Source organism: Triticum aestivum, chromosome 5B (genome assembly GCF_018294505.1).
Source record: "Triticum aestivum cultivar Chinese Spring chromosome 5B, IWGSC CS RefSeq v2.1, whole genome shotgun sequence".
Lineage (NCBI taxonomy): Eukaryota > Viridiplantae > Streptophyta > Magnoliopsida > Poales > Poaceae > Triticum > Triticum aestivum.
This window is the reverse complement of record NC_057807.1, coordinates 217272505-217344593: the sequence shown is the minus strand read 5'-3', so window position 1 is coordinate 217344593 and position 72089 is coordinate 217272505. Positions and strand designations below refer to the sequence as shown.

General features: G+C 46.2%; 2 protein-coding genes across 3 annotated transcripts; both read right to left on the bottom strand.

Annotated features, from left to right (window-relative positions):
* Positions 1-28420: 28420 nt before the first annotated feature.
* LOC123111070 (WD repeat-containing protein 44) lies at positions 28421-32200 on the bottom strand. Its single transcript, XM_044531746.1, has 8 exons — positions 30690-32200; positions 30227-30580; positions 30042-30129; positions 29794-29951; positions 29634-29685; positions 29469-29551; positions 29282-29375; positions 28421-29150 (listed from the first exon to the last, which is right to left on the bottom strand). Exons 1-8 carry the CDS (start codon positions 31878-31880, stop codon positions 28576-28578), a joined length of 2595 nt encoding a protein of 864 aa, XP_044387681.1. The 5' UTR covers positions 31881-32200; the 3' UTR covers positions 28421-28575.
* A 191-nt stretch (positions 32201-32391) lies between these two features.
* Positions 32392-51685, bottom strand: LOC123111071 (dynamin-like protein ARC5). Of its 2 annotated transcripts, none has more exons than XM_044531747.1 (17): positions 51257-51685; positions 44176-44340; positions 43910-44032; positions 43082-43303; positions 41039-41172; positions 40850-40942; positions 40262-40325; positions 39936-39984; positions 39761-39843; positions 34786-34943; positions 34646-34706; positions 34222-34284; positions 34040-34140; positions 33360-33417; positions 32949-33281; positions 32689-32853; positions 32392-32585 (listed from the first exon to the last, which is right to left on the bottom strand). In XM_044531747.1, exons 1-17 carry the CDS (start codon positions 51629-51631, stop codon positions 32511-32513), a joined length of 2322 nt encoding a protein of 773 aa, XP_044387682.1. In that variant the 5' UTR covers positions 51632-51685; the 3' UTR covers positions 32392-32510. The 2 variants fall into 2 exon arrangements, with proteins under 2 accessions (XP_044387682.1, XP_044387683.1); XM_044531748.1 differs by having other exon boundaries at positions 34076-34140.
* Between the last annotated feature and the right edge of the window lie 20404 nt (positions 51686-72089).

Below are 72089 nucleotides of genomic sequence, written 5' to 3'. Positions count from 1 at the left end.
ATGTGGCTAACAAAAGAGACAAGGTGTACATGTTGTATATGTATATGTCATCCATTTTGACTTCCCTTGATTTTTGCACATATGACACATGTATACATGGGTAACTTTCATAGATCATAAAATATAAAGCCAAAATATTATCATAAGTAGAAGGCATGAAAATATTGCAACTCAGTTTGCACATATAAGTGAAGCTCTTATTCATATCAAAAGGTTGACAATATCCATCATTAAACCATTCCAACATTGGTGAATAAACCTTACGTGCATCAAATTTACATGCTACAACATGCTTAAATAAGAAAACATGCAATAAGTCATTTGACACAGAATGATCACCAAGATTAGAGGTCATATCAAAATGATTAAACATTGGCATAATTGTTTTAAAATGTATTTGATCCAAATCTAATTTATTTCCTGATTCACATGGTTCTTTGACATCAACAGTTAATTCAATGGGTGCACTCAAAATTGTTGGTATTTCAGTTGTTTGATCACATGATGCATTCATGACAGTAACATGATTCTCTAAAATAGGTGGTGTGTTCAAATCAATAGGTAACTCAACACATGATGTATTTAAGTTAATTAGGCATGCATCATTCTCATGTGACAATATACCATACACTTGAGATGATGTCGCACTCACAATCTGAGGTGTGGCTGCTCTAGTAGGTGCAACGGTGGAGGAATCAACCGATGGTAGTGAGCATGAATTGTAATAGTAGTTGTTGTAGTCACCCAATACATCCTCATGTAACTGTCTCTCAAAGGTACAAGCATGAACATACATACCAGTAATGCAACGAGGAATATACTGAAACTTGCCTGAATATCATGGTTCAAACCACCAAAAAATCTATTCATTGTATCATCCTCAGATTCTTCTATGTCACAATGATGCATACAAGATTTGAACTCTTGGTAATAAGCATGAACAGTGTTGTTGCCTTGTTTAAATTGTTCAAATTTGCGAAGCAATTCACGACGATAGTAACGAGGAAAAATTGTTGTCTCGTTACATCTTTCAAATCTTTCCAAGTTGTGGGTTGGTTATCAATGTTTTCCTTACAACGCACACTCCATCAAACAGAAGCAAAACTAGTAAATGCTCTAGTGGCAGCTCATACTCGCTCAAGTTCAGAAAAGTCATGGTGACTAAAAACTTGTTCTACTTCAAGCTCCCAAGCGAGATAAATAGCAGGATTAAATCTACCCTCAAATGACGGTAAAGAGATAACCTGACCATGTGCTTGTGTGTGTTGTCCCAACTCTCATGATGGTGAAGATGTGTCCGTCGTCCAAGAACTTCTATCTCCGAAACCTATCATGATTAGTAGAAACAAGAAACAAAATTCGAGAATAATGTTCCTATGAACTACTAGGATGTGGTTGTAAAGTGCTCACAGTAAAGCAAATATCAATATCTTACAAGTTCTTACCATGCGGCAGGTGGTGACAGGCAACCAGCGGTGTCAAGTAACTCTGAAGATTGTGTAAAGCGATTGCCAGGGGAACGTACGTATACACGGTGTAGTAATATGTGGAGCTGAGTTGGCTATGTATGGTAGAAAAAATTAGCAACAATCAATTCAAAGATGCAATGTTGAATAAACGTTCAACGACGGTACTGTGCTGGTCCTAGGCTAGACCGGACTAGAGACGCGATCCTAGAACACTAATGAGGTCATGACGTAGCACAACTAGCATCAATGAAGGATACTAAGTAGCTCTGGACAGCAAGATATAACTGAAGATCACAACGGCAGTAAAGATAATGATGAAACACAACTGCCAAGCAGGATATACAACAACTCTATCTCCAACTTTCCTCTTGAAAAGTTTGAGCCAATTTTCTGATAATTTTTTCAAAGAATGCTACTAACTCAAGCTTTCGAATGCAAAAAGAATCACTCAATTCCGAGTTGATATGAGGAGTCAAAAAATTCTAAAACTGGCTTGAAAAACTGGAATAAGCTGTGTTCGCAAATTTCAGAGGGCAAAAAGACCTATTTAGAAGCCTATTTTGAGGTGCCAAATATGGAACAAGATTCTGCAACTATTTAGATGCGTCTTGTCGCTAGCTTTCATTTGAGTACTCACGGAGCCAAAACGGACTTCGTATGAGAAAGCTATGCCTTTTTTACTGAATAGTGCATAAAACAGATTCCAATCTGAATTCAACTGCGAGATTGAGTCTAGATAGATCTGAATTTTGTTTTTTTTTCTTCTCTCTTTTCTTTCCTCACACTTTTTTACTCTTCTTTTTTTTCTCTGACTTTTTTTTAAATTTTTTCTCTTTTTTTTCTCTGTCTTTTTTTTCTCCCTCTTAACTAAACAAACTAGATAAGATGTAGATTGGATCAAGCAAAGATGTGAACGACCTCAACTATGATTATGACCCTGAACGGTGGGTAGGACGTGATGAAAATTGATGGATGGGTGGTGGACAGTGGAAGGGATAACGACGCAGTGGCTGCGTGACTACTGTGAACAGAACTCGAAACTCTAAACGAACTAAACACTAAGACCAGCAACTCGACACGACGATGCAACCGATAATTCAATAATGCAAACAGTGAAAAGAAAATTGCAAAGGCTTAGACTGGCTTGGACAAAGGATGAATAGATTTAACTTTTTGTGGCTTTTTTCTTGGACAATAGGTAAGAAAATAAATCCAATCGAGGGAAAACTGGAAATTCTCACCGAGCAACCTAAAAACTGATACCACTTGATAGAGACGGGGTGTCCCGATCTTTCGATGAGATGATAACTATCTATTTGGCAGAGTTGACTTTGACGATCCGACTACAAACATGCTCGACGTTGCGCCTTAGCAATCACTAAACCAATCTCCTGAGGTTACTGACGATGCCGGAAGCACGATCAACCTGACCATGAAGGCCTATTCCTACATGCAATCGAAGAACAAGCAAGAATATGATAAAGCAATCTGAATATTGCGAATATAGATGAAGTATTAATAAAGGTGGTGATCCGAGAGCGGTCTTAGTCTGGTCGTTGGACACAAGCGAAGTACACGAAGTTGCAATGGCTAACTTTTAACTAAACAAATCCCAAGGAAAAAGCTACTAGATGGATCTACTTATATAGGACCAAGGGGTGGCGGCCAAGAAGGTGAAAGGACGTCCCAAGGCATCCTAAAACTAACCCTAGGTCGTACAAGGCTCATGGGCCCAAGTGGAGGTGATGCAACACCTTTGGACTTGTTGTTTGACTCGGATTCTGCTGCAGCGTCATATTGTTTCATCGATATCTCAATGCTCCGGCGGAATTTGAAGGTGAATCCAATTGGGTTGGAAAGATCACGAAATCTAGTTTCCAAGAAAAAAAGAATCACCCAATTCGGAGTCCGTATGAAAAAGTTGTTGGCGTTTTTAGTCAGGTATGTCTGTGTAGTCCGAATCTAAATCCAGAACGTGAGAGACTTGGACTCTATATTCTCTTGGCCCAAAAGTGACGTGAGAGGACTTTTTGAATAGAACCTAAACTTCTCCTTTTCCCTTATCTTCATATGTGGATTGTACAAATGTCCCATACACCTGCAATTAGACAAAACATAAAAGTGTGTGAAGTATTTTTGTTCTGGATAACATCAATAGATTATTGAATAGTTTGCACTAGAAATCACCTGACAAATATGCATGTATGCAATATTTTTGGTTGTATCCAAGATAGTCATGTCCTCATCAGATCGATACCCATTTTGCGCACTGTATCCTGATAAAGCAGGTTCAGGCTGCTGCCACCGTACATAAGGACTCGCATAAGATGGAATCCATCAATGATTGGGTCGAGAACCAGTGCGGCTGAACCGCCATGACGGATACTGGTCGGATGGTCCCTGCGATCGAAGGTGATCGGACAGGATGACCATGGGTTGAACGTTGGGGCGACTGGCTCCATCACGTAGACGTCCCTGAGTGCACGCTTGCGCTCCCTCTTGGGGATATGGGTGGCGTATATCATGTTCACTGTTTTGACTTGGGGGGGGGGGGATTTCTTCTGTCCCCCTGTGTTCGGTGGTCGGGGCTCCTCATCATCGTCATCGCTTTGCGACCCTTTCTCCTTATTATCGGCATTTGACTTGCCGACCTGTTTGAAGACCCAGCATTCCCTGTTGGTATGATTGGCTGGTTTATCAGGAGTGTCGTGAATTTGGCATGGTCAATCTAGTATGCGGTCCAGACTGGACGGGCCCAGATTGTTTCTTCTGTATGGCTTCTTCCGCTGACCGGACTTAGAGCCATTGAATCCGGCTTTGACCATCGTGTCTTCGATGGTGTCACCGTTGTTTCGACGCTTATGTCTATTGCGTCGGGGCTTGCCGTTGCTGTTCCTGGCTTCAGAAGTGCCCACTTCGCTTGTATTGTTATTTCTACGGGCTATCCAGCTATCTTCGCCCGCACAGAAGCAGGTCATGAGTGTCGTAAGGGCTGACATGGACTTTGGTTTTTCCTGGCCGAGGTGTCTGGCCAGCCATTCGTCATGGATGATGTGCTTAAAGGCCGCTAGGGCTTCGGCGTCCGGGCAGTCGATGATCTGATTTTTTTTAGTTAAGAACCTAGTCCAGAATTTCCTAACTGACTCTCCGGGCTGTTGGATTATGTGACTTAGGTCATAGGCATCCAGAGGTCGGAAATATGTGCCTTGGAAGTTGTTGAGGAAGGCGTCCTCTAAGTCCTCCCAGCTGCCAACGGAGTTTTCGGGCAGACTGTTCAACCAGTACCTAGCTGGTCCCTTGAGTTTGAGCGGGAGGTATTTGATGGCGTGAAGATCATCACCACAGGTCATGTGAATATGGAGAAGAAAGTCCTCAATCCATACCGTAGGGTCTGTTGTGTCATCATATGATTCGATGTTTACGGGTTTAAACCCTTCTGGGAAAATCATGTCCCATTACTTCGTCAGTGAAGCAAAGGGGGTGTGCGGCGCCTCTATATCTGTCCAAGTCATGATGTAGCTCGGATGGAGTTCTTCTGTGATTTTCGGCCCGAACGTGATTATGTTTATCACGTTCAGCCAGATAGTCATTGTCGTGCATCCGGGCACACCCCCATGATCCATAGATTGATCTTGTTTGACCTGCTCTGTTTTCCAAGTCGCGTCGCAGGTCATGTGTATATCCCCGAGCTGTTGTATGTCTGTTTGTTTGGCAAGGTAATGCGGGCTGGTGTTCGGCTTGAGGTGTCGCTTTGTCATGGCCACGTGGCGATCGGTCAGCCGCATTGTACCTTGGTAGGACGGGCTCCAGCGCCTCGTCATCGAACTGTGCTAACAATTTGCGCTTCGAGTAGCTTTTGGTTGGGCGCTCGAGGACATATTCCTCGGCTGCCAGGACATCAGTTCATCTTTCATTGAGCAGATCTTGATCAGCTTGAAGCTGTTGCTGTTTCTTTTTCAGGCTCTTGCAGTGGCAATTAGCCGACGCTTAAAGCGTTCCTGTTCGGCGGGCTCCTCAAGCACGATAAAATCTTCATCGCCGAGGCTCACCTCGTCCTCGGAGAGCGGAAGGTAGTTGCTATCCTCCGAGTCTTCATTCATGGCCTGTTCGCCAGGGCTAACTCGCCCATCCTCCCGTTCGTCCTGCTCAGAGGTTGGCTCAACGGGGTCTTCATTATTTTTGGCACCGTCCGGAGTGTTGCTATTTTTACTACGGCGTGGCTTAGATCGGCACCGCTGACATCGGCGCTTTGGCTGTATCTCGGGAGGTTTATCCTCGACTGGATTTTCATCGTCAATGTTGTTTTCTTTGGGTGTATCCACCATGTATATGTCGTACGAGGAGGTGGTCGTCCAACGCCCTGTGGGTGGTGGTTCCTGCTCCTCTCCGGCATTGTCGTCCATACCATCGATGTATTCGGAGTCGTAATCAAGCATGTCAGTTAAGTCATCGACAGTGGCTACAAAGTGGGTGGTGAGTGGGAAACAAAGTTCTTCGTAGTTCGCTTCCCATTCGAGCCGGACATAGCTCGGTCGAGAGTCCCCTGACAAGGAGAGGGACTTCAATGAGTTTAACACGTCTCCAAAAGGTGAGTGCTGAAAGATGTCCGCGGAGCTGAACTCCAAGACCGGCGCCCAATCAGGTTTGATGGACGCGGATGCACGTGGTTCGGAATCCATGGTCGGAGACGAGTCCGAGGTTCCGGTGACACAAGCCCAGCCTGATGTCGGGTCTGTGTGCGGCTCGAGCGCCCCTGAGTCTGTGGCCTCCATGGCGGGGTTAAGTTTCCCATCTTTAGACGATGAGGTCCGCTCCGGCTTGAGGGTCAGGGTGGTCACAGGTGCTATCTCCTATGCGCGGCCAGATGACAGATCTAGGTCATGTTCATCATGGTGGCCAGGGGTAGCCGTCATGGGCTCGAATCCGTCGAAGATCAAGTCTCCGCGGATATCGGCCACAAAATTAAGGCTTCCAAATCTGACCCGATGGCCTAGCTAGCGATCTGCTCTAGATGGCCAAACGAGTTGACCCGCAGTGCGAAGCCGCCGAATACGAAGATCTGTCCGGGGAGGAATATTTCCCCCTGGATTGCGTTGTTGTAGATGATTGATGGAGCCATCAAGCCTTCTGGTGACGACGTAGCGGACCTCTCAATGAAAGCACCAATGTCGGTGTCAAAACCGGCGGATCTCGGGTAGGGGGTCTCGAACTGTGCGTCTAAGGCTAATGGTGACAGGAGGCGGGGGACACGATGTTTACCCAGGTTCGGACCCTCTCTATGGAGGTAATACCCTACTTCCTGCTTGATTGATCTTGATGAATATGATTATTACAAGAGTTGATCTACCACGAGATCGTAATGGATAAACCCTAGAAGTCTAGCCTATGAGGTTGTGATTGTTGTGGCTAAACCCTAGAAGTCTAAACCCTCCGGTTTATATAGACACCGGGGGGGCTAGGGTTGCACAAAGTCGGTTACAGAGAAAGGAATCTACATATCCGAATCTCCAAGCTTGCCTTCCACGCCAAGGAGAGTCCCATCCGGACACGGGACAAAGTCTTCTATCTTGTATCTTCACAGTCCAATAGTCCGGCCAGCGTATATAGTACGGCTGTCCGAGGAGCCCTTAATCCAGGACTCCCTCACCCGCAAAACAAGTGTGGAGGCCAAAGCAAAAGGAAACCATAGTAGCTTCTGCATTGGTCATAGCAGCACCTACACCACCAATGGAGGACGATGCGGCTGCTATTATATCGTCCGCTTCACCTATTACTTCCTCTTCAATTGAAGATATTTCAAAGTCGGTGGACATGCTTGAGGATGGAGATGATTTTCTGGATTACGAGTCTACACCGGTTCATGAAGGTATGGATATTAATATGGTGTATTACTTACCCACTGAATTTCATGCTATAGATGAAGAAGGGGAAGTAGCTCAGTTGGATTTTGGTCCTAAAAATGCTATATTCGAGAAGCCGAAAGAACCGGTGATGCACTTGAAGCCAATGTTCCTTAAAGGTCATATTAATGGATCGCCGGTTGCTAGAATACTTGTTGATGGTGGTGTTGTGGTGAATCTTATGCCATATTCGGTCTTCAACAAATCGGGGCTGCGTGATGAAGAGTTGATAAAGACCAACATGGTGCTTAATGCATTTAAAGGCAAAGAGAAAACTGAAGCCAAAGGTGTGATGTATGTGAAGCTTATGGTGGGAAGCAAAACTTTGGCTACCGCATTCTTTGTTGCCGAGGTACAAGGTAACTACAATGTGATATTAGGCCGTGATTGGGTTCATGCAAACCAATGTGTGCCATCTACTATGCACCATTTTTTAAATCAATGGGCTGATGATGAAGTGGAAGTCATTCATGTGGATAATTCGGCTTGTGTTGCTTTCACCGATGCATCGGTGGATTGGCAACATCCCAATGCTACTTGCTTGACAAGGTGTGACTTATCAGAATTTGATTTTCTTAGCTCTACAAAAAGTGGTTTCATGCCCGTTTCTTTAAAGCCGGTTGGTGATAATTAGCTCCTAAGTATGATGTAATTAAATGGATCCTAATTCAGAGTGGTTACAAAAGCGTCTTGTAGAATATCGGTCCAATAAGAACAATATGTATGAGTCCATAGAAGAGTTAGATGATATGGATAAATTAGGACAAGGTTTTACATTGGCCGATCCATTAGAAGAGATAGATATAGGAGATGGTTCAATTCCTAGACCGACATTTGTAAATAAAAATTTAAGAGCCGATCATAAAGTTAAGTTGATCGAGCTATTGAAAGAATATGTTTGTTGCTTTGCATATGAATATCATGAGATGCCAGGTTTAAGCCGAGAGCTAATGGAGCATCGGTTACCTATAAAGGCCGGTTTTAGACCATACAAGCAATCGGCCAGAAAGTTTAATCCAAAAATGTATGACCAGATCAAGGAAGAGATCGGTCGTTTGGTTAAAGCTAATTTTATTAGACTGATGTAGTGTAGAATCCAAGGTGCCCAATCTTTCATGATTGGAGGGAATCCTACGAAGAACACGATGAACATGATGGGAAAACGAGGGGAACACGAGGGGAAACACGAGATAAATCACTTAACCAACAAGATCCGGTCACACATATGATAGATCCTCGAAACACAAAGAGTGATGCACGATTCAAAGTCAACAAAGGACGATACAAAAGGTCTTCTCCATGAGGAGGTCTTGAAGGGTCTTCCCATGATGGGGTCTTGAATCCGCTTGGGGGATCTTCTCCGAAGAAGTCGTGAGCTCCGAGGAGAAGTAACCAAGTGGATGAGCAAAGCTCTATCTCAAATATGAGCTACCACAATGCTAACCCTAATACGGAGCTAGGGACAAGTATATATAGTCCAAGGGGTAAGTGGGAGGTACATGGGGTGAAACCCCTTTAACTGCGTGTAGGTAGGGTGGTTGTACTGGTCATGAGGGTGGTTGAACCACTGGTAGCTCAGGTGTTGGTTCCTGGAGGTGTTCACGGAAGCGGTAGCGGTTGTACCGGTGTTTGGAGCGGTTGTACCGGTCTTTTGGCTGTTACGGGGATAAATCGGTGTTGTACCGGCCTTTCATCGCTCGATTACAGAAGCTGGACCGGTAGTTGGGCGGTAGTCAAGCAGTTGTACCGCTCGGGCGGTTGTTTGGCGGTACATGGGCGGTTGTACCAGTCCTCCTTGGCTGGGCAGATTGTCTTCATGCTCTCGATGTGAATCTTGCACCGTAACTTCTCCTTGGTTGCTTCCTTGGTACCTAAGCACACAAAGACTCTCCGTTTGAGGTAGTAGCCATGTATCACATGTGGAAAGTGACGATTTGGAGAGGAGTGAGTTCACCTTGTGTCCAATGATGTACGTTCGAGGTCCCATCATATGTACTCTTGGGGCTCGGAGAGTAGTCGAAGTGTACATGGGGATGACCGTGGGATGTGTAAATGCATCTAGTGCCACCACTAGTTGGTTTTGGAGTATTGACGACAAACTTGGTTGAGGGACTAATGTGTTTGTGAGAATTGCAGGATAACACAGGTAGTAGTCCCATATTGATTCGGCTTACCTACCAGAGATGACCCCTAAAAATGTGTGAAGACATTGAAGACTATGACAAGAGAAGACATCGCATGAAGACTATGGAGTGCGAAGACATAGTTGTTTCGTAGTTTCCTTTTCTTCTTTGTTGAGTCATAGGAACCACCATACTGTTAAGTGGGGTCCAAGTGAACAAAGTCAGAGTGACTGAGGTGATGCTCAACCAAATCCTATGTCTTCGAGCGAAGACAACGAGAGAAAATCTTACCCAGAGCTGGATGAGTCAGCTTTACTTGTAGCCCAAGTCAAGTTGCCGCGTGTGTTTGAAATCTGACCGTTGGACACGTGTCAGTTCCTTGGTGACCCAGGGTCATTTTGGACAAATCAGGTCGGGTTGCCTCCAGGCTATAAATAGCCCACCCCCTACACCATAAATCGGCGGCTGCTCAGAGTTAGTGCACAGCTTTTGTCGTTTGAGAGCAACCCACCTCTGAAGCCTTTGAGAGAGAAATCCTTGCGAGGTCAAATCCCAAAACACTCACAACCAAAGAGTGTTAGGCATCACTAAAGTCTTTCTGTCCACGTGATCTGAAGACTTATTACACTTGAGGACTGTGAATCCTCCAGCCAGTTAGGCGTCGCGTTCTGAGCGTTCAAGAGTCATTGTGGATTGCCGGTGAACGAAGTCTGTGAAGGTTTGTAAGTCTCCCTTGAAGACTTACCAGAGTGATTGGGAGAGGACTAAGTGTTCTTAGCTCAAGGGAAATAAGGTGAAGACACAGTCTTCTGAGTTGAATCTCAGCCTCCCTAACCAGACATACAGTTGTCACAGCAACTGGAACTGGTCCAACAAACCCCTTGTCCACTCCGAGTAACTGGTTCTATCCTTCCTCTCTCTTTACATACAGTTTGTCTTCGTGAAGTCTTTGCCCATTTGCCTGATCTGATTGACCTCACTGTGTGAAGACTGTTTACTGTTTGGCTTCATACTATCTTCTATCCTGGTCCATACTACCTAGCTGCTGATAGTCTTCATGCTTTCACTACATTTCTTACGTGACTATGGCTTGTCTAGTGTAGTCTACCTTCCGTTGCATATCAATAGGTTCATTTCTATAGTTTGTCTTCAAAGCACCCATGTTTTGAAGACTTCCATAAAAATCCCCTATTCACCCCCCCCCCCCTCTAGTCAAATACTAGCACTTTCAATTGGTACCAGAGCAAGGTGCTCCCTTGTTCTACGTGATTCGGTTTAACCACCTGGAGTTTAGCTATGTCGACTGCAGGGATAATCAAGGTCTCCGTTGCGTGCCCTGACTTCGATGGCACTAATTATCCCTACTGGAAGAATAAGATGCGTATGCATCTTGAAGCCATTTATGTCGATCTCTGGTATGTCATCAAGAACGGCGTTCCCAAGGCCGATGAAGGTGTTACTCCTACTGATGTCAAGAAGTCCAACCAACTGGACTCAACTGCCAAGAACATCATCTGTGGTCATCTGACCAAAGGGAAGTATGGTCGTGTGAGTGCTCTAAAAACTGTGAAGCTAGTCTAGGACTAGCTCTCCAAGGTCAATGAAGGCGTCTCAACACAGAGAGATTCAAGGATCAGTGTTCTTTGCAATCTCTTCAATCGCTTCAAGAGAAATGACAATGAGAATGTCCAGCTCACATTTGATCGCCTCATTGACATTACAAATGAGCTTCATGCACTCGGCACCACTGAGATCACCAAGCACGAAATCGTCAAGACACTTCTAAGATCTCTTGACAGCTCATTTGACACCCTGGCCCTGATGATTCAAGAGCACCCTGACTTCAAGACTCTCGATCCGTCTGACATACTTGAGAGGCTCAACACACATGAGTTCCAGCTATCTAAGAAAAGAGATATCTATGGTCCCAACTATGGCCGTACTCGCGCTTTGAAGGCAAAGGTTGTCTCCTCATCTGAAGAAGAATCTGACTGCAGTTCTGGTGATCCTGAAGATATTGGAAAGGAGCTTGCTATGCTTGTGAAGAAGTTCCAGAAGTTCGCCAAGAAGAAAGACTTTAGAAAGTCTTCAAGATCCAGCTCAAGAAATGATGAAGCTTCCTCTCGTGATCACAAGAAGAGAACCTGTCACAAGTGCAAGAAACCTGGTCACTACATCTCTAAGTGTCCACAGTGTGAAAATGAGACAAAGAAGAAGAAGAAGAAAAAAAGCAAGGAATTTGGTTCTATGTGATCATGGCATGGTATAGTAGATGAATTGCGCACATCATGTAAAGGGAGCATGGAAATATCATCACATGAAAAACAAGAGCCAATGACCATCATCTCATCATCTATGCCATAAGTGCAAATAGGATTTATTTTAATGGGGCATGCATAGTTACTATGTTGAGATTGAAATGATGCAATATGGGAGATCTCATTCATATCATGTGACAAGTTTAAAGGATTGTCGAACATGATGTGACCAAAAGAGTTCTCACATGATATCCTATGGAGCATAGCATCACAACTAGGCAACTCAACATGCTCATCATCATATTCATCATAAATAGGTAAGTCATGACATGAGGAAGTCGCACTAACATGAAGCATGGGAATAGGTGTGTCAACATCATGCAAGCAATCATTGGTAATATAGTCCACTAGTGGGGCAAGAGAAGCACCATCACCTATGTTACCTTTGGAGCGTCGCTCATGTGTTGTAGGTGAGGTGTCGAAGATCCACTTGTTGTCAACTTCATCTTGATGGAACCATGTGGGGGTGCATCATCGTCCACCATGGCCATCATCGTCTCCATTTGAGGTATGGACTCGCCGAGGATAGGTATGTCGTCGTGTAGGAGACCTAGCACCAAAGAAGAAAAGACACTCGGAGTAGAGGTTAAGTCATTAGAAATCATAGTGGCCTCACATGCCGTCTCAACTACCTTACTCACTAAGTGTTGTGGCTCACTCACTCCCGGTAAGATGCTCTCACTCATATGGTTGGTGGAGTCACCCAAATGGCTCTCAACCTCACATAGGATGTGTGGCATGCTCTCATGTGCGGGGCTAGTGGTGGTCACACTCATCCTCTCATAGGAAATGCACTCGATGTCACATATGGTGGAGTCACTCATGTCACTCATGTGGCGGTGGCTCTCCTCACATGGAAATTGGGGCATCTCGACATATGTGGATGTTGGAGAGATGTTGGTGCAAATGTCTCCATGTGCGGTCGCGTAGCTTGACTCGGAGTATGAGTCAAATATGGGCGCCGTGTTCATGTTGTTAAAGAGGTTCGCACTCGTCGCCGTGGTCGAAGGGGATGGCCCTTGCTCGACCGTCTTGTTGTAGGAGGTCCATATGATGTGGCACGTCATAGCTCGTCTCCATGACCGAAGGGAATTTCCCATGCTCGGCCATCTTCCTTGAGGGGCTTCCGAAGATGGAAGTGTCGCCATCGCTTGTAGGTGGTCGCCTTGTTGTTTAAGATGTCGATGTAGGAGAACTCATGGGAAGTAGGCGAAGATGCCGTACATCCAAAGGCGAAGGTGCCTTGATAGCACTTGGCGAAGATGCCGAAGTGGTGGTGGTAGCCATAGCTTGCTCTTGGTGGTGCTTGTCTCACAGTCTTCTCTTGTGCTCTTGAAGGTTGGTCATAGCTTGATGTAGAGCTTGTTGGGACTTGTAGGTTTGCGCGTCTCGAGCATGTTCATGTTGATGGTGTCGTTGTCGTACTTGAGCTCGTAGTAGATGTCGTTCGTCGTCGTCTTGCACATGATGCTTGGAGGTGACTTGTCCTTCATGACAACGTAGATCATGATGATCGCCATGGAGATGTGGACGTGGATGACTTGCGCTTGCAACGTTTTTCCGCTCTGAGGACTTGTGACTTGAACATCGCCGCAGTGAAGATGACGAAGGGGAAGAAGACTTGTAGTCGACAACACTTGTCATAGCTCCTCCATGTGTTTGTTGTGGTAGTCAAACAAGTTGTCGATGTAGTCCCTTTTCCTTGCTTTGGCTTGACGTATGTCGGTGGCGATGTTCTCGAGGCCTTGCATTACTCGTTATAGTCTGAAGTGGGGAGTTTTGTTGTTGTAGTTGTACGCGCATCGTAGATTAAATGCCTTGCCTATCCATCACAGGACTTGAGAAAATGCGAGTGGAAGAAAGGAGAGAACTATACCAAATGTACCTTGACCGATGTTGAGAATGGATCAATGATCACTCAATGATGTAACAAGGAAATAGCACAATTGGTACCGATCTCGTTAATTTCTCACACCTACACAAATAAGGCTTATGGTGGAGCTCGGAGAGGATAGTGGCATTGATGCAAAATGTTAGCAAGAGTCAATAGTGTTGAAAGAGATTCACAAATTCACAAGTGAAACAATTAGACCAATAGCAATATGTGGCACACGGAAACGCACACACGGATAGATAAATGCGGTCGTGCAACCAAGGAATGAGCACAAAATATGGAATCCACGGAAAACGCTCGTGTTGCACAACTCAAGAGAGAGGCTAGGACGATTTCTAAATAGGCGGATACGACACTTGTGCACAACCTATAAGATGCAAAATGGATAAACTTTCTATCCCAAGTATGCTATGTTTGTATGGTTCCCGGTGTTCCTCTCAAGATGATCCAAGATGATCGGATATGACAATCTTATATGCAATGTGGTATGATGCTATGGCTATTGCTTACAAGCTTATTTGCTCTCTCTTTTTCTTTGCTTAAAAGCATATTTCTTTTTTTGTATGGCCACTTTTGCACAATGCACAAACCAAGATAGCAATTGTGTATATGCGGGAACAATCTTGTGACACAAGATATGATACGATAGCAAGATGATACCAATATGATATGGTATGTATGCAATGGAAGGTATATCAATGATCACTAATGTGCACAAGTAATGTTGCCGGCGATACTCAATGGCTAGTCTCGATAGGCAAGTGACGCAAAATGGGCTAGGGGTTATCAATGCAATGGCAAGGGGAATATACAATGGTGTCGTCGAAGTTACCGTCCTTGCTTACGGTAGGGGTATCAAAATGATGAAGTGGTCAATGTCGATGACGACCTCATGGCGATGATGAGTGGTGGTGTTCTCGATGTTGAACCGTTCCTAATTATCTAAAACACCCTAGGAAACGGAAAAAACGCAAAGTCAAAATCTCCAAAGGCAAATGTCAAATGGTGGTAGCGGAAAGCGGTGGTGGTTTGCACTCGGCAATGCGGAAGTGGGATGATGGGATTATGCGAGTCGAAGTTGAAGTTGCCGTCCCTAAGTAGCCGAAAAACCTTAGGAGACACAAGCCACAACTCAAACAAGCTCAAACAAAATTGGGTTAAGTTGGGTTGGTGGAAGTGTATGGTGGGCAAAGTTATGCGGAAGTGGTGATGGTGGTTGAAGAAGCAACCATCCCTAAGTAGCTGAAACACCTTAGGAGACTTGAATCACTACTCAAACAACCACAAATGGAATGGTGAACAAAAAGGGTTAGGTTGCGGAAGTCGATGGTGGTGTAGCGGATGATATGGTGGAAGGCCTAGGCAAAGATGCCAAAGTTACAAAATTTTGATGGAGTCAAATGATGTTGGAAGTATTTTTGTGGGATGGGGGATGTAAAGAGCTTCAAAACGAGCTAAAGAACGTCATGAACGGACACCGGGTGAATTAGTTATGGCCAAAACAAAAATATGTCTGTGCCAGTTTCAGGGTTAACCGGACATCCGGGAGGAGGTCCAGCTCATCCGGGTCCGGATGATCCGGGAGTAGATCCGGATGATCCGGGTTCGTCAACTCGGTTATGAGTATTCGGGTGTCTAGATTATCCGGACGTCTGAGAGAGGCTCCATCTGATCCGGGAGGTGTCCGGATGATCCGGGAGAACTTCCGGATGATCCGGTCAGGTCAAACTGCTCGGAATTTCCTCACGGGGACGATTTTTTGGGCGGAAATTGGGTGATTTCGGGGTAAAAATTGTGGAGATTTCGTGGATGGAAGGTGGGGAAACTTGAGAGGAAGCTAGATCCACTTGAAACCAAGCAAATCCATGGATCAAAAGCAACAAAACATTATCAAAACCAACAAATCACAAAAAAATTGAGGCTATTTTTGGTGGGGATTTTTGAAATTGGGGAAGAACACAAGGAAATTAGGCTAGAAAAAGAGGGGTAGGGGCTCCAAATTCGTGATCAACCTTGCTCTGATCCAAGATGATGTAGGGTAGAACCCTAGATGCCGATCTTTCGCGAAATGGAGGGGGTCCCGCAAAGAACACGAAGAACACGGGGGAAAACGAGAGGAACTCAAGAACAAGTCCAATCACACATCCACTAGACAATCAAACACACAAGATCCACAAGGTACATTAACAACAAAGGAAAAGATACAAGGTAAAGTTCATCCCAAATCCAAAGGAAATGGGGGCTTGATGATCTAGATACATCCTTCCCTGAAGGGGTCTTGATATCCCTCGGGATCTTCTCCAAAGAGGTCTTGGCCTCCAATGGAGTAGTCTCTCTCTCTCTCTCAAGAGAAGGTAGGAGCAAAGCTCACATACAAATGAGCTATCACTTTGCTAACCCTCAAATGGAGGAGGGGGAGGACTATATATAGCCTAAGCCATGAAGGGGTAAGTGAGGAGCGAAGGGGTACACGGGCCTCGGCACAAGTCACGCGCGCAGGCATGGTCTGGATGATCCGGATGGGGTCCCGGATGATCCGGGCGTCGGGGGTTCGGATGATCCGGGCGGCCGTCCGGATGACCCGGCTTCGTCGAGCAGGCTTCGGGTGTCTTCGGGAACATTACCCGGATCGTTCGGGCGGGGGTCCGGAGCATCCGGGCTTGGTCCGGATCGTTCAGCTGGGGATCCGGATGATCCGGGCAAGTCCAATCTTGCTCCGATTCTTCCTCTTCCTTCTCCTCTTTCATTCTTGGCCTTGGTCCTTGGATTATCCATGCTCATCTCGGTTGTACCTGAGTATATGCAAGGTCCATGCATGAGGTAGTACCATGTCTCACATGTGGAAAGTGACGGTTCGAAGAGGAGTGAGTTCACCTCGTGTCCAATGGCATATGGTCGAGGTCTCATCGTATGTCCTATTGGGGCTTGGGGAGTAGTCGAAGTGTACATGGGGATGATCGTGGGATGCTCCGCATTAGGTCGCGTCAGTCAGCGTCCTCCCTTCCTCTGGTACATCGCGGCATCAATGCCGGCCTCCACGTGCTCTGGGCTGGCATGAATGTGGCGAGGCAAGCAACACATGCATCAGAAGGAAAGCGCGGGAGGGGCGGGTGACGGGTTTTTGGTGGGCTAGGGCGGTCAGAAGCGGGCTTGGGAGCGGTCTGGACTCCTACAAACCTTCCCCACATTTGTCTTTGGTTTGCAGGAGGGCCAGGGCAGTCAGAAGCGGGCTTGGGAGCGGTCCGGACTCCCGCAAACCTCCCCCACGTTTGTCTCCGGTTTGCGGGAGAAATCGTGTCCGGACCGCCCCGCGGACCGATACAGATCGGCGTTGGATGATTTTCGCGATTCGAATGGTTGTGGGAGATTTACGGGTCTGACTTGAAAATGCCCTAAGTGGATGGCAAGGTTTTTTTTTAAAGTTAGCAGGAGAACTGCTAAGATTCCATTGTAGAAGGGGTTGCCAAAAGGCAGAGTACAAAGAGAACAGCTACAAGGGCCAAAAACAGAGTAAGCAGCCAAGGAACGAGAAAGAAAGAAAAAACGGGCTACTACAAAGAGCAGCAGCGGACCAGCCGGGGCTCTGCTTTGCAAGGATACCCCAAGTATCGAATGCGGCAGCCTCAGCCTGGGTCAAATTGGATGGGACAACCAGCCAACTTCCAAACAGAGGCCTCGTCCCTGATCAAGACCAGCACATTACGGACGGAGAGCTCTTTCTTATCAAAAATCCATCGATTGGGCACGCGCCAAATCTCCCAACAAACAAGCATGGCCAGCGCCTTTGCTGCAGCCATATCTTTTCTGGAGAGGTCATCCGAGAGGCCAGCTAACCAGTCTGTGGTAGTAGTTCCAGCATGCCAAGTCACCGGATCCAGGGTCTGGAGCTGAGAGAGAGGAGCTAAGGACGTCCATAGACTAAGCGACCAGGGGCATTCTCGGACTAGGTGGTCCAGCGTCTCCAGGTTCCGTAATGGGTGGCAGCTTTTAATGGCTAAACCATATGACAATTTCTGGTGCGCGTGAAGACCGAAGCGACTTTATATTGATCTGGCGATGTGTGGAGCCCCACATCTTTAGAAAAGGTAAACGTTTGTGGCCGGCGGACCGGCCGAAGCTTGGGCCGGTCACGCGTGCCACGTACAATACCTTTTCACCCAGTCGTTCCTCCTGCACGCTAGCTTTCCACGTGGTCCCACGCGTCCTCGTGGCATCCTTTCTATCCTTATCTCACGAGTGAGCCTTATCTTCTCGAAACAAGGCCAAAGCTAGCCGGAGAAAATCCCCATCCCCTTGCCTCGCTCTCTGCTTTCTCTCCTCAACTCCCTTGCTTCCGCCGGCGAGCACCGCGTCCATTAATCCCGTCAAAAACCACCACTCACTGACGCTCTCTCTGCTCCCGCGTCGTGTGACACACTGGGAGACATGGGGGAGCTGCAAAAGTTGCAGAGATAAGCGAGTTTGTGCGGCGGTGGATGCTTTTTGTCGGCGGGGAGCTGGGGCTGCATCTGCTTGACGCGCTCGCCGCGGTCTGCAACCGGCATCTGTGATGCTGCAACCAGCCATGGCCGGAGCTGAAACCGGCCTCACCGGAAGCTGCTATCTGCAGTGCGCCATGGCTGGACATACACCAGTGTGACGACGGCGGCGTCGGGATGCTACAACCGACCTGGAGGGATGCTGGAACCGTGGCCAGGCGGAGCTGCAACCGTGGCCCAGAAAAGCTGGAACCGCGCGGGATGCTGGCGAGTGCTACAACCATGGCGGCCAGATGCTGGAACCCGCACAAATTTCTGCTTCCATCGGCGTTTTTGGTTTTTTCTGAAACTAGCGTCGTTTTGTATTTTTGCTGGAACCAATGTGAATTTTTGCTACCACCGGGTTTTTGATTTGCTGGAATCCCTCAACTTTGCATCTTTTTGCTACCACCGGCATTTTAGTTTGCTGGAGCAAACGGCAGGAGCTGCAACCGCACCTTGTTTTTGCTGGAACGGGCAATCGTGGTGAGCTGCACTGTCACCACAACGAGTTTGTGTGGAGGGGCGGGGGGTGCTGCAACCACAACCAGGTTTGCTGGAACCGATGAATCATTTTGCTGGAACCAGCAAAAAATGCTTCCACCGGAGTTCGTTTTCTCTAGACCATCAATTTTTTGCTACAACCACGTTTTTTGTTGCTGGAACCAGCACCCAAAAATGCTTTCATTGGAGTTAGTTCTTCTTTCTTTGCTGGATGATCGACCTTTTGCTACAACCTTATCTTTAATTTGCTGGAACCAAGCGTTTCAATTGATTCAACTGGGGCGGCAACACAAAGCATATTTTTTGACAACTTTTTTTTTGTCTGCGAGCGTCGACGGCGAGCGTTGCCATCGATCATGGCGGCGACCGTCGATGGTGAGGGCAAACGAGTGAGGGCGACGGCGCGCTGCGCGACGTGGCGACGGGGGGCGGCCGCCATGACCTGCAGCGGTGCTTTCTTTCAGATCTGAAAACGTGCTAGGATGACAATCGCTGGAAAAGGGCGCAATCCGACGGCTATGCGGGGGCGCATCTAACGGCCACGGTTGGACCGGCCCAAAGGTTGGGCCGGCGCACCGGCGCAGAGTGCTGCCCTTTAGAAAATGATGCGTATCAGGGATTTGATTCCTGTGCCCTTCGGAATTCAGGTGCCACGTGCCTTTCTGGTGCGCGTGAAGACCGAAGCGACTTTATATTGATCTGGCGATGTGTGGAGCCCCACATCTTTAGAAAATGATGCGTATCAGGGATTTGATTCCTGTGCCCTTCAGAATTCAGGTGCCACGTGCCTTTTTGCTCAGGAGAGCCGGTCTCTGACGGTTGAACATCAATTTTTCACAAGCAATTAAAACGACATCGACATATGAAGAGGCATTTTTCGCCACATGTTCTGCCTCGCGCGTTCATTGGGTTTAACCCTTGCTGCCAGGAGAGCGCACGCCAGGGGGCTACTATCTGTGTCATGGCTAGAGGGTAATCGCGGAGAATCCTATTTGGCGCTGCAGGCGCCATTAATGTGTATTTTGCAAACGGGTGCCTGTAGCACTCCCAGCTGGGCCGGCCCATTTCTATATTTTCTTCTTTCTGTTTGTAGGAATTTAAAAAAAGGTGCAGCAGCTAGGGTTCGAACCTGCGACTCCTTTGTTGCGAAGGTTACGTCATAACCATCAAGACGTCAGCCCACAGTTGGAATGTTACTCGGCTTTCTTCTTTTATATTTGCTATTCCAGTACGGTTCTTTTTTCTTATCCTTTTCTATTTTTTAGTGTGTGGTTTTTTCAAAAATTCGGGAACCTTTTTCCTAAATTATTAAAAAAAATAGAATTAGATGATTTCTTTTCAAATTCGATGAACATTTTTCAAATCCGATGAACTTTTTTTTAAATTCATGAACTTTTTTATAATTGATGAACTTTTTTCAAATTCAATGAACATTTTTAAATCTGATGAACTTATTTTTAAATTCGAGAACATTTTTTCATAATCGATGAACTTTTTTTCAAATTCGTGAACTTTTTTTCATAATCAACGAACTTTTTTCATGTTTTCAAATTTGAACCAAATTCAATGAACTTTTTTTAAAATCGATGAAATTTTTTTCAAATCCGATGAAAATTTTCTTAATTTGGATGAATTTTTTGTTAAATTCGACGAACTTTTTCAAATTTGTGAACTTATTTCAAATTTTCATGAATTTTTTAATTTGTATGAATCTTTTATTTTTTATTTTTGAATTGTTTTGAAAAATTGTGGTTTCAAAAAGTGTCTTGAATTTCTTTTCAAATTTTATGTTTCTTTTCATATTATTTATATAAGGTATATAATAGTACTCGTAATGTTGTACTAGAAGGAGGTCAAATAGTGCACTTTTTTGATATTGGTTGTCAGGGGGAGCTCTATCTAGTGGTTATTGCGGCTTCCTGCTGTTGCTGGCGAGAGGAGTTCGAGTACGGCTTCTCCCAATTAACGAAAAGAACTTTTTTATAGCGTTGAACGAACGAGTATGGGCCGCTTGCAGATACAGCCCAGCTACGAGCGATGCGGGCGCCAGTTCTCGTGTCCAGCGCAGAAAGCGCGGATTAGGAGCTCCCGGTAACCACTAACCCATCTACGCGTCATCAAGCGTGGCCCCTTACTGGGAGAACAATGAAGTATCATTCTAACAAGGCTTGTCTACATTTCCTCTATGAAGTTATAGTGATGCAAGGCTAGAAGATATCGAGATAGATAATCGAGAAGGACCCTAGAAGAAGAATATAGGACTCGGGCGGAAGATGAATATGAGACCCTAGAAGACGAATATAGGACCGGAGAGGACGAATATAAATATGAAACCCTAGAAGAATCTAAATATGGACTTTAACATTCATTCACGGGAACGCCCAAGGCGTGGGCTCCCGCAAAGGAATCATCCTCCCGGGAACGACTAACATCAACCCGCTCCACTGCGAGCCAGATCCGACCCACCAGGGGGGCAGCATCTCAGCGCTATAGTGGTCTGGTTCAACAGCGGCGCAACCCACATGCCTTTTTCGCCGCACGCTGAGGTCATCTCCCATTAAGAGGTCGTGACATGTGGAGAGCTTAACCTATACCTGGCCATACCTCGGGCCGGGTCGGGCTTCGGGCTGGGCCTAGCCAAGCCCGATGCAAGAAACCCAGGCCCGGCCCGGCCCGGTCATCAGGCCTGTTTTCTGGGCCCAAGCCCGGCCCGAACGCGTAAAAGCACGTCGGGCTTCGGGCCGGCCCGGCCCGCCCTTCAGAAAAACACAAAAACGTAGGGCCCGGGCCCGGCCTTCGGGCTCAAAATCTAGGCCCAGACCCGGCCCGTGAGCAGCGTTGCGTCGGGTTTTTTCGGGCCGGGCCGTTCGGGCCGGACTGCCCATGGCCAGGACTGGCTTAACCCCTTTTTTACCGCGCTCCCGACACCTAATTGACAAAAATATGACACTTAATTGGATAAATCATCATTTATATAAGAATATAAACTATGATTGAACAATATTTGGTCGTGCAACCATGCAAGCAAAACAAATTTACCAAAATAGATTACACAACTGAACAACAAGGACTTGTATGGCAGGCGATATTGCGGATAGCGGACGATATAGCGGTCTAACAAGTGATATTGCGCCCGCATCGTGACAACACGCTATTTTCTAACGCAACCTTAAACTAATAGCAGCAGGGTGACGCTACCGCTATTGCGGCCGTAATAGCGAAGGTAGCGGATGCTACTTAAAAGCTTGGTCACATCTAAGTAGTTCACCATATAATTAGGCGAAATTTGTATAAAATATTTTTTATTGTTTTTTAGCTGATGTTGTGTGATGTCATACTTAGATGTGACATAGTTATGTTACATCTAGATGAGTCCTAGCCACACCCATCTACTATTTTCTTTATGCCTCCCCTCTCGCCCCATAACCCTTCAATTTCAGATTTACTACTTTACTAGCAAACATGCCCGTGCGTTGCAACGGGAGAAAATAAATTACCTTCATACACACACTCGATGACACCAAGAAATCATACGAAATCTTTCACAATGTCGTACGAGAAACAACATGATATGTGATGTTGTGCACAAATATAAAGGTGGGATGATTTTTTTAAGTAACTAAAGTTGTGTCCAATTGATTGGAAAGAAAATATCTATCTACTTGCCGGTATCAATTCACGTCTTTCTGTTGTTCCTCCTTAGTGATACCTAAGAAATAATGCATTACTCGTAAAAAAAAAAGAAATAATGCATTAGGCTGAAAATACCAAATTACACTTTAGGACACAATGATAGCACATGCATAGGAGCAACGTTAGATATCTCCATCAAAAACAATCAATCTATAAGGACATGTATAACGAATAGGCATTTTCAAATTCCTCATATAGAGAAAAGTATTTAATTAAAGTTGGAACATAAAAATAATTTTAGAAATGGTTATCATGCAAAATAATATCATATCTGGAATGTACACATTTTTTGAGTGATTATCGTATATAACTTTCTAAATTTAAAGCTAGGATTTGAAAGATATGAATATATTTTTATATACTTTTTTTCTGAGTAAATATATTTTTAAATACTTGAATCTGCCAAAAAAGTTTAAGAAGAAAATGGTTGGGCCGAAATTGGAAATTTATGTAGCCTATCAGATAAGACGGCACTTGGGCGAGGCTGTTCTATCTTCCGCTCACAGAAATTAAGAGAAAACAAAGAAAAAGTGGGAGAAGTGGGGATCGAACTCAGGCCGGCTGCGTGGGAGTGCAAGCCTCCAACCAGTAAGCTACAAGTTGGTGACTTGAAAACCGAATCGTTTTTCCCACTTATGGGTGACATTGATAGGTAATTCTTGCCAACTTCGAAGGTAGTTTTTATGACGTATGACCAGAAATTCAATTTGCTTTATTATTACTAGCAAAAGAGCCCGTGCGTTGTAACGGGAGAAAAAACATAACACACACTCTTAACCCAACAACCATCACTCAATAGGTCCATCTCCTTTATATTTGCGAGGCATCATATTTGTGTTGCCGCTTATCCTCCTTCTCACCCTCGCCGGCGATGGCCTCGGTGTTCACACAAAACAACAAAAAAGTGTTTGAATATGGTCAATCCTCATGCGTCTCTCTCTCCCTCTCTCCTCCCTCGCCCCCCCCCCCCTCTCTCTCCCTCTCTCCTCCCTCGCCCCCTCCTCTCTCTCTTTCTCTCTCTCTCTCTCTCTCTCTCTCTCTCTCTCTCTCTCTCTCTCTCTCTCTCTCATTCTCGCGATGAGAAATCTGTTGTTTTCCCCTGCGACATTTTTCAGAGGTATGCATGTGTAGTTATTGATGTTTTCTTTTGCCTATATGGTTATAGTGGGGTGTTTATTTGCAATCTGGATCGCCGCCAGTACGAAAGAAAAACAGATCTTGCGCTAGAAATTATAAGTTTGCTTTCAAAACAATATTTGAAAAATATTTAACAGGTAAAATTACATCATATTTAGATTCCACACATTTTTCTAATAAAATTTCATATATAATATGTTAAAATCGAAGTTACGGTCTAAAAGATACGGATAATTTAGAAAATCATTTGTTTGATTTAAATATATTCCAAAATAATATTAAAAATAATTAATAGGTCAAAATAATCTCATATTCATATTCTACATATTTTTCTAATCAAATTTTATATATAACATGTTCAAATTGGAGTTACGGTTTAAAAGATATGGATGATTTAAAAAAGTATTTGTTTGACTTAAATATGATCCGCGGATGAATTACCTAAAACGTCAGGGGGGTTTTCAAAAAACGTAAAATAACGGTTCGGGTGTGACTTAAATCCGGACGGCGGGTTGATTTCAAGAAAACACACGGACTTTTGTGTAAAATACGAAAAACGATTCGTTTTGACTTAAAACAGGACTGCGGGTTGAATTCTCTGAAATAGAGGGACTTTTCTGAAAAATGTCATGACGGACGAAAGAAACTCAATCTGCTTTATTATTACTAGTACAAATGTCCGTGCGTTGCAACGGGCATTAAAACTCGCAAAACATGATTCATGTGCTATTACGCTCCATTTTTTACATTCAGTTCTGATAAACGTCCCTAATAAGATAACCTAGATTATTACTTTTTGGAGTCTGAATTTTGAATGTTAAGAAGGCACCTTAGCTTTCTTCATCAGATAGAAGAGTAGTGGCTCATGGAATAGTCTATGAATACTTCTTATTTTTTACTTTCAGAAAAACATGGGTTTTTATTTATTTTAAGAAAGTGAACACTTTATTAAAATTGGATTACGCTGGACATACGCATCAAAATATATGCGTAGTATGCATGATAGAGTATCATGTTTTTCCTTGAAACAATTTAGGTAGGAGTAACATGAAGTTAAAGTAAGAGCATTGCTATATACACCATGCTATTCGTTTGACTTCGCTCCGTCGATGTCTAGTTACAAAGCATACCACACGGGAAGATTAACCATTGCACATACATCAGACAATAAAAATGTCGCATATCCAATATTTTCAAAGTAATTTTGTCTGGATGCAATTGTTTCATGTTTCTTCATAGCATCAATGTTTGGGTCAAAAGGATGTATAAGGTGGTTGCCACGTTCATCCGAACTACCTTCAACATGACCATCTTCAAGGATATCAAGCATGTCATCTTCTTCCTGATACGAAATAACAACTTTATTAAGAATAATTAACTTGGTGGCCATGACATGTAAATGTCTATGTTTTGACACCGATGATTTATTATGCACTTGTATAAGTCAAAATCAACAAAGCACAGAGATAATTTATGTATTTATTTCATTGGGCGCCCATGCATATATATTTCTGCCGTGTGTGTCCTGACCTCTGTAGTTAATATGAATACGTCAAAAAACACAAATAGATGCAAATCCAACTTCGAAAAGGAAAACCAAAATGTATATTCAGAGAGAGAAAATGCATGCATGGCGAGAGTCAAGCGATTTTATTGATAAATGGAGCGTGTCCCTCCTAGTTAATCTATCTAGTTTTTTATTATTACCAAATCTGGTCAATTTAATGAAGTGCTCTCATGTCCAGAGCCGGTGTCCAGCGACCATCTCGCGCGGGTGACGCGTTTCATCTGACCCCAGCCTCCCATCGCTGTCTATCCCTCCTCCAACCTTATCTTCTCCCCAGCTCTAGCGCCTCGCCGCAGCACCTCCTTCTCCCTCGCTTCCTTCCCCTACATCTCAGATCTTTCCTTTTTCCTTGGCCATGAGAGCAGGAGAGCACGTCCTCGTCCCTTGTGACCGCCCAGGTCGTCCCTCCCCTCGCTCGCGTGAGGTGCCTCCTCCAACCGCACCCGGTGATGGTGCCCCGAGCCGCTTGAAGCAGGCCAGCCAGCAGCCGCCCATGTTCCTCCTCTCACTCGGCTTTTCTCTCTCCTCCTCTCTCAATTTTTGCCATGGACAACCCTCGCAGCACCCCACCCGCCATCTCCGGTCACCTCTCCGTCGACCTCGTGCTCCTCCGCCTCGATCCATCCACCGCGCCACCGGAATCACGCCGGAGCAGCCGGATCCGCAGCCTCCTGCCTCGTCTGTCGTCGGGAGAGCCGCCTCACGCAGGCCAGCCATCTACTCTTCTTCTCTGGGCTTTTCCCTCTCTCTCTCTCTCTCTCTCTCTCTCTCTCTCTCTCTCTCTCATCTCTGTTTTCTCCAGGGAAGGATGTGGCCATGGAACACAATCCGCAGCACACCGTTCTCGCTGCCGGAAACCTCTACGTCGGCCTCGAGCTCCTCCGCCTCGATCCGTCCGTTCGACCCGCCGCCGCCTCCTGCATCGCCTGTCGTCTGGAGGAGGACATCCGAGAGTAGTGCCCGTTCGTCCGCCGCGTGGACTGGCTCAGCCCAGCTCGCCCGCTAAAGCCGTCGAGCATCTTGTTTTCCTGCCGTATCGAGGCAGCACTACTCTGCCTCGCCCCGCACCGCCGCTGTCTCCTCCGCCTCCACCCGCGCCGCCCCTCTTCTCCCCGTCCAGCTTCCGCATCACGGAGCGCAGCCACCGGATCGCCGCGAATGGCAAGGAGCAGCATGGGCGTGGGGTCGAGTCGGGGACGCAAGCATGGTCATTATCCACTTAAAAGGATTGCGGGTTGAATACCCCAAACCACAGGGTCTTTTTTGTAAAATGTGCGACGACGTACGACAGAAACCGAATTTGCTTTATTATATATATATATATATATATATATATATAGGTAAAGATAAAGATAAAGATAAAGATTAGGTAAAGATAAAGATATATATATATATATATATATATATATATATATATATATATATATATATATATATATATATATATATATATATATATATATAGCTTTGCTAAACTGTGCCTGAGCGCAGATCACCTTATTCTACGCGCTGCACCCTCTAAGCGCACCTAAGCGGTTAGCAAGTGTAATCCTGAGCCGACCGAGAGAGAGCAGAATGACCTGCATGCACCATGATCTATTTTGATCGTAAATTACTAAGCAGAAGTAGTACACCACAGTAATTGAATTACTACTCAGATTCTCCACTTCATTAATTAGTGAATTGCCATGCTTTTATGGTAAAATAATAAAGTGCTGGTATATGACGTAATCTTTCACTACAATTTGACCTCCACACGTACTGGTATTAGATTTAAAATAATTAGATTGCATGATCTTCGTGACAAGCAGTCTGTAATATGTTATCTATAAATTGTAAAATGGATGGTAGTAAACACTTCACTCGAAGTAGTAAATATGACAATTATATGCGTACATTCTAGTAAATTGTTTTATAAAATAAATTACTTATCATTAATACAATAACTGAAACGACTACTAAGAACAATCAACATGATATACATCTATACATAATAATGGTTTTCCAGATCTAGCATTGGGCGCCTCTTATTACTAGAACTAAATTCTTTTACTAGTTTGATTTTGTTCTCAAGCATTTACTAGAAGAAACATCCTCGCAATAGTTTTCATTGGAGCATTACTATGTGCCTTACTTAGTTTACCCTGTCCTACGCTCCGGCCGCTTCGAGTGAGCCAACCAGTATGCGCTAATTAGGCCGATGCGCTAACCAGGTCGAAGTGCGTGGGCGACGTGGGAAAAAAATCGATCGTAACACTTACGACCAAAACTGCTCTATGTGTAACATCGTTGTCTTATTGTCGGTAAAAAAACCCTATGTCTATTACTACCTACAATTAATCTATTACTGACAATGATTATGGATGAATCCTTCACATCTCGCTGCCGGTAAAAGAATTAGGTCCATTACCATTCATACTTACTATATTACTAGCAATGAGTAGTCACTGTTTTACATCCGGTAAGAAAACTAGGTCCATTACCATCCGTACTTACTATATTACTAGCAATCAATAGTGACGCAAGATCAGAGCAACACATGGTAATAGAAATAAAGTGCGTTACTTTATTTTTCACATGCCATTACCCTCAAAATCTTCCTTCTCCGCGACCCGCACAGCCGCGCGTGATTAGGAGCAGCAGCCGGCGCGTAGATTAACTAAAAATGCGCGCACGCTCAGAATAGCGCAGCCGTATATATATATATATATATATATATATATATATATATATATATATATATATATATAGAGAGAGAGAGAGAGAGAGAGAGAGAGATCTGTGCCTCCCTTCCTGCGTCCAAAACCCTTGGATCGGACTCTCGGGGTTAAGGTGGCCCAACACATCCTGCTGCTAAAAATCCTATTTGTTTACGTAAGAGTTTTACTACGTAAGCTTACCGTTGTTGGATTGAACTGAGCAAGTATTTTTTTTGTAGAATCTGTGCGAATCATCCTACTTTCTATGCCCAAAATCGTTACAGTTGCACTACCTACATCTACGAAAGCTCTTACAAAAAGTTACGTAAACTGCCTAACAAACTATCTCGTCCCCCTCCCCACCCCCCCCCCACCCATTTTCACGGGTGTGGGCCCCTGCCCACCCCCTTCCATCCAATCCAAATCCTCCGTATAGTCTACTCCGTTCCTAAATATTTGTCTTTTTAGAGATTTCAAATGGACTATCACATACGGATGTATACAGACATAGTTTAGAGTGTAGATTCACTCATTTTGCTCCATATATAACCACTTGTTGAAATTTCTAGAAAAACAAATATTTAAAAACGGAGGGAGTATTACGTAAAATTTGTACGTAGCATTACGTGGGTCTAGCATTACTGATAATCTAGGTGAAACGAGTCGCACACAAGATCGTGAAAACGAGTCGCCAAGTCATGTTACGTCCGCATAGCATTTGCTAATTAAATTTGCAAGAATTAGGCTGGGCGGATCAGTAAAACAGATTGCCCTGGCCTTTGATCCTGAAGGGCGTCCCGAAGTTCTGGTACACCCTTATCTCGCCGCTCAAGGTCGCCGTGACTACCACCAAGCCCCACGCGTTGCCGCTGTCCGAGGCGTTGGCTCCGGTCTTGCTGGCGTGCCGCGACGACGGCGTGTCTAGCGGGCCCGAGTGTGGCGACGGCGCCGCGGGGCTGCTCAGCTCGCCGCTCTTGGTCACCCTGCTCAGCTCGCCGCTCTTGCTCACGTCCGGCTTGGCGGCGTGGCTCGCCATGCTGCACACGTCGTCATTGCACGACACGACGCCCTGGTGCGACTTTGGGCTGCCGGGCAGGGACGGCGAGTGGGTCCACGGGACGGCGGCGGAGACGTCCTTGCAGTAGAAGTTCTCGTAGGAGCGGATGGTGCACCACGTCTTGGGCTTCATGCCGATGCCGATGGCCGCCGCGGCGGGCGCGCTCCGGGTGGTCCTCCAGATGTAGACGTGCGAGTCCTCGCTCGCGCACACCACGTACCGCCCGTCGGAGGTGTAGGCCGCCGCGATCTGGCTGCTCGTGTTCTTGAATCCTGCGTTGTTCACTTGTCATCTTCCTTCTCCTTTTTCTTTTTGCGGGCAGGAAAAAAAAAGAAACAATTCCTTCCTCGAAACACGATTTGTTGGTCGGCTTGGTGGCCATGTTAATAGTAAGTAAAAGTACCTCTGAACTTCTGGACCATGGTGACGCCGTCGAAGACGCGGATCTGCGAGTCGGCCGAGGTGACCAGCACTTCCGACGGGTTCCCCGGGGCATACTGGATGTGGATGACGTCCATGAGCATCAAGATGAGTAACCTACGTTAGATAAGAGTCATGGTAAAATCAATCAGAATTGTGGTGCATACAACCTGGAATCCGGTGATCTTCTTGGCCTGCGACTTGCGCTTCTTGGACTGGACGTCGATCTGAGCCTCCGGGCTGATCTTGCAGTCTGTAACCGCACCACGAGATTCTCTTAAGCAAACATGTGCTCGGTCAATACCTAATGAATTTGAAGATGCAAAATGTACTACCTGCTGTCTTGTAGAACCGGCAGCTCCCTTGGTGCGAGCCGATGATGGCGCTCTTGGGTTGTTCGTGTCGACAACCAACGACGGCGTGTCAGAAACATGAATAGATAGGCGATGTCATGTATGGAGAAATGTCAACGGCGCCGCGCCGGGGCACACGTACCTGGCCGTCGGGGGAATAGGAAGCGGCGGTGACCATCTCGTTGACGTCGGTCCAGTCGACGACCTGCCGGTTGGGGATGCTCCACAGGCGCACCTTGGCGTCCAGCGAGCCGCTGATGAAGTACCGGTCATCCACCGGGTTGAACTGGATGCTCGTCACTGCACACGGTCGCTCCCTCTTATTATGAACAAGAAACGTACTCCTACTACGAACGTAACGTATGAGTGAGAGGCGCCACGCTCACTGACCGTAGTCGCTGTGCGAGAACTTCTTGAGGCAGGCCTTGCTCGCCGTGTCCCACAGCCGCACCGTCTTGTCCATGGACGACGACAGCAACTGCGGCGACGACAAGCCGTACGTGTCAACAAGTGTTTATACTATACCATGCGTGAGTATGTATGTATGTATGTATGTATGATGAGATGGGCAAGACCTGATCGGACTTGGACCAGGTGAGGTCCAGCACGTCGTCCTCGTGCCCCTCCAGGACGCACAGCGCCTGCTCGGCCAGAGCGAACACCTTGTCGGGGACCACGAGGTGCTCCGGGAGCGCGGTCTTGCCGCCCTTGGTCGTCGACTTCTTGGACAGCCCCGGCGCCTGCGACGATCCGTCCGCCCCGCCGGGCAGAGGGGGCAGGGACCCGTCCTGCGGCACGGAGCTCGGCGGCGCACTGGTCTCCACCACCTCCCACACGCGCACCAGGCAGTCCTCACCGGCGCTCGCCAGCCGCCGCCCGTCCGCGCTGAACTTGATGCTCCATATGGACCCCTCGTGCGCCTGGATCTCCTGTTAGTTGCACATACACACCACACCCACACCCACACCCACACCGTGATTATTAAGAGGTTGCTTACTTGCTTGCTTGCATGAGTTTCTCAGTGTACCAGCCGGGTACCTGGGACATGTACAATCCAGTGAGCTCCTTGCTCGACTTGCCATAGTTTTGAACCTTGAGCTTCTCCGTGGACGTCGAGGAGGAGGAAGGTGGAACGGCTGCACTGGCGGGGCCCGTACTGGGGGCTGCGCCTGTGGCCATGCTGGCGGGGACCGGCTTGCCATTGTCTTGGATGAAGCCGATGGTGGTGGCGACCGACTTGATGTTCTTGAGCCATCCGCCCTTCTTCTTGCCCGCCGACTTGTCGCCCTTGGGCGGTGCCGCAGCTGCAGCCGGCGGCATGGGCTGGTGGTGCTGGCTCGGGCCGCGCCGCATTAGGTGCTTCATGATGGGGGTGTTGCCGATGAACTTCTCGATCTCCTCCAGACCATGCTGCACGCCGGTCTGGTTCTGGTCCTTGGGCGCAGCCATGACGGCACCCTCCTTGCTGTTGTCCTGTTTCTTGGTCTGGCCGCCGTCGTCCCCGTCACCTTTGGTGCCTTTATCCGCGGGCGCTGACGCCGGCATGGTCACGGCGGGCATATCACGTGTCGCTTTAAACTTATCGATGAGTGAGCTGCTGCAGGGGTCGTGCGGGCTGAGCAAGGAGCGAGCACGACGCAGAGACGGCCTTCCGGAGCCGTCTCGCACGGCGAGGAAGCCGTCCGACCGGCGTCTCGTGATGGGTTTGGCCGGCGGCTGTTTGAGCATCTCGCGCGCGGCGGCCAGCCCCGACGGCGGCGCGCGAGTTGTCTCCGCGGCGGCAACGCTCGGAGTCGGGGCGTTGGCGGCTGGCGCGACGGGCAACGACGGTGGCATCTGCTGCATCCTCCTGGACACGCTCCGTGGCACGTCGATGAAGCGCTTCTTGGTGCTGTGGCGGCGCAGCGCGAGGTCCCGGCTGCTGACCATCCCCAGGCCCTGGTGCAGGCGGCGGCGGCGCTCCTGGATGGACATGGGCTCGTCGGACATCCACATGTCGTACTTGGACGCGTCCTCCATCTCCGGCTCCGGCTCCTGGTCCTCGTCCTCCAGCAGCATGGCCGACTGGGGCCGGCGGAAGCTCTGGAAGTTGTGGTCGCCCATGGCGGAGGAGAAGGAGGAGCGGGCCTCTTCGTCATCGTCGTCGTCGGAGGGGTGGTCGGTGTCGATGTGGATGCCGGACGGCACGCGGTCCAGGCAGTGGAAGAAAGCCTCCTTGTCGCCCCTCATCTCGACGTCGAGTTCTTGGCCGTGCCCAATGCGCGTGGCATAGCACCGTGGTTCGCGCGCGCGTAGACAAGGGAGAGAGAGATGGAAGGGACGGAGAGGGTGGTGGTGGCGCTGCTTGTGCCAAGTTTAGGTTGGTGATTTGAGAGGTGGACGTGTATCAATGAGTGCTTTTCAGGTGAGTTCCCTTGGTTTGAAAGAGTCGCGACGTGCATGGGCAATGAGCAGCGTTAAGGATCGAAAGTGCTACTTCGATCCCAAACCAAACCTAGATGTAGCAAGCCATCTTTTTTTCTTTCTTTCTTTCTTTTTGCGGGGGAGATGTAGTAAGCCATCAACAGTTAATGTATCATGGCATTGCTTTAGTTGAGATTGTCCTTTCTTTCTTTCTTTCTTTCTTTCACGGCATGCTAAAGTTCAAAAAAGTTACTACTAAGCAACATCTCAAGCTTACACCATTTGCAAGGCACGGTTTTTATGGAATGATTGAACCACGATTGCACACGTTGACAAGTTGAGCATATCAAGGAAATGATGATTCATATTTACGCCTGAATACAGGACCGGTAGCAAGTCACACAAGGTAGATTATTATTGTTTTATTTGCAACATCGAAATACTCTACCTCCCTACCTAGGCCTGTTGTCTAACCTGGAGACAATTGAGCTCCTTATTTATTTCTGTGAATTTCTCTTTTAAACGCTTCATCTGAATTCAAGAGCAAAATGTTAGGTTGGAGACTCATAATTAAGGTAGTTATATGGTACTGTAACTGACTAATTAAAATAAAACGGTTTCAGAGACTATCTACCTGCTTCAATTCGATTTCCAGCTCTCGCTTCTTCTGCCCAAGTGAGTGGCGCAGCTCGGTGACGCTGAAGATGCTGTCAAGATCGTCTTCAAAAGCTGATTCAAGGTCTTCTCGTAGAAGAGCCGCTAATTTGTCAACAATTGGCATCAGGAGGAAGCAATTGAACTGCGAGTGATTGCATAATGAATGAGCCAAAGCATTAACAACATAAGCAGAAATATCTACACGGCTAGAAAGTGCAAGGTTTACTGCATCCAGACCTTTAGTTCTGTAGTGACAAGAAAATGCTCTTTGATCCCATGAAAAATCTGGTGAACCAGTGCATACACAAGACGCTCAGATGAGGGCGCCAGCCTTCGGTTCCACAGCGTACTGTCCAAGAGATCCACCAGTCTCGTTTCTGACACACCGCCGGATGGATTTGAGTCTGAAGTATGACTAGATTTCAGCTCTCCCTTTGGTCTATCCTGCTTACTGTCATTCAAACCAGTGGCCTGCTCATGCAGCCCAGCTGAGTGGGCAGTATGTGTGTTAGCACATAATTGCTCCGGTGCAACAAACGAATCCAGAAAATGTCGCAATCCGGCACGGTTCTGTATCCAATGTAGCATATATCATTAGGCAGACTGATAAAAAATAATTAGTTTTAATTACCAAGTAAATAAATATACCTTGTTGTGAAGGGACCAAGTAACATAACGAGTGGTGCTCTCCAAATCTTCCATACATCTGCATTACATATTTGAACACAAAAAAACTAGGTCAGCAGATAAAAACAACACATGAGAATGCATCTGTGGAACCACAAAGCATGTGAGACAAAAGTCTGACATCACTGGTTGCAATATATGCTATGGAATACACTGAATATAACGCCCAGACATCAAAAGGAGGCAATTGATGTGGTGCGGGTATGGTTTGCTACATAAAAAGGAGGACATCCAACAAGATTAGTGAATAAATTTCTGAAAAGGAAGCATGGAGAAAATAACCAGTTGGCAAAGGATTCAGGCATTCTAGTGGCTGCCAAGTGCCAACATTACTACTACCGCATGCTTGAAAAGGAAGCACCGTTGAAGGAAATGTACATTAATGTCATAAATTGGTGTAACTACTAAAGTTAGACACAACTTTAACGTCTCCTACATAGAGTCACAGATGTTTAGTTTAACATGACGTTAATATGATTATATGATGCCTGTAGACGACGAAATGTTAGAACATATATTTAATTTGAACAAGCCTCAAGGAGTTAGTTGCAACTGAGTTTGCAATATAATGTGACTAGAGCGCACAACCAATAAACTGAAAGATAATAATTTAAAGGTATTGGAATTGAGAACACCGTCACCTTTCACGGCACGATTGCTCGGTAGATTCAGCAAACCTGTTGAAAGCAGCTTGGACACGCTTCACAAGTAGATCATGGCTGCTAAAGTGCTCGGCGTCCTTCTGTTGGAGTTCTACCAGAGCATTAGTAATGGAAAAAAATAAAATACATGAATTAAATAAACCGTGGATAGAGATTAGTACCTCCAGCAGAAAAACAGATATCGGACTCAGTCTTTTCAGTATGTACAACAGCCTAAAACTCAACTGCACGAGACAAAAGAGAAGATTTATTGTAATTGAAGGAACATATTAATCAGTGGAAAGCTAAACCTTATCCAACCACAGGGAATTTCAACTACTTTCTATAATTATGTTCACTTTCATTTGATTTCAAATGATTTATACGGAAATATTTTTCACATGTTAGCCTCAGTCCAGAACAGAATGAAGCACCGAGCATGGAAAACATGGCCGATGATTTCGTTGAAACCATAATCACACAAATAATATGCAAGAGCTGCAGTGTGACTGTACAAGTCTGGAATGGGCAGCCATGAATAAAGGTGAAGAGGGGCATCTATGCATAGTTTATTGATATGCCCACAGTTCAGGCGAGCTCACCAACCTGATGAAGGAAAGGCTCAAATGTGTCGCGTGCTTTTGCCACAGCAATTACACAAGCAGTCCTAGCAAAACAATATCAAAAGTGAATAAGTATACTATATAAGTACAACAGAAGCATTCTAACGTGTGGAAAGAGAATACCTGGAGTAATTCGTCCCATCATGAATATCTTCAACACCACAGGCGTTGACTATTTCCTCTCTAGTAATCGGGGGGCACTTGATACTTCCAACAACCAGACGAAATTCAGCCATTGCCCGATGGTATTGTGCACCACCGTAAAGACGCATTCCAGCATTCTGAGAACCAAACATTTGCGTTACAAAAATACATATCAAAGACTCTAGTAGTTATAAGAGCACGGTCATGGTATACATTACATGAAGGGCTGAGCTTGAGCTTTCAAGACAAAATGTGGTTCCCTTTTCTCCACGAGAATTTTTTGGGGGATTAAAGGGTTGGAAGCCCCCCCCCCCCCCCCCTGCGGTAACTATAGCTAAAAGGGGAATGTAGGCCACTGAGACTGAATGAGTCAGCTTGCTCCCCACTAAATGAATTCCGAAGCCACACATGAGAAGAACAGCATCCCAGCCTCGAGTAGCGGCGAATACCAGGAGGACGGTGGGGAGGGGCTTGGAGGTTCAGAAGCGATGAAACTTGAGAGGAGGGAGGAAGGGTGCAGCATGGTTTTATGGCTGCTGACTCAGTCAAGTTGGGGTTGGGAGATAGAGCGGGAGGAGAGTAAGAATGATGCGGAGCATCCCCTGGACACCACCATGAACCCATCATCCAACCCTCAAGCTCCAAGTGGTCCAATGACAAGGGCTCGTGCACGCGCTAGCGACACCGACGTGGCTGACTTCCTTCATGAGCTTCCTATACTTGCATGTGAGACAAGGTTACTACCTCACTCCGGAACCTTATACATACTTAGGTGTGATGGAAACAAGCCTGGAGAAGTGAGGAACGAAGGGCAAGCCATGGAAGAGGAAAAAAAAGGACTCGAGAAGGAAGCAAGAAGTCCCCAAAGAGCTCATCCTGCTGAAAACTGTAAAGTTGGGCAGTCTGACTTGATGTCCGACTTGCAGGACCTCTCTGGACCACGTCGGATGAACCGGGCAAAATGTTGGACTTTTAGTCCGACATGTCGCATAGTCAGACTTGGGGGGTGTTTGGTTCAGGGACTTTTTAGTCCCAGAGACTAGAAAAAGTCCCTAAAAAGTCTCTAGGAACCAAACGGGAGGGACTTTTTCTACAGGGACTAGAAAAAGACTCTACTGGAGAGTCTTTTTTGATTAGTCCCTGGGACTAGAAAAAGTCCTAGGACTTCTAAACCAAACACCCCCTTGATGTCTGACTTTCCCGGGCTCTCTGGATCAGGTCAAATACTATGTTGGACATGGCGACAGAAAATACGACAAGTCAGACTATCCAACTTTGCCTGCAAGCACGAACTCTCCCTTCTCCATCCCCTTCCGTCCCTAGACTATATATATACCGTACACCCCTTCATTTCTAGGGTTAGCAAAGTTTAGACTAAATTCTTGAGAGAGCTTTGCTCATCTATCTCTTCTTTGGAGATCAAGACCTCCAATTTGGAGAAGAATCCTCTTGGATTATAAAGACCTCCATATCCTTCTGATTGGGGAAGAACTATTTCTCAAGACCTCCATATCCATTGGATTGGGGAAGAACTATCTCTGAGGACCACCATATCCTTTGGATTGGGGAAAAACTCTCTCTCAAGACCTCTAATTCCTCTTGGATTTGGGACGAACACCTACCCTAGTTATCTACCTTTGATTTGCGTCCACTTGGCCAATTTTGCCCTAATTTTTCCTTTCCCTAACTCCAATTTTGAGTTCTCTCTCGAGTTGACCCACACCTGCCTGGGCAAAGTCAGACTACTGTCTATCCGACTTTGTCAACAGCCCACATCTCCGGCATCTTCGTCAGCTTTGACCTAGGACTTCATCGAAGATCGACAAGTACCACTACACCGCTTTCATCGACCAACAAGCTCGCCTTCGACGACGATCCATCCATCCTTTTGACACCGACACCGGAAGCAAGGCTTGTCCCTTCTAATTTTGTAAAGGTAGAGGTGTCGACCAAGTATACCATTCCCTCACACAAACTTTACCTTCATTGTCATTACCCTTGCGAGCCATCCATTCCTTTGCGAAAACCTTGATCCTACCGAGACTAGTTCATCAAGTATTGTCGGGCATCGATCACTTGTCTTCCTTAGTCACTGTCGATCTCACTGATCTTTCGGTACCTTGTGAGGTTTGTTTTGGATCCTCGCATTATCTTGATAGCTATACTCTCGTGATTTTGATCTCGGCTCAAAGAGAAAAGGCAAAAGGAAGAAAAAGAAGCATCAAATAAATTGTATGCAAAAAGGTGCAAAGAGCAAAGAAATACGAGTGCCAAGGATACTTATAGGAAAACGTCAAGCTTTGGTAGTAGTAGAGTGGTAGTCAAGTGATCGAATCCTTGCCCTCTACGTGCAATCGAGCAAGTCTCCCCTCGAGTTTGTCCAACACAAGCTTAGTCTTCGCTAGGCCAATTTTTTATGCTCATTTACTTGGTTGCACAAGCCCCATCATCTTTGTGCATGCACTTTTTTTCTTTTTGCCTCTCTATCCTTACAATTGAGATCACTTGCATAGCATTTTGAGTTCATTGTGGTTCACTTCCAACTTTTACAAAATCTTGAACTTCAACGTCCTTGACTTCGTGCCACCAATCCCTACCAAGCTCCCCTATAAACCTTTGTGTGTAGGTGTGAGATCGGACAAGGCTAGATACCAAGTTATTCACTTTGCATTGACATGTGTGACATCGTGTGATCCTTCACCAACATCAGAAAGAGGTGACTTTGGTATTGTTCATCTCCATTCCTACTCACACTTTGCCGAGTAAGATGGATATGGAAGGTACTACTTGTCCGGTTTTCGACGACCAAGAGGGCCCACACGACTTCCTCACCCAGTCTCACCACTTCAGACTCCAAAGAGTTATGAACGATGCAAATATCATCTTAAATGAGCGCATCGAGAACCTCTCCGCTGACATGCACCAATCCGATGTCCACATGAGGGACTATCTCAATGCCGAGATGGACGTGCAAATGGACCGCATTCAAGAAATGTTCAACAATCGCAAATTGTCTTCATCTTCAAGACGACACTCAAGTGCAAGTACCTCCGGGATGCCGTCCGGGCGCAAGTACCACCGCTCTCGACGCCATCACGACCATGAAGAACACGAGCATCAACGGCCGCCACAACCTCATAGTGGCAATGGCCTTCAAAACCGCATTCTTGACCACGAGCATCGAGAACAACAAACACAAGAGGAACGTGCAACAATGAGCGCCACCATCAAGATGAAGAACATGAGTGCAATGTTCATCGCCAAGAAGAAGCTCGCCGTCAAGAGCGAGCAAATCAAGCAAGGCACCATGTCCATTGAAGAATACATAAAATTCATGATGATCCGAACCAATATGAAGGAGTCCGATGAGCAAACCATGGCTCATTTTCTCAATGGACTCAACCACCCCATCAAGCAGATTGCGGATTTCCGACCATACAACACGCTAGAGTTGGTCCATCAAGCAACAAAAGCAGAGCAACAAGGACAAGAAGATGCCAAGTACTCCAAGTACTCATCCTATACATCAAGAACCTTCAACACCAACTCTCAAGTCTCTTCAAGCATGGCGCCTTACACTCGAGCAACACCCAACAGTGGTGCTATCAATTCAGCCACCTACAAGTGCCTTCAAGCCTCGCGCTATGACAAGCACCACTCCATGGGACATCACCGACAAAACAAGCCAAATCCAATGTTGTCCTACAAGACGGGCAATGATCATCGATGAAGATGGCGAGTATGATTCCAGAATTGAAGGATAATTGGAAGCTTTGGACAATGTTGCTCGACACCGTAAGTCAATGGTGAAGAAGATGATCGTCTTTTGTGACAACAACTCGGGTCCTGCCCTTGTTGTCCCCAAGATTTTGACTATTCAACAAGATGGCGACAACCAAAGATGTTTTTTTTAAAGAAAGACTGTAAGGGAACCCCCTACAGTATAATTGGTGCAACAAACCCAAATTGCATGTACCATGCCTTCCACACCAAATAGGGAATCAATGAAAGATCTATCAAGGTTATCATAGATGACGGAAGTTGCCATAATTTGGCAAGTGAAGAGCTATGCACCAAATTGCACCTCAAGTACAAGCGACACTCAGGGCCATACAAGGTGCAATGGTTGAGTGACACCGGCGCAATCAAGGTCAAGTACACGGTGGAATTATTCTTCAAAATTGAAGCTTATGAGGACACGGTGGAATGTGATGTGGTGCCCATGACCGTGTGCCACCTATTCCTAGGAAGGCCATGGCAATTCGACCGTGGAGCCATGCACAATGGTCGCACCAACCACTACAACTTCAAGTGGAAGGGCAAGGAGTACATGCTTCGTCCCATGTCACTCAATCAAGTCATTGCCGACAAGGCACAAGATCCACCAAGACATTCACATGATCATGGAGAACCTAGTGGGCGAGAGAACCACAATAAAGTGAGTGAGTGCCACAAGCAAAAAATGAGTGTCTCCATGACGAGTGCCAACAAGGACATAGTTCTTTTAGCCACCAAAAGAGATTTGAGGGAAGTGAGCGAGAGCCCATCACATGTCTCCACTTTGTACTTTTGTACAAAGAGGAAGCCACTTCGACTAAGGACTCACCCCCACTTCCTATCTCTATGCCTCATGTTTGCAGGAATTTGAGGGTGTGTTCCCCCATGAGACACCACCGAGACTTCCTCCACTACGCGGGATTGAACATAGGATACATCTCATTCCCGGTGCACCACTACCAAACCAACCCTTACCGTGTCAACCCTAAGGAGACAAAGGAAATCCAACGCCAAGTACAAGAGCTCCTCAACAAAGGGTATGTTCGGGGGAAGTCTTAGTCCTTGTGCGGTACCGGTTATCATTCTTAGTACAACTTTGTACTAAAGCTAGTACAAAGTTGAGACACTTATTTTGGGACGTGGGAGTATATAGCAAACACACTGGAAAAGAACTTACAGGCATCATCTTGTTTGGGAGCTGGAAATTCTCGCTTCCAGTAAATGTTCCTCCATTGATCCTCTCATTAATTAAAGTTTCTCCTAAAGGCCCAAGAGTTCCGAGAAATTGTTAGTACAACACAGTTAAAAAGAAGCTCTCTTTCAAAATGAACCGGAGGAGATAAAACACTCACCAAACTTATCAGGAGGTGCCACCACCATGCCTTTCAGTAGCAAAGATAACTGAAACACGAGATAATAAACATGTCTTCAGATTTATATCAAGCTGTTTTTTCCTGGGTACTAGATTCGGTGAAAAAATCAGCAATATATGTCTCATTCACATACAATGAAGAAAAGGTTTTGCACCATTACATTAATTAAAATATGCTGCAACCTAGAAGTATAGCCATATATTTAAAATAACATTTAAAGATTATTTGTTGTCCTTGTAATACATGAAAAATGCTTCATTTAAATAATGCAAGACACTGTCGGAATCTAGCTAGAGTAGTAGCACCTTTGTCAAAAATGAATCATGGAACAGGCGAGCTTTTTCCTTTAGTTTTGCTTCGTCCAAATCACTGTCCAGATACAGAATGCCATTAGCAGGATAGCAGGCTTCTTCAATGAAAAGCTTGGCTACAAAGCACATGAGGACAGAACGAACAGACCGCCTTAGCTTTCTTTACTTCATAAACAGTACTTCAGATAACCTGTTCTGCTATATGGAAGTGAGAGTACAACATAGTTTTTGTTCCTCTTTTCTTTACTAACAGTATAAACATACTCCAAGACAGACGAATTTATCACTTTCAGGAAATATTGGAGGCATTACACTGAATTGCTGGTGCAGCAGATGTGCATACAAAGCTGGCTTGCGATTATCAGAGAAGAAATAAGTTCTTTTCAAAGGTGCAGAGGAAAATAGTTCATTCACCAACTCATCCAAATAGTTGTATAAGATAAGCTTCGAACTCCAACAGGATAGCATTGTACTCTAGGAAATGGATCACAAGTGGTGTTAGGGGAAATAAATCTAGACTATAGGGCCACTTAAGTGCACTGAACTATATATATACTTGCTGACAATCAAGTAAGTTATCACCTGATTTCTTGTGTGACTTTGCGCAACTTCCTCGATGCAGCGCGATGTTCCTTCTCAAGAAGTGGAATAATCGACGGAACACTCTCGATGTACCTTGTTCATATTAATTTGAATGAATCCACAGATACAAAGAATGATGAAAAACTACATGCTCTGGCCTCTGGCTCTGCAAATAATATACAAGAATACCTGTTCTGCAGCAATTCTTCCAAAAATAATCTTAAGTTACTCACTCCTATCCTGTTCTTCTCCTCCCTTGTAAGTGACCTTCCTAGTTTGTCTTCAAGAGATGTAACATCATCCAATTCTCTCAGTGAGATCGCCTGCAGAACATAGAAAAATGTAGATGCCTTTCAAGGATCCAGTAACACAAAAGTTTTTTTTTTTTGAGAATAACACAAAAGGTTCTTGATAACTACAGAGTATGGATAGGAGAAGAGGCAAACCATAATTGGCTAACAAGTGCTGACAGAGAATAACCCTGGCAAGGAGGTGCTCCTTAACATGGACATTTAGTGTTATATAAATGATGCGGAGCATCCCAAGGTCATCCCCATGGACCTACCTACATCTCCCACGACACCACTTGGACCAATGACAAGAGCTCGAACAAAGGCTATCGAGGATAAGGTGAACTCGCTCCTCTCCGAACTACCGCTTCCTACATATAAGACATGGCTACTACCTCAAGCGGAAACCCTATGCGTGATCAGGTGCTTGGAGGAAGTCCACAGACCAGCTACACCCAATGGACAAGACGGCGAGGACACCAAGTACAAGAGACAAGAAGAGCTGCCAGAAGTCTACAGCCACCGGACGACCGGTCTGGACCGGACGTCCGACGCCTGGAAGCGCCAGCCAGCCAGCCAAGTCCCAGCCTGCGCACGCTACAGCGGCCGGACGACCGACGCGGACCGGACGTCCGACACACCCCAGCGACCGGACGACCGAGCCCCTCCGGACATTCGGTTCCACCCAACAGAAGGGAAATTCTCGGAAGTCCGAAGCCCCCGGACGACACCTGACCCGAGCCGAAATGTCGGACGTCCGACCGCCTCCGGACGTCCAGACCCTCGCGAGCCACCGGACGACCGACGCCTGTCTGTGCACAGCGTGTTGGGCCGAGGCCCATGTACCCTTTCGCCCCCTTAGACTATATATACTCCTTCCCCTTCTTCTTTCTAGGGTTAGCAAAGGATTAGCTCATTTGAGAGATAGAGCTTTGCTCATCCACTTGGTTACTTCTCCATTGGAGTCCACGGCCTCTTCGGAGAAGATCCCCCAAGCGGATTCAAGACCCCTCACAGGAAGACCCGCTCAAGACCTCCTCACGGAGAAGAACTTGCTACTTGTATCGTCCTTTGTTGTGTTTGGATCGTGTATCTCTTTGTGTTTCGAGGATCTAGCACATGTGTAATCGAATCTTGTTGGTTTGAGTGATTTCTCTCGTGTTTCCCCTCGTGTTCTTCGTAGGATCCGCTCCAATCGTGAAAGATCGGCCCTAGGGTTAACACCCTACATCAATAAAGCAGCTCTCTTTTTGCTACTAGGTTGCAACATTTCATTTGTTCTTACTTGGCACTAATCAATGACCCGATAGTGGTGTAACTCACCACAGCCAGATCCTGAGCACAATTTATCTACATTCTGCAGTAGAATCCTATTCATTTTTTGAACCTGTTCATTAGTGATACTCCCAAGACATCTTGATCACAGAGAAGTATACAGAAAAATGGAGGCGTACTTTAAGGAGGCACTTTATGAGTTTTGGGAAGTTTAAACAACCATGTATTATAATATTCAAATGGAAGCTATCTAAATTATTGGAACCAATAAAGAGACAGTTAACTCACAAGTTTTACCTATAACTTAACTCCCTGTTAACATTTCAGAAACTGAAGTTCCCTCTGGCATGATTCTACATATTTCTACTGTGTGACATCCTTTTTTCTGAGAGAGAGAGAGATAATGTGTGACATCCTATGCAAGGGAATAATGCATATGGATGAGTGAGACATTTCCAGCATGATCTTCGTCCAGTTGACTGTGTAGAACGAGATTTTATTCACACGAAAAAGGGTGGGATCTGATGACAGCATGATCATATGAAGAGAATTCACAGGCAACTTAAAACTAGAATACAAACATACCAGCAAGGACAAGCTCACAGAAAACTCAAAGTTCACAGGAGGGAGAACAGCAAGCTCTAAAGAGACGGAATAGTGGCATTACCATCTTAAACTCTTCATTTGATCCGAAGACAGCTTCATGGCAAGAACCAACTCTCCCAGAAGGCACTGATGTGAAAAAGGGAGAATCTCCCAATAAGGAACCGTCTAGAACACAAGTTGGTGGGTGAAGTAACACTTCAACATCAGAGGCACGTGCAAATTGTGGAATTTTCGTATCAAGTTTTGTGGAGACTAGAACAGTCCTTGCAAGATCAGGATCAACCTGCAGTATCAAAACGGGAACACAATTTAGCTGAAAGGCAGCACCTCCTCACTTAATGAAGGATTATGTTAACTGAATTGTCTGGTTGAAAATTAGAATTTGGGATAGTCAGTGCATTTATTTTTATTTAAACATAGCTGCCCAGTAAAAGAGTTGAAACATGGTAAAAGCTCCAGGAGTTGTGTAGTAAAATCCGCCTTCATGAGACTGTAAGAGTAACGGTAAGTGCATGTGGTTACTTGAGGGCACTGAAATATTTTTATGTTCTGCTAAAGACTAGTAATATGGTTAGATGGCCCCATAGAAAGTTCTGGTTTATTAAAGTGCCTCTGAAGACTATAGTCTGTACCTGCTGTTTGATGTTTCCTGCTTGTAGGACATATAGTTATCTATGATGCTAAGCTCGTAGGTAGTAGAGTCTGCTGGATAACAGGGCGTAGTTCCTTGTTATCCCTCATAACTATCCAGCCATTGTTGTCTTATCAGCTCAAGGAAATGAGGCTGGGAGCAATAAGCTCCTTCAAAGAAAATGAGATACAGCTAGTCTGGATTCATCCAAGGATGTTGTACAGGACCTTTCCATGGAAAAGTTTCAAAATAACAAACCTGCATCACCACTCTCCTTGTAGTTGCATTGCTCCAATCATTACAATCTTCAAGACACAGAATTATGGTTTCTTTATGCTGGATTTTCGCATGAACAAGGGCCTCAACAGCACAAGCCTGACTCTGCAGGTTGCAAGATTACCAACGAAGGTCACTTTGTAAATACTAGAGTGCCAAAGAGTCCAGACGATAGCAATAAGTACAGTTTCTGTGGAAACAAAGGAACATAAAAGGCTACAACGAAATAGTGTTAACTAATAGAGTACCTGCAAAACTCGGTTTTTACGGCCAGGAGCTGCAAGAATGAGACCTGGAGTGTCAATAATGGTGAGATTGGGGCAATGTTTATATTCTATCCTTATTATAATTTCCTTCGCTGAAAATTGGGAAGGATCATTCTCCAGCCTCTTGTTTTCAGCTTCAATATATGCCTGAAAGTAGTTATTCTTATTAAATAATATTGGTGCAGTGGTAGAGGGTCAGTGAATCAAGTAGTCCGACAACAGTTCAGTCTTATCGATGTTTCAAGTTGATAATACCAACAAAGTGATATACTTGTTTTCTACAAAATAAGTAATGCAATGCAAAAGGTATTGCATCCTTTGCTTGAGAACCATAGCAATTGGGTCACGCCATCTATCAGGTTGTTGCATAGACAGTACTTATTTTATACACCTCCCATTTATATTAAGTCAACCTACTAGTTCACATAGATTCAGTGTTCTAAATAAGGCTGTTCTAGATAATAAATTGCCTCTTGTGTTCTGGTACTCTAAAGCTCAAGTTAGCAAAATCTTTCTTAAACCTCTGTTTCCAGGACAGCATCTTCCCGGCACATTTGCAGGAGGCGGTCCAAGCTCGGCTGTTGCTCCTGGAACGCAACAGCATTTCGGTCCTTCCGTAGGTTCCAGAAGCAGAGCAGGAGCCATCTTGGGCTGGATGACCACGGAGGGGGGTCGCACATGTGCAGCAGCTTGACAATTGGAGATGGAGGAAAATGACCTCCGATGCGCCGCCAGAAGTTCAGTGCAAACTCGCAGTCGAACATGATGTGGTTTGCATCTTCCTGGACATGGCCGCAGATTGGGCAACACGACCCATCAGCAGTGAGGATTTCCTTCTTGAGCAGCTCAGCATGGGTTTGATGCGCGCACGGACTACCAACCAGCCAGTGGCGGAGCTTCTTGGGGGCCAACGCCCCAACCTGGGCCATGGCCCCCCCAGCTCATAGGAAAACATGTGCATATGCCTTAATATTTGGCCTAACTTTCCACTAAAATCAGCATAAAGAAATTATGTTTGCCCCACTTCAGCCGATCCCCCCCCCCCCAACGATTTCATCTCAAGCTCCGCCACTGCAACCACCCAAAGAACTTCACCCGTAGGGGGGTGAAGGCGACGTGGGGACGCTCAACCCCTCCAAAGCAGCAAAGACTGTTGGAGTTAATCACGACAGCATGTGTCCGTGTCCGTGTGCAATCACCTAGCAGACTAGGATTAGAATACCTAACCGGAATAGGTTAGTTTACGTCTGTCTTGCTGCTATATATAGTCAGGTATACCCCTTGTAATCTGTACCGTGAACGTGAGATCAAAGTAATAAAACTATTGACGGGAGCGACATGCTCCCGTGGCAATATCTCGGCGTCTCCTGTCGCTAGTCTCGCGCGTGTACGTGCTTGTCCGGGACGGCTGCTTGCTAGCTTGGCTAGCTTTTGCACTGCGTAGGTGATCAATCGAGTCAGCTTCGCTTCGTCCTTGTCTGTCGTCGATCATCACCGTAGTCGGAAAGTACTCGACGTCGGGTCTGGGCCAACAATTGGTATCTAGAGCAAGGTTGATCTTCTAGTAACGGAGGATCATGGCGGACGACGAGAAGAACAAGCAGCTGGCGGAGTACTCCGGTGCGGCTAAAGTATTTGCTGCTCCGGCGAGTTCGTCGTACCCACGATTTGATCGCGAGAACTTTGGGGTCTGGAAGGCCCTCATGGAGTGTGGTCTCCGCGCCAACGAGCTATGGGACGCGGTCGACCCAGGAGGTGACGCGTTCAAGAAGGAGGGAGCCGAGCACCGGAAGGATCGGCAGGCGGCGTCAACGATTTACTCGGTGATGCCGATGGATGTCCTCCAACACCTGATCGCCAAAGAAACGGCGAAGGAAGCGTGGGATACCTTGAAGCTCATGTTCGAGGGACACACCCGCGTCAAGCAAGCCAATCTCCAAACTCTCCTAAGGAACTATGAGACTTTGGTCATGGGCGACAATGAGTCCGTGGATGCATGCTTCACGGGTGGCTACTCTCGTCAATCGGATCCGCGCGCTTGGTGAAAACCTCACCGAGACCTCGGTTGTCCGGCGGTTATGGCGCGCAGCCCCTCCCCGGTACCTGCAAGTTGTCACGGCGATCGAGCAGTGCGTCGATCTCGAGACTCTCTCCATCGACGATCTCGTCGGACGCTACAAGGCCCACGACGAGCGTATGCAGTACAGCCTCGGGGATGGGAGGAACGATGAGAATGTCATGCTCACACGGGCTCAGTGGCTGGCGCTGGACTCAAGGAGAGGAGGCGAGGGCTCTAGCAGCAACACTCGCCAAGATCGTGCGCCAAAAGAACAAAGTAAGAAGAACGCCGGCGACGGCGCTCCGAAGAAGAAGAAGTTCGACAAGCGCAAGATCAAGTGTCACAACTGTGGCATCATGGGGCACTTCAAGTCGGAGTGCAAGAAACCACCGAAGGAGAAAGCTCTCATGGCCAAAGGAGGCGATGATGGAGACATGATGCTCATGGTCGAAGTATGCGAGCTAATAGACGAGGATAGTCCAGCTCCAAAGGGCAAAGGCGCCGGCTACAGAGGTTGTCACGCTCATAGAGGAGGCAGTTTATCTTCATGATAAGAAGAGGATGAACACGTCGAGGCACGTGTGGTACCTCGACACGGGCGCTAGCAACCACATGACCGGCAACAAGGACCAGTTTTTTGAGCTCAGTGTTTCGGTGGGAGGCACGGTTCGGTTCGGTGACGGACGGACCGTTGATATCGCAGGGCGAGGTGCTGTCCTGTTTGAGTTGAAGAATGGCGGTCACAAGGTACTCACAGATGTGTACTATATTCCCAAGCTAAAGAGTAGCATCATAAGTCTTGGCCAGCTCGAGGAGCGTGGTTGCAAGATTGTGCTCGAAGATGGCTTTCTATGGGGGTATGATCGTCAGAGGATGTTGATTATGAAGGTGCAGAGGTCACCGAACAGGCTCTACGTCCTCAACTTGGATCGTGTGGATCCGGTATGTCTCCTGTCGAGCATGGACGACTCGGCATGGAAGTGGACGCGCGCTACGGTCATCTAAATTTCCAGGCTCTTCGGCAACTTGGACAAAAGGAGATGGTACGTGGTCTACCGTGCATCAATCATGTCGACCAAGTGTGCGATGGTTGTCTCATTGGGAAACAAAGGCGAGCCCCGTTCCCAAGAGAGGGAAACTTTAGAGCGAGTAAAGCTCTTGAGTTGGTCCACGGAGACTTGTGCGGACCGATTACACCGGCCACCCCTGCCGGAAACAGATACTTCTTGCTTGTTGTCGACGACTTCAGCAAATTCATGTGGATCGTGTTGTTGAAGACAAAGGACCAAGCTTTGCAAGCCTTCAGGATAATAAAGATGGCGGCTGAAGTAGAATCTGAAGCCAACTTGAAGGCCCTCCGTACCGATCGGGGGGGGGGGGGGGGGAGGGTGAGTTCAAGTCTCATGCATTCACGGAATTTTGCGAAGCTCAAGGGATCAAGAGGTATCTTACGGCACCATATTCACCGCAGCAAAACGGTGTTGTGGAACGGAGGAATCAGACCGTGGTGGCGATGGCACGAAGCATGTTGAAGAGTAAAGGCATGCCGGGCAAGTTTTGGGGTGAGGCGGTCAATACGGCCGTTTATCTGCTGAACCGGGCTCCAACCAAGAGTGTGGTTGGGATGGCGCCGTACGAAGCATGGTACGGACACAAGCCCACAGTTGATCATCTTCGCACTTTCGGGTGCGTGGCGCATGTGAAAACGGTGGGCGGGCATACTAGCAAATTGGCGGATCGGAGTACTCCAATGGTATTGGTTGGTTATGAAAAGGGCACGAAGCCATACCGTGCGTGCAACCCCTCGACCAATAAGGTGGTTGTGATGCGCGACGTGGTCTTTGAAGAAGCAAGATCATGGAATTGGAACTCCACTGAGCCGGTATACCCGTCTTCCGATGAAATATTCAACGTTGTTTACGATGATTACGAGCATGCAGATATTGATGATCAACCGGAGACATCGGCCGCAACAAACAGCGCGGGCGGCGCGGCAGAAAAAGGAGGCACGCCAGCAACTTCCGCTGCTTCACACACGCGAGAGGAACCAGCAGCCGACGCGCCCGAGGGCACGTACGGCACGCCTGGCAGCAGCACGCGCAGTGCTCGTCCTGGTGGTGGTGTTCCATCAGGACCAGAACATGCCACCCCAGCTCGTGGCCCAGCACCGGCCAGCCCGGGAGCAAAAAGCCTGTCCACTGGAGGCGTTTCCAGCAGCCCACGTGCTACACCACAAGGACATGAAGGCCACGTACGTGAAGGCCATGTACGTGAAGATGACACATGTTTTGGATTGTTCATCTGATGGAGATGCAGCCAGTTCGGAGGAACAGGATTCGCCAGAAATTGGGAGTTTGGCAACTCCGGATGAAAATTCCTCGTCTTCGACAAAACAGGAGACAAGAGAACGTCCGCCGACACCAATACGTCTTCGACCAGTGGTGGATTTATATTCGAAGAAAAATCCGGTGAAAATTAAAAGAAGAGGTCGACAGTGTTTGCTTAGCGTCGAGGAACCGACGAAATTTGAAGATGCAAACACGGAGGAGTGTTGGCGTCGTGCTATGGACGAGGAGTTGGGATCGATCCAAGACAACAAAACATGGGAGCTCGTGGATCCACCCAACGACCATAAAATCATAGGGCTCAAGTGGGTGTACAAAGTCAAGAAAGATGCCGAAGGAAACTTGGTGAAGCATAAGGCAAGGCTCGTAGCCAAAGGATACATGCAAGAGCAAGGTGTAGATTTCGAGGAAGTGTTCGCTCCTGTCACAAGGATGGAATCGGTGAGGCTAGTTATAGCTCTCGCGGCTCAAGAATCTTGGAGGCTACATCACATGGGATGTAAAATCCGCTTTTTTGAACGGGGAGTTAAAAGAAAAGGTATATGTAAAGTAACCACCGGGTTACATCAAAAAGGGAGAGGAGCACAAGGTGTTGAAACTACACAAGGCATTGTACGGGCTATGCCAAGCTCCTCGGGTGTGGAACATCAAGCTTGATCGTACACTAGTTTCTCTTGGTTTTGAGAAAAGTCCACTGGAGCATGCTATGTACAAGCGAGGTAAAGGCAAGGATCGTCTCCTAGTGGGCATCTATGTTGATGATCTCTTGATAACTGGAGCAGATGAGGAGGAGATTGCCAGATTCAAGCTACAAATGAAGGAGCTTTTCAAGATGAGTGATCTAGGGCTCGGGATCGAGGTACATCAAAATCCGGAGAGAATCACACTATGCCAGGAGGCATATGCAAAGAAGATTCTTGAAAGTTGTAGCATGGAGGACTGCAATCCAAGTCATGTTCCAATGGAGCCTCGACTTAAACTTAGCAAGAGGAGCCAAGCACCCGCGGTTGATGCAACGGAGTATAAAAGTGTGGTCGGAAGCCTAAGGTATCTTGTGAATACACGACCGGACTTGGCCTATTCCGTTGGCGTAGTGAGTCGCTTCATGGAAGCACCCACGACAGAACATTGGGCAGCTGTGAAACAAATACTCAGGTACATCAAAGGGACAACTAACTTCGGTTGTGTCTATTTGAGAGAAAAGCGGAAGGAGATGGTGGAGCTACTTGGCTACAGTGATAGCGACTTGGCAGGAGATATTGACGACCGTAAAAGTACCTCGGGCGTGGCATATTTCTTGGGAAGAAGCATAGTGAGTTGGCTATCACAAAAGCAGAAAGTGATCGCTTTATCATCTTGTGAAGCTGGGTATATTGCAGCTGCAACCACGGCGGGTCAAGGTGTGGCTAGAAAGGCTACTCGGTGACCTCACTGACAAGGAACCGGAAGGAGTGGTGCTCTACGTTGACAACAAGTCCACGATTGCTCTATGTAAGAATCCAGTGCATCATGATAGAAGTAAGCACATTGATATAAGGTATCACTACATACGAGATTGCGTGGAAGAAGGCAAGATTGAAGTCAACTACATTTGCACCGATGACCAGGTTGCAGATATCCTGACCAAGTCTTTGGGGCGCCAGAAGTTCACGGAGATGCGGGGAAGGATCGGCGTCCAAGCTGTGAAGTAAGGACATCGTGGTTGGGGGGTGATTGTTGGAATCAACCATGGCTAGGTAGACCAGTCCGGCACGGACTTGGTGCAATCATCCGACTAGGTTTTAGATAGGCTAAGTTTAGCTTCTTTAAATACTATGTACCCCTGTGTTGTAACATCAGATCGAAACAAAGCAATAAAATAGGCGGAGGCTCGACACGAGCCTTTTGGCCATCAAAGACAGTACATCGCCACCACGCCTAGAGCCATTTAAACATAACATCCTTACACATCTTTAGATGGCATACATTAAAGGCATCTGTGGTGAAAGACCAAAGGGGAAATATCAATGATAATTTGGATCATTATAACATACTGCCTCCGTCCGAAAAAGCTTGTCCCTCAAATGGATGTATCTAGCACTAAGTTAGTGATAGATACATCCATTTGAGAGACAAGCTTGGGACAAGTTTTTTCAGACGGAGGGAGTACAAGATATACAAATACACCAATTAAGATGTTTATTTACCATTTAATAATTCTCATAATTCTGAATATATCATGGATTAGGAGATCAACAATGGCAGCATCAACTGTGAAGCATATGGCAAGTACAAGCATATGACACTGGTAAAATCCTTTTTCTTTATGTATACAGGAAAAACGAATTTTGTGCTTATTTTGTTAGGGAAAACATATGTACAAATGTCTCTGAATATTTAGGGAAAACATATGTAAAAATATGTACACAAGATTACTTCCATATAAAAGCCAAAATGTGGGATGACCATTCAGCAACCTTTTACCAATACTTAGATATTTGATTCATTTATTCATTTTTGCGAGGAGGAATTATTTAGGTCATTGATAGAATCTTCAAAGCAATAGTTTACGACACCAGCAATAGCGCAGACACATACGGTGCGTTACAAAGACGCCACCAGGATAGGTAGAAAAATGACACCGGCATATCAACAACCACATGTGGGCATCTGAACTTACCTGGATGTCGGCGAGCGGCATTGCGCGGTCAGCAGCCCCGGCGTCGTCCTCTGCGTCCCCTTCGCCCGAGCCGGCGAGGAGTCGGCAGTTGGGGAAGTGGCAGCGCGGGTTGAAGCGGAGATGGAGCGCGATGGGTCGACGGGTCTTGGTGCCGCCACCGACGTGGTTGAATTGGAACCCCATGAGCGCCTCGACCAGCGCGCTCTTCCCGTCCGTCTGGTGGCCGACCACCACCACCGCTGGTGCCGGCACCGCTGCGCCACCCAGCTCGGCCGCCAGGCGCTGCAGCTCGTTGTACGCCTCATAGAGAAGCCGCCGCGCGCCCTCCTCCTCATCCTCATCTGGCGAGAGCAGCTCCGGCCGCGGCGTTGCCATTTATCAGAATGGTTTTCTGGGGGTTTTGCGTCGGGGAGGAGATTGGGGAGCAATTTGATAAAATAGCACACCTTTCCTCGTACATTGATAAAATAGCACACCTTTCTTTTTATTAGATTAAATGACACACTTTTCCTTCAGGGTTAGATAAAATGGCACAAACTGACTTTTTTTCACAATTTCCACGTCAGGACCTACACGTTATATTATTTTGGACGATTTTACACTTTGGACTGGTTCGATCGAGAGAGGAGACGAGACGATCCAGAGGATGAGAGAACACCGGAACAGAGGAACGACGGAACCATCCACGATCTCGCCGTGATTCGTCCCCGAGCCGCCCTGTCCGCCACCTTACCGCGCGCCGCGGCCGCCGTACGCGCTGCGGGCTGCGGCTGCTTCATCGCAATGCGGGAGAAGAAGGGCGCCGCCACTTGAAGTCCCCCTGCAGCACGTGGCAGTGCAGGCCGGTCGCTCGCCGTAGCGTACGTTCGTTTGCTGGCTGTAGGTGCTTGCTCCTGTAGAAGCCTGTAGGTGGCTGCTGACTGGTATAGTTGTTTGCTTTAGCAGGGAGGTAGAGCTGAACAAGTGAAAGGCATCAGTAAATGAATAAACAATCGTACAAACATACATGTACGCAGAGAAAATATGATACAGTACAAGAGAAAAGCATCAGTAAAAAAACCGTAGCTAGCATAAGTCAGTGTCTTCTTTTTTTTTTTGAGCATAAGTCAGTGTCTTCATCCATCAAATATTACTCGAAGATTACAAGAATCACGTATAGAGAGAACACGGATCAAGAGAGAAGATGGGATGAAACCTGTACGGCCAGATGAGGCGGCGGCGGCGGAACGGGTGGAGCGACAGGAGACGGGAAGAAACGGGACGAAGCGCCGGGAGATAAGGGGAGCACGTAATTGGCAGGGCCGGCGAGGCGGCGATCCATCTTCCTCGCTGCGTTTCTTTTCGCTCTGTTTCGAAACAGAGGTTCGACTGAACCAGTTTACTGCGTAGAACAGATCAAAGGGCAAAATCGTCCAAAATAATATGACGTGTAGGTCCTGACCTGAAAATTGAGAAAAATGTCTGTTTGTGCCATTTTGTCTAGCCCCGAAGGAAAAGTGTGTCATTTAATCTAACAAAAAGAAAGATGTGCTATTTTATCAACGTACGAGGAAAGGTGTGCTATTTTATCAAATTGCTCGAGATTGGGGAATGGCGAGGGGTTTGTGCGTTATCCTTTAAGTATATATATACAGTATAAGTTAGTAATTTTTATTTTTAAAAATATGTATCAGAGCTTAGAGCACAGATCCGGTATACGCACGTCCTGTACTGTTAAAATCGTTACGTGCGCCTGTAAAAAAGTTTACGGTACGGCGAGCTCTCCAATAGAATAGATCCTGTAAATCCGTCGTGTAAATGTTTTGCAGAACGCTCTTAATTTTGCAAAGCTTTGTAAATTATAGATTTATGAACCGAATGAGATCATAATATAAATTAAACATATAAATATAAATGGTCCAAAAAGCAACACAATACAACAATCGTTTTCATTACAACAAATGTTCAATTTGGAATAATTATTACAGCACCAAATTGTTCAAATCACGCACAAATACATATGAATAAAAATGGGAATCTATCCCCCGTAGAGTTGCAACGATGCTCAATAAGATCATGCTAGAGTTGATTGTGCAAATTAGGGTTTGTCCCTAGCAGGCTTCACACGGCTACCAACATTGTCATATAAAGCTCTAAGTTCAAATTCCTCTCATCCTCGATGATCGTGTTGTGTAAAATTACACAAAGCAGTCATGATGTTTCTAAGGGATTGTTGATCCCGGAAGCGAGCGGGACCTCAAAGAATGGCAAATCGAGCTTGCAACACACCAAAATGCCCTCTCAATATCCTTTCGTCGAGCTTTTTGCGCTTCGGCAAAAACTTTGTGTTTCTTGGTTTTACGGTCACCAATGGTCTTCACAAATGTTGACCATGAAGGATAAATATCGTCGGCAAGATAGTACCCTATGGTACACTCATGGCCATTGACGATACAATTGCAAGTCGAAGCTTCGCCGCTAGCTAGCTGAGCAAATAGATGAGATCGCTGCAAGACATTGATATCATTGAGAGACCCCGGAGAACCAAAGAAACAATGCCAAATCCATAAATCATGTGAAGCCACAGCTTCAAGCACAATGGTGAGTTTACGTTTGTGGCCGATGTATTGCCCTGCCAGGACATCTAATAGTTCTTCCACCTTCAATGCATGCAACCAATACTACCTAGCATGCCCGGCTATCCTCTTTCTTCGTTCATTGCCATGATCTTCTTTGTGTCTTCCTCGTTTGGAGCTCGAAGGTACTCTAGGCCAAAAACGTAGATCATTGTCTTCGCAAAGGCATGGATGCATTTGATGGTGGTATCTTCTTCAATGCGAAGATATTCACTCGCATAGTTGGCGGAAACACCATATGCAATCACTCTCATCGCCGTCGAGTTGATATGCACTAAAGCCAAGCAAAACGGCAGCATTCCTACGCCGAGCGAAAAAATGGCAATTTTGCTCGCACGCTTCAATGATGCACACGAAAAGAGATCAACGCTTTCCATATCACCTACGGAATAGGTGAGTTGGATACGTCGATACCTCGGTGAAGTAGTCCTTCCTGAGCATCTTGTCGTCGAGAGCTCGGTTGCGGGGAATACATAGCCGGCCAACCGTGGATCCATGTTGCTTTTTCTTCGCCCCCATGAGATGCAACAACACTAGTGACGATGTCCTGGACAAGGGGGTACTAACCTAGTCGGCCCATGGTCCTCAGGCTGGGCTAGAAGGCCCTCATTCATCTCAAGATGGACTCCAGAAGCCGCACGATGGAGGCGTGATCAAGACTGCATCTGCCAAAAACTTGACGTACACTCCAAGACTTCTCCTACCGCCTCCACGTCTGGATACCGACCTTGTAACCCTAGATGCCCTGCCTGGCGTGTATATAAGCCAAAGGGTTAGGCCCTAGGGGGACTTCAACACAATCTCATTCACCTAGCCCTAGAGTTAGAACACATCTTTCGATCTCGAGGTAGATCAAGTTTGTACTCGATACATCACCATCAATATAAAACAAGAGCAGGACGTAGGGTTTTACCTCCATCAAGAGGGCTCGAACCTGGGTAAATATCATCTCCTTGTTCATTACCATCTGTGCGAGATACACAGATCGGGACGCCCTACCCCGAGGTCTGCCGGTTTTCACACCGACATTGGTGATTTCATTGAGAGTTTCACTGTGGGATCGGCGAAAGATCGATGGGATCGTCGGTTAACAACTCCAATCTCACGGGCGCGGTTCTCGCGCCCGAGGCTTCTGTCACGGAAGCGCCCTTCTTCCTTCATGGGTCAAAGGAGATCCATGACTCCTCCCCAGCCCCGGTCGAATCCCCTTTCGAGGGTGAAGGGGTGAGGTACTTTTTGGAAAATGATTTAGACAACGACCAGCTGGTCATAGTCGGTGAATCTAATGTTCCAATTAGTTCAGCTGATCCGGCGGCCACATGCTCGCCACAAGATGAGGGTATAAGGGTTTCAAGCCCGCGGCCCATAGAGATCAAAACTTACCCACCCACCTCCCACATCGAGTATTGCCCCGATAATTTTGTCCCACCAGATATCTAGAATCTAGCATACGTGCAGAAACTCCAGATGAGTCAATCAGACAGTTCTAGGCTAGGTTCTTGACTGTCAAAAACAAGATACCGGACTACCAGGATTCATACATAATAACAGCCTTCCAACACGGATGCAAGGAATAAAGGTGTTTCGAACGCCCTCGCCCGCCGCTGTGCCCAAACACTCCCGGAGTTATCCGATCTAGTATCCAAGTTCTGCACCATCGAAGATGCTTGGCTGGCCAGCAAAAGTGCAGATTCGATCTGTGAATACAAGTTAAAACGCGATAGACTCGCACCTCGGCGTGAGTCGGGCACACGGAACTTACCGGTCGAGTGACCTCGGAAGAAGAAAACGTCCGGCCACTCTGGGACCACCCTTGATGGCCTCTTAGACAAACCATGCCCAATACACGCTATTCTGCTTAATTCTTGCCCGACTCACCACCTTGGCGACTGTTGGGTGGTGAGGCAAGTAGCTAAAGAAGGACCCGACCTCCTAGCAGGCCCCTCCAGTCATGTAGAAGAGTCCTCGGGCGAGGACGAGGTCATGATGATTTACGAAACCTTTACGTCCAAGAACCAATGCAAGCGGGCCATGCGGGAAACTAATTCCATCCGGCAGGTGCCAACTCGGGGTGCATGGATAGACACGCCAATCACCTTTGATCGTAAAGATCAGTTGCTACTTCTTGAGATTGCGTTGATTTTTCCCTTGAAGAGGAAAGGGTGATGCAGCAAAGTAGAGATAAGTATTTCCCTCAGTTAAGAACCAAGGTATCAATCTAGTAGGAAGAACACACAAGTCACCAATGGTTGCACCTACGCAAACAAACAAATAGTTGCACCCAACGCGATAAAGGGGTTGTCAATCCCTTCACGGTTACTTGCAAGGATGAGATCTAATAGTGATAGATATAAAAGATAAATAAAAGTGCAAAATAATATTAAGATAAATAAGTTGCAGCAAGGTATTTTGTGTTTTTGATTTTATAGATCTGAAAATATAATGATAAAAATAGACCCGGGGGCCATAGTTTTCACTAGAGGCTTCTCTCTTGAAAGAACACATACTAGAGGCTTCTCTCTTGAAAGAACACATACGATGGGTAAACAAATTACTGTTGAGCAATTGATAGAAAAGTGCATAGTTATGATGATATCTAAGGCAATGATCATGAATATAGGCATCACATCTGTGACAACTAGACCGACTCATGCCTGCATCTACTACTATTACTCCACACATCAACCCCTATCCAGCATGCATCTGGTCTATTAAGTTAACAAGAACGGAGTAACGCCTTAAGCAAGATGACAGGGATAGATCCAATCAATATGAACAAACCTCATCTTTTTATCCTTAATGACAACAATACTAATACGTGTCATGTCCCCTTTTGTCACTGGGAATAAGCACCACAAAATTGAACCCATTACAAAGCACCTCTCCTATGGCAAGAAAAATCAATCTAGTTGGCCAAACCAAATCAATAGATCACAGAGAAATACAAAGCTATCTTAATCATGCATAAAAGAGTTTAGAGAAGACTCAAATAATATTCATAGATAATCTGATCATAAACCCACAATTCATCGGATCTCAACAAACGCACCGCAAAAGAAGATTACATCGAATAGATCTCCAAGAACATCGAGGAGAACATTGTATTGAAGGTCAAAGAGAGAGAAGAAGCCATCTAGCTACTAGCTATGGACCCGTAGGTCTGTGGTAAACTACTCACACATCATTGGAAGGGCAACAAGGTTGATGTAGAAGCCCTCCGGGGTCGAATCCCCCTCTGGCAAAGTACCGGAAAAAGGCCTCCAGATGGGATCTCGCGAGAACAGAAACTTGCGGCGGCAAAAAAGTATTTTTGGTGTACCCCTGGTCTACAGGGAATATTTGGGTATTTATAGAAGAAGAATTAGGGTTAGAAGGGCAACAAGGGGCTCACAAGCTTGGGGGGCGCCCCCCCCCCCTAGGGCGCGCCCCCTGAGCTTGTCATCTCCTCGTGGCTCTTCTGGCCTCCTCCCGAAGCTTCCAGGGTGTCTTGTGGTCCAAGAAAAATCGTCAAAAAGTTTCGTTCCATTTGGACTCTGTTTGGTATTGATTTTCTCTAAAGGAAAAAGCAAGAAAAAAATAGCAACTGCCATTTGGCACTAGGTTAACAGGTTGGTCCCCAAAAATGATATAAAATAGCATAATAATGCATATAAAACATCCAATATTGATAATATAATGGCATGGAACAATAAAAAAATTATAGATACGTTGGAGACTTATCAAGCATCCCCAAGCTTAATTCCTACTCGTCCCCGAGTAGGTAAATGATAAAAATAGAATTTTTGATGTGGAATGCAACTAACATGTTTATCTTGTAATCTTTATGTGGCATGAATATTCAGATCCATAAGATTCAAAACAAAAGTTTATTATCGACATAAAAACAATAATACTTCAAGCATACTAAAAAGCAATCATGACTTTTCAAAATATAATGGCTAAAGAAAGTTATCTCTATAAAATCATATAGTCTTGTCATGCTCCATCTTCTTAACAAAAAGTGTTTATCATACACAACCCCAGTGTTAGCCAAGCAATTGGTTCATACTTTTTAATGCGCTTCAGCTTTTTCAACTCTCACGCAATACATGAGCGTGAGTCATCGATATAGCACTATGGGTGGAATAGAATATGATGTTGGAGGTTGTGTGGGGAAGAAAAAAATGGAGAAAGTCTCATATTGGTGAGGCTAATCAATGGGCTATGGAGATGTCCATCAATTGATGTCAATCCAAGGAGTAGGGATTAACATGCAACGGATGCACTAGATCTATAAGTGTATGAAAGCTCAAAAGAAAACTAAGTGGGTGTGCATCCAACTTGCTTGCTCATGAAGAGCCAGGGCATTTGAGGAAGCCCATCAATGGAATATACAAGCCAAGTTCTACAATGAAAAATTCCCACTAGTAATATATGAAAGCGACAAATAGGAGACTCTCTATCATGAAGAACATGGTGCTAATTTGAAGCACAAGTGTGGAAAAGGATAGTAACATTGTCCCTTCTCTCTTTTTCTCTCATTTTTTATTTTCTCTCATTTTTCTTTTTGGGCTCTTTGGCCTCTTTTTTTATTCTCGTCCGGAGTCTCATCCCAATTTGTGAGGGAATCATAGTCTCCATCATCCTTTCCTCACATGGGACAATGCTCTAATAATGATGATCGTCACACTTTTATTTACTTACAACTCAAGAATTACAACTTGATACTAGAACGAAAATATGACTCTATATGAATGCCTCCAGCTGTGTATCGAGATGTGCAATGATCTAGCGTGACATGTATAAAAAATATGAACGGTGGCCAAGCCAAAAATACTATGCCAACTATATGATCATGCAAAGCAATATGACAATGATGATATGTGTCATAATAAAATGGAACAGTGGAAGTTACATGTCAATATATCTCAGAATGGCTATGGAAATGCCATAATAGGTAGGTATGGTGGCTGTTTTGAGGAAGATATAAGGTGGATTATGTGTAAAGAATGTATCATATCACGGGGTGGAAGCCACGGCGAAGTTTGCACCACATCTCAAGGTGGGAAAGGGCAATGCACGGTACCGAAGAGGCTAGCAACATGCGGAAAGGTGAGAGTCGTATAATCCATGGACTCAACGTTAGTCATAAAGAACTCACATACTTCTTGCAAAAGTTTATTAGCCCTCGAGGCAAAGTACTACTACGCATGTTCCTAGGGGAGAGGTTGGTAGGAGTTAACCATCGCGCGCTCCCGACCTCCACGCAAAGGATGACAATCAATAATAAACCATGCTCCAATTTCATTGCATAACGAGTGACCATACGTGCATGCTTCGAGAATCACAAACCTTAACACAATATATTCTTACTCAACCATAATTACTCACTAGCATGAATCTAATATCACCATCTTTATATCTCAAAACTAATGCAAGGAATCAAACTTCTCGTATATTCAATGATCTTCATGAAAGTTTTTATTATATCCCTCTTGAATACCCATCATATTAGGACCAAATTCATAACCCAAGCAAATTGCCATACTATTTATAAGACTCTCAAAATATTATAGGTGAAACATGAGAGTTCATCTATTTCTTTAAAATAAAGCCATTGTCGTGCTCTAAAAGATATAAGTGAAGCACTAGAGCAACTACCTAGCTCATATAACACAAGACGCTCCAAGCAAAACACATATCATGTGGTGAATAAAAATATAGCCTCAAGTAATTTGACGATGGATTGTAGACAAAAGAGAGGATGCCTTTCGGGGCACCCCCAAGCTTAGATGCTTGCTTGTCCTTGAATATTAACTTGGGGTACCATGGGCATCCCCAAGCTTAGGCTCTTGCCACTCCTTATTCCTTAGCCCATCGAAACTTCACCCAAAACTTGAAAACTTCACAACACAAAACTCAACAGAAAACTCATGAGATCCGTTAGTATAATAAAACAAATCACCACTTTTAGGTACTATTGTAAACTCATTCCAATTTTATATTTGCATTACATCTATTGTATTCTTACTTCACCATGGTTCATACCCCCGATACAACCCATAGATTAATCAAAATAAGCGAACAACGCAATAAAAATAGAATATGTCAAAAACAGAATAGTCTATAGTAATCTGGACATTAGCAAACTTCTGTAATCCAAAAATTAGGATAACCTAGGCACTTTGTATATCAATCTTGTTTAAAAAATTAGAATTTTATCACACTCCAGAAAATTTTAACAATTCTGCTACTGGACGCAAAAGTTTCTGTTTTTCACAGAATCAAATCAACAATCTTCCAAATCATCCCAAAGGTCTTACTTGGCACAAACACTAAAACTCCAGCATAACAGAAGTATAATGGTATTTTCATTCAGGAACAGGAGAAAAAGAAAGAAAAACAAAAATTTATTGGGTTGCCTCCCAACAAGTGCTATCGTTTTACGCCCCTAGCTAGGCATATTGCTTAGATCTAGGTATTGTCATCTTTGGAATTCAATCCATAAGTGGCCCTCATAATGGATCCATATGGTAACTTAATTTTCTTTCTCGAAAAGTGTTCCATGCCCTTCCTTCATGGAAATTGAAATCTAATGTTTCCTACTTTCATATCAATAATTGCATCAGTCGTTCTAAGGAAAGGTGAGGGAGTCCTGGATTAAGAGGTCCTCGGACGGCCGGACTACGTAGCATGGGCCGGACTGTTGGGCTATGAAGATACAAGACAGAAGACTTCGTCCCGTTTCCGGATGGGACTCTCCTTGGCGTGGAAGGCAAGCTTGGCATTTGGATATGTAGATTCCTTTTCTTTGTAACCGACTTTGTACAACCCTAGCCCCCTCCGATGTCTATATAAACCGGAGGGCTTAGTCCGTAGAGGCAATCATAATCATACATGCTAGATTTCTAGGGTTTTAGCCATTACGATCTCGTGGTAGATCAACTCTTGTAATACTCATATTCATCAAGATCAATCAAGCAGGAAGTAGGATATTACCTCCATAGAGAGGGCCCAAATCCATAGAGAGGGCCCAAACCTGGGTAAACATCGTGTCCCCCGCCTCCTGTTACCATCGACCTTAGACGCACAGTTCGGGACCCCCTACCCGAGATCCGCCGGTTTGGACATCGACATTGGTGCTTTCATTGAGAGTTCCGATGTGACGTCGAAGACAGGATTGATGGTTCGCCTTGTTATCAAAGACAATATCACCTTTGGAGGAGCCCTGGGCTCAGGCTGTCGGCGTTCTGGGAACGGGGGTCCCCAGACTTGCCTGCCTGCGGCCTGCAGCGTGGCTCACCAGCGGCCCAGTATGGCCTGTTTTCATCAACAAACGCTCAAGACCCTTGCGAGGGGCCAAGCCTCGCGGGGCGGACGACGCAAGGCCTCCCCAGGGGCGGCCTCACCAGGCAGGCTCGTGAGGAGGCGGAGAGATCAAGGCAAGGGGTACCTCGTGAGGTGCTCATGACGCAAGCCATGACGATCAAGACCAGGCGGGCGCCAGGCGGGCACCAGCCTGCGCAGTGTCCTCGCTTCCTCTTTGGTGTAAAGGGGGCAAGCGTAGGCGCGGAGTACCGAGGCATCAAGCAAAGATTTCTATATCAGTGCAACGAGAGCAAGACCAGCAGGACGGCAGGATGGAGGTCACCGTGGAGCCCAAGACGACGTCATCGCTAGTTCCTTTGGCAGTCGAAGACCACCTTTAGTCGGGATAGCTTGTACTAGCTGTCACCTTTCAAAATGGCTGTTGTTGGCTCCCTTCCCGCTCAATATTTGGGAAGAGGACCAGGGCCTCTATAAATAGAGATAGCCACCACAGTAGAAGGCAATCTCATCTAGAGCCAACATAGATGGATCGATTCCTCTCCAAGCACACCACCGCAAGAACACCTCTAGCGAGGCGGTTCTTCCCTTGTACTGTTTATCATCAGCCCAAGAGGCAATCCACCACACCACACACTGGATTAGGGTATTTGTTGGGGAACGTAGTAATTTCAAAAAAATTCCTACGCACACGCAAGATCATGGTGATGATATAGCAACGAGAGGGGAGAGTGTTCGTCTATGTACCCTCGTAGACCGTAAGCGGAAGCGTTAGCACAACGCGGTTGATGTAGTCGTACGTCTTCACGATCTAACCGATCCAAGCACCGAACGTACGGGGCCTCCGAGTTCAGCACACGTTCAGCTCGATGACGATCTCCGACCCTCCGATCCAGCAAAGGCTCCGGAGATGAGTTCCGTCAGCACGACGGCGTGGTGACGATGATGATGTTCTACCGGCGCAGGGCTTCGCCTAAACTCCGCGACGATATGACCGAGGTGGAATATGGTGGAAGGGGGTACCGCACACGGCTAAGGAACGATCCGTAGATCAACTTGTGTGTCTTTGGGGTGCCCCCCGCCCCCGTATATAAAGGAGCCAGGGGGGAGGAGGCGGCCGGCCTAGAGGGCGCGCCAAAGGGGGGAGTCCTACTCCCACCGGGAGTAGGACTCCCTCTTTCCAAGTAGGAGTAGGAGAAGGGGGGGGGGAAGAGGAGGAAGAGGGGAAGGAAAGGGGGGGCGCCGCCCCCCTTCCCTTGTCCTATTCGGACTAGGAGGGGGAGGGGCGCGCGGCCCCTCCTGGCTCCTTCCCTCTTCTCCCTCGTGGCCCATGTAGGCCCATTAACCCCCCGGGGGGTTCCGGTAACCTCCCGGTTCTCCGGTAAAATGCCGATTTCACCCGGAACCATTCCGATGTCCAAACATAGGCTTCCAATATATTAATCTTTATGTCTCGACCATTCCGAGACTCCTTGTCATGTCCGTGATCACATCCGGGACTCTGAACAAACTTCGGTACATCAAAACTTATAAACTCATAATAAAACTGTCATCGAAACGTTAAGCGTGCGGACCCTACGGGTTCGAGAACTATGTAGACATGACCTAAAACCATTCTCGGTCAATAACCAATAGCGGGACCTAGATGCCCATATTGGTTCCTACATATTCTACAAAGATCTTTTATCGGTCAAACCGCATAACAACATACGTTGTTCCCTTTGTCATCGGTATGTTACTTGCCCGAGATTTGATCGTCGGTATCCAATACTTAGTTCAATCTCGTTACCGGCAAGTCTCTTTACTCGTTCTGTAATACGTCATCTCATAACTAACTTATTAGTTATAATGCTTGCAAGGCTTAAGTGATGAGTATTACCGAGAGGGCCCAGAGATACCTCTCTGACAATCGGAGTGACAAAACCTAATCTCGAAATACGCCAACTCAACATGTACCTTCGGAGACACCTGTAGTACTCCTTTATAATCACCCAGTTACGTTGTGACGTTTGGTAGTACCCAAAGTGTTCCTCCGGTAAATGGGAGTTGCATAATTCTCATAGTTACAGGAACATGTATAAGTCATGAAGAAAGCAATAGCAGAATACTAACCGATCAAGTGCTAAGCTAACGGGATGGGTCATGTCAATCACATCATTCTCCTAATGATGTGATCCCATTAATCAAATAACAACACATGTCTATGGTTAGGAAACATAACCATCTTTGATTAATGAGCTAGTCAAGTAGAGGCATACTAGTGACTATATGTTTGTCTATGTATTCACACATGTATCATGTTTCCGGTTAATACAATTCTAGCATGAATAATAAACATTTATCATGATATGAGGAAAAAAATAATAACTTTATTATTGCCTCTAGGGCATATTTCCTTCAGTCTCCCACTTGCACTAGAGTCAATAATCTAGATTACATAGTAATGATTCTAACACCCATGGAGTCTTGGTGCTGATCATGTTTTGCTCGTGAGAGAGGCTTAGTCAACGGGTCTGCAACATTCAGATCCGTATGTATCTTGCAAATCTCTATGTCACCCACTTGGACTTGGTCCCGAATGGAATTGAAGCGTCTCTTGATGTGCTTGGTCCTCTTGTGAAATCTTGATTCCTTTGCCAAGGCAATTGCACCAGTATTGTCACAGAAGATCTTCATTGGTCTCGATGCACTAGGTATGACACCTAGATCGGAAATGAACTCCTTCATCCAGACTCCTTCATTCGCTGCTTCATAAGCAGCTATGTACTCCGCTTCACATGTAGATCCCGCTACGACGCTTTGTTTAGAACTGCACCAACTTACAGCTCCACCGTTTAATATAAACACGTATCCGGTTTGCGATTTAGAATCGTCCGGATCAGTGTCAGAGCTTGCATCGACGTAACCTTTTACGACTAGCTCTTTGTCACCTCCATATACGAGAAACATATCCTTAGTCCTTTTCAGGTATTTTAGGATGTTCTTGACCGCTGTCCAGCGATCCACTCCTGGATTACTTTGGTACCTTCCCGCCAAGCTTATTGCTAAGCATACGTCAGGTCTGGTACACAGCATTGCATACATGATAGAGCCTATGGCTGAAGCATAGGGAACATCTTTCATTTTATCTCTATCTTCTGTTGTGGTCGGGCATTGAGTTTGACTCAACTTCACACCTTGTAGCACAGGCAAGAATCCTTTCTTTGCCTGATCCATTTTGAACTTTTTCAAAATTTTGTCAAGGTATGTGCTTTGTGAAAGTCCTATTAAGCGTCTTGATCTATCTCTATAGATCTTGATGCCCAATATGTAAGCAGCTTCTCCGAGGTCTTTCATTGAAAAGCTTTTATTCAAGTATCCCTTTATGCTATCCAGAAATTCTATATCATTTCCAATTAACAATATGTCATCTACATATAAAATTAGAAATGCTACAGAGCTCCCACTCACTTTCTTGTAAATACAGGCTTCTCCAAAAGTCTGTATAAAACCATATGCTTTGATCACACTATCAAAGCGTTTATTCCAACTCCGAGATGCTTGCACCAGTCCATAAAATGGAACGCTGGAGCTTGCACACTTTGTTAGCACCTTTTGGATTAACAAAACCTTCCGGCTGCATCATATACAACTCTTCTTCTAGAAATCCATTCAAGAATGCAGTCTTGACATCCATTTGCCAAATTTCATAATCATGAAATGCAGCAATAGCTAACATGATTCGGATAGACTTAAGCATCGCTACGGGTGAGAAAGTCTCATCGTAGTCAACCCCTTGAACTTGTCGAAAACCTTTCGCAACAAGTCGAGCTTTATAGACAGTTACATTACCATCAGCGTCAGTCTTCTTCTTAAAAATCCATTTAATAGTTTGCCGATCATCGGGCAAGTCAACCAAAGTCCATACTTTGTTTTCATACATGGATCCTATCTCAGATTTCATGGCCTCTAGCCATTTTGCGGAATCTGGGCTCATCATCGCTTCCTCATAGTTCGTAGGTTCATCATGGTCAAGTAACATGACTTCCAGAATAGGATTACCGTACCACTCTGGTGCAGATCTTACTCTGGTAGACCTACGAGGTTCTGTAGAAACTTGATCTGAAGTTTCATGATCAATATCATTAGCTTCCTCACTGATTGGTGTAGTTGTCACAGGAACCGGTTCTTGTGATGAACTATTTTCCAATAAGGGAGTAGATACAGTTATCTCGTCAAGTTCTACTTTCCTCCCACTCACTTCTTTCGAGAGAAACTCCTTCTCTAGAAAGGATCCGAATTTAGCAACGAAAATCTTGCCCTCAGATCTGTGATAGAAGGTGTACCCAATAGTCTCCTTTGGGTATCCTATGAAGACACATTTCTCCGATTTGGGTTCGAGCTTATCTGGTTGAAGTTTCTTCACATAAGCATCGCAGCCCCAAACTTTAAGAAACGACAACTTTAGTTTCTTGCCAAACCACAGTTCATAAGGTGTCGTCTCAACGGATTTTGATGGTGCCCTATTTAACGTGAATGCGGCCGTCTCTAAAGCATAACCCCAAAACGATAGCGGTAAATCAGTAAGAGACATCATAGATCGCACCATATCAAGCAATGTAAGATTATGACGTTCGGACACACCATTTCGTTGTGGTGTTCCAGGTGGCGTGAGTTGCGAGACTATCCCGGATTTTTTCAAGTGTAGACAAAACTCGTAACTGAAATATTCTCCTCCACGATCAGATCATAGAAACTTTATTTTCTTGTTACGATGATTTTCCACTTCACTCTAAAATTCTTTGAACTTTTCAAATGTTTCAGACTTGTGTTTCATTAAGTAGATATACCCATATCTGCTTAAATCATCTGTGAAGGTGAGAAAATAACGATATCCGCCATGAGCCTCAACATTCATTGGACCACATACATCTGTATGTATGATCTCCAACAAATCTGTTGCTCTCTCCATAGTACCGGAGAACGGCGTTTTGGTCATCTTGCCCATAAGGCACGGTTCGCAAGTACCAAGTGATTCATAATCAAGTGATTCCAAAAGCCCATCAGTATGGAGTTTCTTCATGCGTTTTACACCGATATGACCTAAACGGCAGTGCCACAAATAAGTTGCACTATCATTATCAACTCTGCATCTTTTGATTTCAACACTATGAATATGTGTATCACTACTATCGAGATTCAATAAAAATAGACCACTCTTCAAGGGTGCATGACCATAAAAGATATTACTCATATAAATAGAACAACCATTATTCTCTGATTTAAATGAATAACCGTCTCGCATCAAACAAGATCCAGATATAATGTTCATGCTCAATGCTGGCACCAAATAACAATTATTTAGGTCTAATACTAATCCCGATGGTAGATGTAGAGGTAGCGTGCCGACCGCGATCACATCGACTTTGGAACCATTTCCCACACGCCTCATCACCTCGTCCTTAGCTAATCTTCGCTTAATCCGTAGTCCCTGTTTCGAGTTGCAAATATTACCAACAGAACCAGTATCAAATACCCAAGTGCTACTGCGAGCATTAGTAAGGTACACATCAATAACATGTATATCACATATACCTTTGTTCACTTTGCCATCCTTCTTATCCGCCAAATACTTGGGGCAGTTCCGCTTCCAGTGTCCAGTCTTCTTGCAGTAGAAGCACTCAGTTTCAGGCTTAGGTCTAGACTTGGGTTTCTTCTCTTGAGCAGCAACTTGCTTGCCGTTCTTTTTGAAGTTCCCCTTCTTCTTCCCTTTGCCCTTCTTTTTGAAACTAGTGGTTTTGTTAACCATCAACACTTGATGCTCCTTCTTGATTTCTACCTCCGCGGCTTTCAGCATCGCGAAGAGCTCGGGAATAGTCTTGTTCATCCCTTGCATATTATAGTTCATTACGAAGCTCTTGTAGCTTGGTGGCAGTGATTGGAGAATTCTGTCAATGACACTATCATCAGGAAGATTAACTCCCAGTTGAATCAAGTGATTATTATACCCAGACATTTTGAGTATGTGTTCAGTGACAGAACTATTCTCCTCCATCTTGCAGCTATAGAACTTATTGGAGACTTCATATCTCTCAATCCGGGCATTTGCTTGAAATATTAACTTCAACTCCTGGAACATCTCATATGCTCCATGACGTTCAAAACGTCGTTGAAGGCCCGGTTCTAAGCCGTAAAGCATGGCATACTGAACTATAGAGTAGTCATCAGCTTTGCTCCGCCAGACGTTCTTAACGTCGTCAGTTGCATCAGCAGCAGGCCTGGCACCCAGTGGTGCTTCCAGGACGTAACTTTTCTGTGCAGCAATGAGGATAATCCTCAGGTTACGGACCTAGTCCGTGTAATTGCTACCATCATCTTTCAACTTTGCTTTCTCAAGGAACGCATTAAAATTCAACGGAACAACAGCACGAGCCATCTATCTACAAACAAACATAGACAAGCAAGATACTATCAGGTACTAAGTTCATGATAAATTTAAGTTCAATTAATCATATTACTTAAGAACTCCCACTTAGACAGACATCTCTCTAGTCATCTAAGTGATTACGTGATCCAAATCAACCAAACCATGTCCGACCATCACGTGAGATGGAGTAGTTTCAATGGTGAACATCGCTATGTTGATCATATCTACTATATGATTCACGCTCGACCTTTCGGTCTCCGTGTTCCGAGGCCATATCTGTATATGCTAGGCTCGTCAAGTATAACCTGAGTATTCCGCGTGTGCAACTGTTTTGCACCCGTTGTATTTGAATGTAGAGCCTATCACACCCGATCATCACGTGGTGTCTCAGCACGAAGAACTTTCGCAACGGTGCATACTCAGGGAGAACACTTCTTGATAATTAGTGAGAGGTCATCTTAAAATGCTACCGTCAATCAAAGCAAGATAAGATGCATAAAGGATAAACATCACATGCAATCAATATAAGTGATATGATATGGCCATCATCATCTTGTGCTTGTGATCTCCATCTTCGAAGCACCGTCATGATCACCATCGTCACCGGCACGACACCTTGATCTCCATCGTAGCATCGTTGTCGTTACGCCATCTATTGCTTCTACGACTATCGCTACCGCTTAGTGATGAAGTAAAGCAATTACAGGGCGTTTGCATTTCATACAATAAAGCGACAACCATATGGCTCCTGCCAGTTGCCAATAACTTCGGATACAAAACATGATCATCTCATACAATAAAATATAGCATCACGTTTTGACCATATCACATCACAACATGCCCTGCAAAAACAAGTTAGACGTCCTCTACTTTGTTGTTGCAAATTTTACGTGGCTGCTACGGGCTTAGCAAGAACCGTTCTTACCTACGCATCAAAAATCACAACGATAGTTCGTCAAGTTGGTGCTGTTTTAACCTTCGCAAGGACCGGGCATAGCCACACTCGATTCAGCTAAAGTGCTCGCAATGGTGAAACCAGTCTCGCGTAAGCGTACGCGTAATGTCGGTCCGGGCCGCTTCATCTCACAATACCGCCGAACCAAAGTATGACATGCTGGTAAGCAGTATGACTTGTATCGCCCACAACTCACTTGTGTTCTACTCGTGCATATAACATCAACGCATAAAACCTAGGCTCGGATGCCACTGTTGGGGAACGTAGTAATTTCAAAAAAATTCCTACGCACACGCAAGATCATGGTGATGATATAGCAACGAGAGGGGAGAGTGTTCGTCTACGTACCCTCGTAGACCGTAAGCGGAAGCGTTAGCACAACGCGGTTGATGTAGTCGTACGTCTTCACGATCCGACCGATCCAAGCACCGAACGTACGGGGCCTCCGAGTTCAGCACACGTTCAGCTCGATGACGATCTCCGACCCTCCAATCCAGCAAAGGCTCCGGAGATGAGTTCCGTCAGCACGATGGCGTGGTGATGATGATGATGTTCTACCGGCGCAGGGCTTCGCCTAAACTCTGCGACGATATGACCGAGGTGGAATATGGTGGAAGGGGGCACCGCACACGGCTAAGGAACGATCCGTAGATCAACTTGTGTGTCTTTGGGGTGCCCCCCGCCCCCGTATATAAAGGAGCCAGGGGGGAGGAGGCGGCCGGCCTAGAGGGCGCACCAAAGGGGGGAGTCCTACTCCCACCGGGAGTAGGACTCCCTCTTTCCAAGTAGGAGTAGGAGAAGGGGGGGAAGAGGAGGAAGAGGGGAAGGAAAGGGGGGCGCCGCCCCCCTTCCCTTGTCCTATTTGGACGAGGAGGGGGAGGGGCGCGTGGCCCCTCCTGGCTCCTTCCCTCTTCTCCCTCGTGGCCCATGTAGGCCCATTAACCCCCCGGGGGGTTCTGGTAACCTCCCGGTTCTCCGCTAAAATGCCGATTTCACCCGGAACCATTCCGATGTCCAAACATAGGCTTCCAATATATTAATCTTTATGTCTCGACCATTCCGAGACTCCTCGTCATGTCCGTGATCACATCCGGGACTCCGAACAAACTTCGGTACATCAAAACTTATAAACTCATAATAAAACTGTCATCGAAACGTTAAGCGTGCGGACCCTATGAGTTCGAGAACTATGTAGACATGACCTAAAACCATTCTCAGTCAATAACCAATAGCGGGACCTGGATGCCCACATTGGTTCCTACATATTCTACGAAGATCTTTTATCCGTCAAACCGCATAACAACATACGTTGTTCCCTTTGTCATCGGTATGTTACTTGCCCGAGATTTGATCATCGGTATCCAATACTTAGTTCAATCTCGTTACCGGCAAGTCTCTTTACTCGTTCTGTAATACGTCATCTCATAACTAACTTATTAGTTATAATGCTTGCAAGGCTTAAGTGATGAGTATTACCGAGAGGGCCCAGAGATACCTCTCCGACAATCGGAGTGACAAAACCTAATCTCAAAATACGCCAACTCAACATGTACCTTCAGAGACACCTGTAGTACTCCTTTATAATCACCCAGTTACGTTGTGACGTTTGGTAGTACCCAAAGTGTTCCTCCGGTAAACGGGAGTTGCATAATTCTCATAGTTACAGGAACATGTATAAGTCATGAAGAAAGCAATAGCAGAATACTAACCGATCAAGTGCTAAGCTAACGGGATGGGTCATGTCAATCACATCATTCTCCTAATGATGTGATCCCATTAATCAAATAACAACACATGTCTATGGTTAGGAAACATAACCATCTTTGATTAATGAGCTAGTCAAGTAGAGGCATACTAGTGACTATATGTTTGTCTATGTATTCACACATGTATCATGTTTCCGGTTAATACAATTCTAGCATGAATAATAAACATTTATCATGATATGAGGAAAAAAATAATAACTTTATTATTGCCTCTAGGGCATATTTCCTTCAGTATTACACCACAACGGTGGCCCGAACCAGTATAAACCTTGTGTCTTTTTGTGTTGTTCATCGTGCTAGCTTAGATTTGCGGCGAGGTTGTGGGCGTGTTTCAGTAGGGAGAAGATCTTCGTGCGCACCCCAGGGTTCGAACCTTAAGGGTTTTGCCGGAACCTGATATCTGACATTTGGCGCGCCAGGTAGGGGTGCACCGAAATCTTCTCTCCGCCGATCTGCATTCCGCTGCTTCGTCGCGTCCATATCCGGTGACCCGACGACCAACACCGACCGCTGGGCGGCATGGCCAGCCCATGCCGCGCCGCCTGCCCAAGGAGACCTCAACCCCATGCCTCAGGCAGCCCGCGCTCTGCAGAACGCTGCGGGACGCGGGCAACGCGGTCAAGCACCGCCTGCCCTCACTCCGCGGCAGGCGCGATCGGCCGCAAGGGCCTCAAACCACGCCACAGGCACGGCGCCGCACACCCGACAGGGCAAGCGAACATGAGAGCCGCGCTCACGGTGGCTCGGGAGCTGCTGTGGTGCAGATTGCAGGAGAGCGGCCGAGACGTGCTACTGGAGCGCGTTGCCGAACTCCTGGATGCCGCAGCTTCGGGGGTGCCTCCCTTCTGTGTCCAGCTTCCACCCCAGGCCCTGGTTGGGTCACGTGCTGGGCCCATCCGTGCTCATGCACCCTCGGGCGCGCCCCAAGGCTTCATCGACACCAGCTCAACCATCAGCACTGGGCGTTAGGCTACACCAGCACCACCCCCGGTGAGCGAGGGCGTGCGCATCGCCGCTTACGGCCCAGGCGGACCGCCGCCCTACTATCCCCAAGATGGCGCGCTAGGCCAGGCCACGTGGAGCATGGAGCACTACGTCGAAGTCTTCGGGGCGGCGACCTCGGAGGCTTACGTGCCCCACATGGTGGATCGGGAGTACGCGTTGGAAGACGACCCTGGCTCATTTCTCGGATCAGGCTGGGAAGAGGAGACGCTAGAAGCAGAGCCTTTTCAGGAGCCCCAAGGAAGGCTCACCAACCGCGCTGGCAGCAGCAGCTATCGGGTACCGCTAATTCCTCAGGAGCAAGCTTATGCTAACCATGGGTCGCAAGAAGTTCAAGTCACTGCAGCGGAAGGCTGCCCAGCTCGGCAGCCTCCCTTCCGCTAGGAGGAGCGCACTGGGGGCTACAGGACAGGGGCCGGGAGCCAGGCCCCTCCCCACGGCGCGCGGAGCAAGGTGTTTCCCGGAGGTAGGCCCTCCATCGGGGAGGTGATGTGAAGCCTGCCCCCAGCAGAGGACCCGTGGTCGTCGGGGGAACCGCTGGCGTCCCCTTTACCCCATTGGCGTCGTCCTTGATTTCCGGCCGCCGTCAATGGTGGTCGAGGGTGGCGCAAGGCGGGGCCCTCGTCTGGCGATATGAATCAAGGCCGGTACCTATGAAGAAGGCTCAGTGCCTGTGAAGCTCGCCGCCCGTGACACTCTCATGTAATAATGAGTTGGGGTTGTACACGCCCGAGAGTCTCCGGAGAGCCGCCCTCGGGCCTGGGGGGCTCCCTCCCATGCCCAG

Excerpts from the sequence above, each read along its gene's own strand:
- LOC123111070 (XM_044531746.1), bottom strand. The coding sequence starts at position 31,880 with ATGAGGGGCGACAAGGAGGCTTTCTTCCACTGCCTGGACCGCGTGCCG. Across the intron at positions 30,130-30,226 it reads CCTGGTCCAAGTCCGATCAG|TTGCTGTCGTCGTCCATGGA; the intron begins GTCTTGCCCATC and ends TCGTCGCCGCAG. Across the intron at positions 29,952-30,041 it reads GTTCTCGCACAGCGACTACG|TGACGAGCATCCAGTTCAAC; the intron begins GTCAGTGAGCGT and ends GACCGTGTGCAG.
- LOC123111071 (XM_044531747.1), bottom strand. The coding sequence starts at position 51,631 with ATGGCAACGCCGCGGCCGGAGCTGCTCTCGCCAGATGAGGATGAGGAG. Across the intron at positions 40,943-41,038 it reads GAAGAATTGCTGCAGAACAG|GTACATCGAGAGTGTTCCGT; the intron begins GTATTCTTGTAT and ends AATATGAACAAG. Across the intron at positions 39,844-39,935 it reads GGCACCTCCTGATAAGTTTG|GAGAAACTTTAATTAATGAG; the intron begins GTGAGTGTTTTA and ends TTGGGCCTTTAG.